The 72,089-nt window shown below is 33.4% G+C and overlaps 4 protein-coding genes across 4 annotated transcripts; 2 read left to right on the top strand and 2 right to left on the bottom strand.

Moving 5' to 3' along the window:
* The first annotated feature begins 95 nt into the window (after positions 1–95).
* On the top strand, positions 96–3,494 carry LOC145815364 (endochitinase-like). Its single transcript, XM_082911980.1, has 3 exons — positions 96–676; positions 2,692–2,845; positions 2,953–3,494. The coding sequence occupies exons 1-3, from the start codon at positions 256–258 to the stop codon at positions 3,344–3,346; spliced, it is 969 nt and encodes a 322-aa protein (XP_082768106.1). The 5' UTR covers positions 96–255; the 3' UTR covers positions 3,347–3,494.
* A 219-nt stretch (positions 3,495–3,713) lies between these two features.
* Positions 3,714–6,554, bottom strand: LOC145815365 (NAC domain-containing protein 6-like). The gene is made up of 3 exons (XM_082911981.1): positions 5,543–6,554; positions 4,930–5,198; positions 3,714–4,405 (listed from the first exon to the last, which is right to left on the bottom strand). Exons 1-3 carry the CDS (start codon positions 5,712–5,714, stop codon positions 3,986–3,988), a joined length of 861 nt encoding a protein of 286 aa, XP_082768107.1. The 5' UTR covers positions 5,715–6,554; the 3' UTR covers positions 3,714–3,985.
* A 3,342-nt stretch (positions 6,555–9,896) lies between these two features.
* On the top strand, positions 9,897–16,237 carry LOC145815392 (uncharacterized). The gene is made up of 7 exons (XM_082912041.1): positions 9,897–10,089; positions 13,664–13,767; positions 13,888–14,414; positions 14,789–14,852; positions 15,441–15,539; positions 15,652–15,670; positions 15,765–16,237. Exons 1-7 carry the CDS (start codon positions 9,897–9,899, stop codon positions 16,235–16,237), a joined length of 1,479 nt encoding a protein of 492 aa, XP_082768167.1.
* Positions 16,238–43,414: 27,177 nt separating this feature from the next.
* Positions 43,415–45,353, bottom strand: LOC114264847 (cytokinin riboside 5'-monophosphate phosphoribohydrolase LOG5). Its single transcript, XM_028205563.2, has 7 exons — positions 45,113–45,353; positions 44,889–44,986; positions 44,737–44,767; positions 44,530–44,629; positions 44,262–44,332; positions 44,039–44,182; positions 43,415–43,805 (listed from the first exon to the last, which is right to left on the bottom strand). Exons 1-7 carry the CDS (start codon positions 45,224–45,226, stop codon positions 43,701–43,703), a joined length of 663 nt encoding a protein of 220 aa, XP_028061364.1. The 5' UTR covers positions 45,227–45,353; the 3' UTR covers positions 43,415–43,700.
* Positions 45,354–72,089: the final 26,736 nt, after the last annotated feature.

Raw genomic sequence — 72,089 nt, forward strand, 5'->3', positions numbered from 1 at the left:
TCTCAAAGTAAATAACATTAATGAAGATAAAGTTAAAAGCCGCCCCCCGGTCTTCGGTTTACTTTAATAAAGAAAGATTTGGATAAGAAACGAATATCCAAAGCACGTCACCATTAATTAGGTCCCATACAAACATCATACAATAAAAAAACACTTAAATCCATCCCTCTATGACGCCCATCACTCCCTATATAAATCCAATATTACTTTGTTCAACAAAATCACTACAAATACAAAACACAAAAGTGTATCAAAATGAGGCCTAGTTGGGCGTTGATACTTGTCTCTTTGCTAGCCATACTAGTACTAAAAATCTCAGCACAGCAATGTGGACGTCAAGTTGGGGGTGCACTGTGCGCAGGAGGCCTATGCTGCAGCCAATTTGGGTATTGTGGAACCACTCCTGCCTACTGCGACCCAAACCAAGGCTGCCAAAGCCAGTGCAGTGGCAGCGGAGGTGGAGGTGGTGGCATCAGCAGTTTGATTACTAGCTCAATGTTTGATGAAATGCTTTTGCATAGGAATGACGCTGCTTGTCCTGCCACTGGCTTCTACACCTATGACGCTTTCATCGCCGCTGCCAACTCTTTCCCCGGCTTTGCCACCACCGGCGACACTGCCACACAGCAAAGGGAGATTGCTGCTTTCTTGGCCCAAACTTCCCATGAAACCACCGGTTAGTTTAATCTCTCCCCCTCCAAACCACTGTTGACCTTTTTTATTATTATTTTTTTTAATTTTTGAAAAGGACCTTTTTGCCAATTTGTTGACCCCAAAACAGAGTGTAGTAACTTCACCGAATAAGTCGTCCTGATAATATTTTGAGAAAGACAAAATCGAATAAATAAATTGTGTAGTGGGGAAGTGAATATTGTTCTAATAATTTTTATAATATTTTTGTATAAACTCTAAGCACCGTTTTGTTTTCCGAGTTGAGGTTTGGAATTAGAATTAGCAGTGAGGTCGGATTCATTGTTTGTTTGCAAAATACCTACCGGAGTGATAGTCCGTTCGGATTTTGAATCTCCTCTAACGAGGGGATTAGCATAGGCTCAGAGGACTTGGTATTAGAAATCAAGCCGTTGGTTTTAGAGTGTGAATGATGATTTTGCCCACAAGAATGTTCAGCCACATTCTTCCTTCAATCTTCAGAAAATATCAACAAATCCAGAAAATTGGCTCAAATAAGGCAACATCGTCGTTCTCATCCACAAACATCCACAATCCCACAAACTCAGAAATTTACAAGAAAAAAAAATCATACCCGAATGAAGCTATCATTATTTCTTCCTTCCATCTTCAAAAAATATTAACAAACCATGAAATTTACAGAAAATTAGCTCAAATGAGGCAACATCGTCGTTCTCATCCACAAACCCACAAACCCAGAAATTTTCAAGAAAAAAACAAAGTCATACTCAAATGAAGCAACATCATTGTTCTCATTGAGGTTGATTATCTCAATCAGCCTTAGATAGATGAAGTGAAGGCTGCTGGGTTGGCCTTAGATTGATGAAGTGAAAGGCAACATCTTATTCAATTTTGTTAATGGGATGATCACTTTCTCAAAACCATGGGCTGGTTTCGAAGAAATCATTGGCTGGTTTCTTTAATAATAATAATGACAAAAATAAAAAATTAATAGTTGAATTCTTTACTAGTATTTTCAATTATGTAATTTTAATTGGGCAATGGTAGAGGGCCACAATTTTTGTGACTCAAATGGCTCAAAACTGTCAAAACGACGTCGTTTTGGCAAAACATGCCAAAACGACGTCGTTTTGGTCGTTTTGGCAGTTTTGAGCCATTTGAGCCACACAAATTGTGGCTCTCAAACATTATTCATTTTAATTTTAGTTTTTGAGTAGTTTAATTGGGTAATGCATTAATTAGTTGGTATAAGCTTAAATTTGATACTAATACAAGAAGGGTATTTGTGTAATTTTACATGATTAATCCCAGTCCTATCTCTGGTTATCAAACAAACGCAATTTTTTTTAGTTTTCTCACTAACAGTCCCCTCATTAACGATCTCCTCACTAACAATCCCACCTAATTTACTTCTGAAAACAAACGAACCCTAATATTAATGACACATCACATTTTGAGAGAGTGATTATCTTTATCTTTGGACAAAAATTATCGCATCATGTTGTTGTGTATCTAACAAATAGTGTTTTATTCTTTTTAAATTTTTTAATTTTTTTTTTAGTGTTTTTTCTATGTAAGGACATAGTTATTTGTTATTAATTAGACACATCGTTAACATGGTATCTATAAAAGATCATGTTGTGGTTTGTTATTAGCTAGATTAATGAACATGGGATTTATAAAAGACTCTGATTTGTTATCAACTAGATAATTACTCTCCTCAAAGATGTTGTGGTCTGTGAGACAATTCATAGGTCTCATTTTGATTATATCATTTATCAGGTGTGATTTTTTATATAGACTTTTCATTGAGAAAAAAATAAATAAATTGATCTTATAATCATAAATCAAATCCCCAAGGTGAGATTTGTGATGGGATTCACAAACTTCAATCCTACCATCTACCATCCCTAATTACAGGATTTAAATAGACCTAGTGTCAATGACAATTCAAGTGGTGATGATAGGTTTTGTTAATAGGGAAAAAATTACTCTAAAAATGGGTGATAAAACATTTGAAGTGCATAATTATATGTGTAGGTGGGTGGGCAACTGCACCTGATGGTCCATATGCCTGGGGATACTGCTTCTTGCGCGAACAAGGCAACCCTCCTGACTACTGCGTTCAAGATGCTCAATGGCCTTGTGCACCAGGCCAGAAATACTATGGCCGAGGCCCAATCCAAATTTCCTAGTAAGCACTAGTTCAGATTTAATCATTATTAAAATTTGAAGCAAAAAAATATTACATGATTTTATGTAAAAATGAAAACTGATTATTATGCAATGGTATTTCATCAGCAATTACAACTATGGACCTGCTGGAAGTGCCATAGGGGTGGACCTCTTAAACAACCCAGATCTAGTAGCAACTGACCCAGTCATCTCATTCAAGACAGCCATATGGTTCTGGATGACTCCACAGTCGCCAAAGCCGTCATGCCACGACGTTATTGACGGAAGTTGGACACCATCAGCGGCTGACCAATCAGCAGGTCGGTTTCCAGGGTATGGTGTCATCACAAACATCATAAATGGTGGACTTGAATGTGGTCATGGCTCGGATGCAAGGGTCCAAGATCGAATTGGGTTTTACCAGAGGTATTGTCAAATAATTGGGGTTAGCCCTGGTGACAACCTTGATTGTGGCAACCAAGTACCTTTTGGTTCTGGACTCTTGGTTGACACTATGTAAATTCACAATTGCCAAGTTGTACTATGCCCTGCTCCAAATGCATAAGCTGTTGTTATATACTTATGCTCAGTAATAATAAATTTGACTTTAACTCTTTAAGTTAATCGTAATGGAAGAGCTAATAAGCAAGATAGTACTCCTTCTACTATACCTCTTGTGTTGTGTCAATTTAATTTTTGTAGTTTGAATTATAATGAAATTGCCCTTTAATAAATTTGCACAATTTCACTACCGCCACCTCCACCTCCAAATCCACCTCTTGGCATGCAGCCCAAATTTGTCCATTAACTTATGTTCCAGGCAAATGATCAAACAAATTATGTTGAGAAATTATAAACTCTTTCTTCAAAATAAGAAGAAAAAAAAATTCTAATAAAACAGATGTAAAATTATTTATTAATTTGGATCAGTTAAACGCTTTAAGTCTTCTAAACAAGTTATCATGCCTATAATACTTTTGATTCATCACTTAATAAGAAATCTCTCTACGATAAAACCACTTTGAACTCACCCCTACAGAATAAACTTCAAATACACATAATTACTACTAATCACGTGTATCAGGTAAATCCGGGCGGCTATCTACAATCTCCAATTCTTGCTCAATTTTAAGCATATATATAACCTAGAAAACAGGCCTTAGAAGTTTTGTACAGTAGTGGCATAGGGAGTCAAATTGTCAAGCCATGGGCTTCTTAGCTGGGTCCAAAACGGGTCTTGTGTCCAGTCCATGCCCAACCTAGGCACTTGGAGCTCCGGCAACAGAAGAGAAGTAGCAATGATTCCTCTGCTTTCCTCTGTTTCTTCAAAATTTTTGTCTTCTAGTATTAGTAGATCATCTTCATCTTCTTGCTTGAAGGCCACGTGTTGGGAGGCCATTGGTGGTGCCAAGTAGTCTTCGTATTGACTGAAAAATGAGATTGTTGGATCCATTGGAGGAGGAGAAGAAGGTTGAAGAAATGCATGGGTTGTTGTCTTCATTTCTTCCTCCATTGCTGCCCTCTGTTCCAACACCTTCAAGGAGGTTGCCTTCCTGTATATCTTACACAGTACTATGTCCTGCATCACAAACTAATTAAATTAGAATTGTGAAGGAAAACATAATTCTTAAATAATTTGTCGCGTGGCCTATGTATATTAAATTTAAATTTTATAAAGACAAATTTAAATTGTGAATACTTTTTAAAATATGTTTTATTGTTGATTCCCAAAAGCTAGTTTACACAAAATCAGGGTGTGCCCACCTCAAATGACCAAGTGTGAACTCAACAAAATATGCCCATTTTCTTTCTTATTTTTTCTTCAAAGAGATAGTGATTAAACAATTTTTAAGTGTTCAAAAAATAGATAAACAAAAAACTAATGAAGTAGCTCTACTTTGGAATCACTTTCTCTTTACAAATTTTCATACTATATAAAATGAGTTGGGTTACATTCTTCCTATTTTGACCGTCTACTTACAATAAAAATAGGGCCTCCCTCGTCATAGTGTAGGCCCTGCTCCCATCATATATAAATAGTAAAAAAAATGCAGTAGAACATAGTTTATCTAAATCCAATTCATATAATAAAATAGTTAGTACCTGTGGTAAGGGGCATTTATCAGGCAAACGATACTCATTCATGACCCAATCGGTTTTGCATCCACGGGGTGCTCTTCCTTTGTAGAACACTAGTGTCTTTTTCAGTCCTATGATCTTTTTCGGGTCAGACGAGGTTAATATCTTGCGGTCCGAACCCGTTGCCTTCCAAAACCCGGTTTCAGTGGTCCGGTTAGGCCTCCCTCCAGTGCCATGCTTTCTATCCCTTGGCACAAAAAAGTACCACTCTCTCTCCCCAATCTTTGCCAGTCCTGAATATCATCATCGATATTTAGTTTTAAAAATATTATATATATAGAAAAATATTTACTAAAGTGATTGGAATTTTAATTTGTGATATAAATTTAAATTTAGTGTGGTATGTGGGATACTTTAGATATTCTTTAATATTGAAAAGTATGTAAAAGATGTATTGAAAATAAATAAAAATATTAAAAAAATTATATTTATTTCAATAAAAATATATTAAAATTAATAAAAAGTGTATTGTATTTTATATATATATTTTATCTTTTACTTGTGTCCTAAAGCACTGGCTAGCAAGACTTTTTTGCAATGGTAAAACAAAACTTTAAGAAGAAAGAGCAATGCATACCAGGTAAGTCCCAAGGATCATGATGGTAGATGTTGAGGAAACCAATGATATCAATTCCCAATTTCTTGCCAAAAATGATGTTTTTAAGGTAGAAGCTGAGAAGCTCTTCCTCTGTTGGGTGAAATCGGAATCCTGGCAATTCAAGCTCAGATGTTGATTCCTGCTGATCCATCGCACACTTGATCAGTTGAAGAGTTGTTATGTAAATGTTTTCAAAGTGAACACTTTGCTTCTGTCCTCTGCTTTCTGAGTTTGTAAATTGTAGGTAAAACAGAGTAATAACATTCACATGTACACCCACAATGAGAGAAGAGCACACTCACGGATTTTATAGGAGATGTGGGTTGGTGATGTCTTCATTAAAAATTTGATGGGTCTTGCTAGCTGACTTTTATTGACAGTTCAGTAAGAATCAAATAATATTACAAAAAATAAAATTTTAATATATATTTTACATATTATCGTACATTTATATATATTGTAAAGAAAGACTTTTAGTCGCAAGATTTGGTATGATTTGTTGCATATTGTAAGAGCATCAGCATCAATCTCTTTAAATTTTTAGTTAAATTATAACTAAAAATGTCATTTTCTATTTTAACTAGTCACCCCACTATATCAAACTCTCTATTCTAACTCAATCCTATTAAAATATTTGCTATTCTTTCTTTTTTTATTAAATTGATAAGCTGTCAGCCAAACAATTCTGATGTTTCTTTGTAAAGATAAAGCTAGAGGAAATGTTCTAAAAAAAAAATTAATTTGCCATTGACCACCCAGACTTCCAGGCGAACATTCGGTAACCCATAAAAAATTGAATACCCTCTAAACAGTTGCTCGCTTCATCAAGAAAGTACTGTAGCGTTAGAAAAATGAATGAAAGCTATAACGAGGCTAATGGATCACATATTCACAGCTTTTGTTCTTTACAATAGCTTCAAAGCCATTGTAGAGAGGCCGATACTGATATTCTAAGATGATAAACATAAAGTAAAAGTTAAGCATACTCTTTTCTCAAATTTTTAACAATTAGCTTTGTTTAGCTTATATAAGTTAAATTTTATATATATATATATATATATATATATATAAATTTAAGCAATCCAAAATTATAAACAAAAAAAAACCCTTAAATGGCTAGGTATAAACTCACTAAATAGCGTGTATGGTCCTGTTTAATACAATTTATAGAATTGTTTATAATTTTTATTTTTATACATATAAAAAAATTATTTTAAAATATTTAATACAAACTTTATTTAAATTTTTTGTATTATTGAAAAGATTAATGATTTATCTATCAAATTTGTTTAATTCGAATTCGCCTGAATGGGTCTCTTTTAAGAAAGAGATTTGATGCAGAAGACTTTTTTTTTAAAAGAAATTTATTTAGGCTAAAAAAATTCAATAATGTGACAGCGTTGTATTAAAAAATAAAAAGATATGATTATTTTTAACTTTTAACTTTTTAATTTTTAATTTTTAATATAACTTTCATTTTTCAAAAAGTTACACCAAAGCAAAGTCATTTGATACCGATTGAGGAAAACTAAGGGGAGGAGGGCCACTCAAGTAGTGGGTCCACACGGTTAAGCACTGGACCCACCCATTATTGTTTGTATTCATGATTTAGACAGCCACATATCCACACGTCTTTGGTTTTTATTTTCTTTCATTTCTTGGACTTTTACCAGGAAATTCTTTTTGTGAAGGAGTTTTCAAAGTAAATTTCTATCATAAAAAGCTTTGAATGATTGAGACTATACAACAAAAGTTTCAACTTTCATAACCATTCAGTGGTCAAGCAAGAAGTTTGATTAACATATAGTGACATCTAACAGATTTTGAATTGGTCATAATATAATTTTCCAAATTAATTTGCAACTTAACTGAAACATAACAAATTCACAAAACAATCTAATTTTTGTATTATGACTTGGTCTTAGTCCTTAGTCCGATACAAGTTCATGTATATATATTTGTTACTTTTTTTAAATTGTGTAGAAGTCTTGTATATTGAATCGCCCTAATGTTTGTAGACTATGAATTCAAGGTCATACTATCATGTTTGTGGGTAAACAAGGGAAGAATTACAAGTGGAGTACTAAAACAAAATTACAAAAATTATATAAGGCATAACTTATTCTATGGTGGAGTGTAAGTAAAAAATTGAATAGTGATATTTTTTTTCATTATTCAATAGGTCAAGTACACCACATCAAAGTTGCACTCCATGCTTATGATATTTTTTTCACAACCTTCACTGAATAGTGATTTTTTCATTATTCAATAGGTCAGGTATATCACATTATCATGTTGACATAGTGTGCTCAAACAATAAAATTTTAAGGAATGTGATAGTTATTGGTAAAATTCTTAAAATTACTCCATGCATTGTGACCTTTTTTCTTCTTATATTGCTCTTATTGGTCGGCAGGCTGTTGACGTTAAATTCCAGTCTCATGGAATAACTTATTGCAAAGAAAAGTTTTTAAAAAAAATTTAGGCTTTGTTTGGAACGATTCTGAAAATCGTTTTCTATGATTGAGTTGGCATATGGTGTTTGGATAAAGTTGTAGAATTAATTTTTCACAACTCTGCAGAAAACACTGTCAAACAGAGCGCGATTTTCAAAAAAAAAATTGAAATTTGGCCCAACCGGTCGTCCGGCCGGTTGATCGGAACAGTGATTCTTTTTTTTTGCAATTGATATGTTAATTTTTATATATTCAAAAAAAATATTTTCTGAATTTTTTAAAATTTGTTATGTGCTTTAAAATAATTTTGAGTTGTATGTTTAGTTTTGAGTTGTAAATTTTTATATCAAATATCAAATGTCACATCAAAAATTCCCCACTCAATTCAAAACTCTTTCACCAAACAAATTTTTCACGCTCAAATCATAATTCTAAATCTCACAAAATCAAAATACAACTCATACTCTCAAATCATAATTACAAACCTCTACCAAACACAGCCTTAAGCTTTTACTATTCCTTCATTTTTTCCCTTTTTGTGTTTTTTGTTCTTGTCTCCAACTTGCGATATCTGTCAACAATTTTCAAGAGAATAACAAATAACAACGAGATTATTATGAATTATCTAAATCTGCATCAAGTCATTTTCGCTATATTCCACTCTTAAAAAGTTAATTTCGGCTTAAAAAAATAAAATAAAAAACTAGCTTAAAAATACTACATTTTTTAAGATTATTTTGGTTTGTTTTGAGAAGTAAGTTAAAAGTTAAATTTTTGATTTTTTTTTTATTTTTGATTTTTTTTGAAAAAATATACAAAAAAATAAAAAAATGTTGTGATTCAAAAAAGTTAAAAAATTACTTTTTAGCCAACTTGCCAAAATTGGCTTATTTTGAAAGTTGTAAGCTAAAACGCAAATAAATTAAAAACTTGAAGGCCACGTTTGTGTGGCGGATTAGGTTGGATGAAGTTACTAGTGAGAGAATTGTTAATTAAAAGATTGTTAATGTGGGGATTGTTAGCGAGGAGATTAAGTAAAAGTGTATTTGTTTTGATGATAATATGGAAGATGGTTAGTAATGAAATTATTAAATCATTTTAATATAAAATAAATAAATAAATTATTTTTATATTAAAAAAATTAAACAAACGGGTGCACTTGGTAAACAAAATAAAATTAAAAAAATAAAATTTTATATAAAATAAATTCAATCACGTCACCATTTTCCTAATCTCATCCAAAACTCAGCCAAGCTAATCCGCTATTGAGGGGATTACTAAGCCCCTTAGGCCATGTTTGTTTGGGTGGACATAAGCTTGGGATTGGACTAATAGTCCAATAAAATTATTAATCCGATATTTGGTTAAACAATTGAAGTACGGATTAATTATTTTAAACTTGATTATTAGTTAAGATAGGATACATAATCCAACGGATTCGTAGTCTTAGGACTATTAGTCATGGGAATGCTAATCCAGTCCGCCCAAACAAACATGGCCAGAGTATCAATCCACCCTCTCATTTCACTACCAAAGATGCTGTGGATGGGACCCACAGCTATAGTAGTCCAATTCGACCACTCAAGCTGCGAAACAAACATGACCATGACAGAAAAGTGTAACCAAACATCCCTTTGGCATCCCACTTAAAAAATGAACTTATTAGCTTTTTTGGACCAAAACACCAAAAAAATATTTGGCAACCACAACTTTTATAAATAAATAAATAAATAAAATTCGTTATTATGAGTAACATTTATAAAAAAAAATAAAAAGAAAAATAAAACTATTATAAAATCTCATTTTTTCAAAAAAAAAAAAACTCAGGCTCTGTTTGGTTGTTAATTCAAATCAATTTTCAACACGTGAGCTCGCACATGACGTTTGGATACGACGTTCAAAAATTGATTCCGCGTGTTAATTCAAATTACATTTTGAAAATCTGTTTGGCAACTTGTATCTCCCTTTCAACGTTTCTGCCTTCTTCATCGTCTCTGCAACTTTCACGTGAAGCTCATCTACATCAGTCCTTCAGATTCATCACGGATGGCTTCTCTGTATCAAACATCCGTACTTCAAATTCATCACGAGTGGGTTTCAGACTCATTTTATAAATAATGAATCCACCTAACCCGCTATGTACTAGTATCATATTTCACAAATCGACTGAGTTACGATTTGTGCGTTGCGAACGATTCTTATTACGGGTAACTAAACAACGATGACTGCGAGGTAAAATTACTCACAAATTTATTTACATATTTTGTTATAGGGAAATTATTTGAGAAATTCATCTTAATTTATTTTTAATTTTTCTCAGGTCATATTTATCAAATTTATTGTCGAATCCGACGAGCAAACAGTGGCACATTCAATCAGTATACACATTCCGTCACCGGCGATAACTATTCAACTCCCATTGATCTGGTAAATAAATCCTTCATCCTTCATCTGTTATCTGAAAATGATTTTATCTGTTATCTAAAAATGATTTCAGACGAGTCGATAAATGATTTTATTCTTCATCCTGAACTGTTTCAACTTTTTTGTTCTTCAAGAATAGTCAGTAAATCAATCTTCATCTGTTATGTATAAATGATTTCGGAGAAGTTGAAATTAGTTCCTAAATGGTTTTTGAGAATTTGTAGAGGCGTATTTTCCATTTCAGATCGGTTGTTCTTTTAAATTATGAATTGTTTGAACCTTTGAACCTGAAGCGGCAGTGCCAAGGACATCCGGCCTGTCGTCCCCCGGGTCATCCGGCCGGTTAACCACCCGGTCCTCCCACCTTGTCTTCCGGTTTTCCATTTCTTCGTTAATGGTTTGAACTGTTTGAACCTTTCATCAATCAGTTAATGGTTTGAACTATTTGAAGCGGCAATGCCTGGGACACCCGGCCGGTCGTCCCTCGGATCATCCGGCCGGTCCTCCCACCTCTTCCAGTTTTGTCTTCCGATTTTCTATTTCTTCGTTAAAATCTACCGGTCTGTTTGAACCTACCGGGCTTTTTTACTAATTTTTTTTCCTTAATTTTTCTTTTACTGATTTGTTTCCTCCTATTTAAACACAATGTTAACTGATTTTTTTTTTTTATTTGTGGTTATATGTTACTAATTTGTTTCCTCCTATATAAACACAATATAAATTGATTTTTTTTTTATTTATGGTTATATTTCTGCTATCTAAATGTTTTTTTTTTTTTGTGGTTATATTTCTGCTATTTAAATTCAATTAATCTGTTACGTATTTTTTTCCTCGAAATAAAATCATCTATTCTTTTTCCTTTATCTGTGTTCTCCTTCAAACCATTTTGACGCTGTTATTCTCGTATATCCATCGCAGACTACTTTAAAATACTCTGTTATGCTTGTATATCCATCCCAAACTAGTTTAAATATAATTTGTATGTTTATAGATGGATGGAAATAATTCCGATGACAATGAGAACACCAAAATGTGAACGCCCCGAATTGAAACGAAATTAATAAATATGTTATGAGATGAGGTTAGAAACAATCAAACAACGGGCCGTACTACTTCGTGGACAATTAGGCATTGGAATCATTATGCAAATCAGTTGTATAGCGATCCCGGGTTTACCCTTGTTGTACAGTGATCCGGACGTGTGTCCGTGGATGTTGGTAGTTGTTTATTTTCTAGTTTGCATCCTTTGTACTTTGTATATTGAGTTATAAGATGTGTTGGGCAGGTTTGCTACAGGTTGGTTGCGTTTGGGAGCCTAGTGTTGCTGCCCAGATTTTTGGTCCTTCGCTCGAGCGAGGAGTTTGTCGCTCGAGCGAGAGTAGTGTTGCCCCGGTTCTGGACCTGAGAGTTGTAGTTTCTGGCTCGAGCGAGCTTTTCGTGGCTCGAGCGGTCTGGGTTTTTCTTCGCTCGATCGAGAACTTCTTGGCTCGAGCGAGAGTTTTCTGTGTCTGGTCGCTCGAGCGACCAATCCTTCGCTCGAGCGAGCGTGTTTTATATCAGCGGACAGCAGCGTCTAAAACATCACTTTTTCAGTCCCTTTCTTTGATTAAACCCTAAATCCGACACCCTCTCTCTCTAAACTTGCACTCTCTCTAAGATTTGATCTCCCTAGGGTGTGAATCTAGCCTAGGGCCTTTGTTAAAAAGATAGAGGGCGTTGAGAGCTTCGATTTAATCTGAAAAAGTTTGGATTTGGAGCAAGTTGATCTTGGAGTCTTCATCTCCTTTTGGGCTAAAACTTCAAGGTAGGGATATCCTACTCCTCTCTATGGGTTTTGTCTTTAAATTTTGGTATTTTGAGATGTTGGGCTTGGTTTGGTAAATTTGTGAAAGTTTGGGGCTTTTGTGTAATTTTACAAAAGTTGGGGTTTTATTCATAATAAACCTAGATGCATGTTTGGCATAGAAAAATAGAATGATTGTTGAATCATTAATGAAAATGGGACCTAAGGGTTGAAATGGTAATTATGGAAAATGGCCTAATTACATTGTTTAATTAATTGGGATAATTAATTGGTGAGAAATGAGGAAATGAAATGTTGATCGAATATCCATTTGTGCATTTATTTTCTGTTTTAGAAATAACTGCTTTGGGCTATCGGTGGAGGATAGTCGAGATTGTTGTAGACAATGCATGATGATTAGGTAAACGGAAACTAATCAATGGAATGTGTCATGGAACTTGACGGTTGATAGAATACATTAATTGTGTGTATTGTGTGATTGTATATAGAACCAATGTGTTTATATACGTTATGTGTAGAGGAGGAGATAGGGGATGTACTCCGCGGTTTAGGGGAAGATAGGGGATGTACCTCTAAACCGGATAGGTATTGGGAGGAGATAGGGGATGAACTCCGTAGACAGAGCTCATATGCTTGTCTAGAGAAGTGAAGATAGAGCTCATATGCTTATCTTTGTGAAGTGAAGTGTGGATACAGCTTGTATGCTTATCTGTGGATATTGTTGATATACATATCTGTTGTAGAGTGTGGATACAGCTTGTATGCTTATCTGTGGATATTGTTGATATACATATCTGTTGAGAATGTGGATATAGCTTTTATGCTTATCTGAATGTGAGATATAGTTTTTATACATATCTGTGGAAATGATGATAGAGCTAGCATGCTTATCTGTTGAAAAAGGGAAAATGAAAAGTAATTGGGACTTGTAAGTCGTTGACATAAATATGTAATTTATGTGATTGTATCAGTGTTGACCAACTATCAATTGCTAATGTTTTAGTCATTGTCCATGGTTGGTTTAGTGTATTTCTACTGGGCTGTGGCTCACCCTATATGGGAATATCATTTTCAGGTACAGGAAGCATGCCACCTCCAAGGACATAGCTGGGAGGCTTGTGGCGGGCATAGTTTTTGTCGTTTTACTTTTGATGTATTACATGTAATTTCAAGCCAAGGGCTTAATGTGTAAACGAGTTAGAACTCTTTGTTGTAACCAAGTGTTAACTTGGAAAGCTGTAAGCCCGTAGGGCATTTTGTTATGAGGTTAACATGTAATACTTATGTCTTGGAATTCTAATGAATGAAAGGAATGCGGTTAGTTTAAATGTAAATGCATGTCTTATCTGATGGGTTTATTGTTATTATTTTGAGGGCGTTACAAGTTGCACAACATATATGGATTTCGGTATACAGGTGTCAAGGTGCGCCAAAAATATCAGCGATTGAAAGCTGATTACCAGGCATTTAAGCGACTGCAGGCACAGACTGGTCTGGGATGGGATCTTATTATAGGCACTGTTGTTGCACCCGATGAATTTTAGGATAAGATTTTCTATCAATCTGTACTATTTTCTAATTTTATTTTAAACATTTCATGATATATACAGTGCTGAATTCTTGTTTTGTAATTGTTGTAGGCTAGCAGAAATGTGAAGAAGTTTAGGACAAAAGGGTTTGAATATTTTCAAGAAATGACAGAAATTATTGAAAATTGTTGTGCCACAGGGGCCCTGTCTCGTGCATCCACACAAGGATCCCTTGACTCAGAAGAAGAAGATGGCATGTTAAATAAATTTTGGAACGTTGATATTGGTGGGAGTAATGCTGCTGAGGCCATTCCTGTTGACTTATTTGGGGATGAGTATATGGATCCAGCGAAGAGCAAAGGTCACAAGAGAGGCCCTGCAACCAGCCAGACTGACAGTGGTCGTTCCAAAAAGTCACGGTCAAGTGGGTTTGATGATGTTTGCGCAGCTTTCACATCCTATATACAAGCCAAAACAGGACATTCACGTGCACGAGAAAATAAGACTGAGGTTGTAAGTGCAGGTGGTGATGATTATTCCCTTGATGCATGTCAAGATGCATTACTTAAGCTTGGGGACATACCACCGTCGCAGTACGTTAGGGCACTGACACTGTTCAAGGATAAGGAATGGCAAAGGTTTTTTATGCGCACTCCTACCCATTTGTGCCTAGCCATGATCCTCGCTTTGCAGTGAATTGAGAAGTTCTGTTTTGCTTGTGTTAACAAATCTTCTTCGCTGAACTGTTTGATGATGTCATTATTCCTAATTTGGTTCTTCTTATTTTTTTTTTCATTCCATCATATCCTCTTTCCTTTTCTGTGTTCATATGTTTTTTTTTTTTTTGAACTTTTAAGTGTTTTCTGTTATATTAAAACTATGTTCTGTTATTATAATATGACCATGTGTTAAATAAATTTTGTTCTCCTCTGAATTTTACTGTTTCACCAATAACGCTACCTATTATAGCATGAGTAACATATTTTATAATTATGCTTTTACTGTGATGTAGACAAAGGCATATGTCATCCGACAGAGGAAACAATACAATGGAGCTCTCATCAGAGGATGATGAGGTTGTTGATGATTTTATAGACTTTTTGATGATTATTTTAATGCATGACTATATCAACGCGTCAAGTAGTCGCCGACCGCAGCGAATGTATCCATTCAGAGGTGATGATTACATCTTCGGCCTACTAAATGGCCATCCAGAAACAATGATGAACGTTTTACGAATGGATGCACAAACATTCATTTTATTGAAAGACACTTTACTCCATAATGGCTTTATCGATACTGAACATATGCATATCAGTGTAGAGGAATCGCTTGGAATTTTTTTATACACTTTTGCACAAAATGATCGCCATCGAATAATAGATTTCAACACTCCACGGAAACAATTTGTCGGCACATAAAAATTGTTATGCGGGCATTGTGTAAGCTTTCATCATCGGTTATCAAACCACGTCACCTAGAGGACATACCGGGAAAAATTTTGAATGATAGGAGGTTTTTTCCCTGGTTCAAGGTACAAACAGTATGACTGTCCTGTAAGTTTGTTCATATCAATAAGTGTTAATAAATATTATTTTTTTTATTATGAAAGTAATATCGAAGTTTGTTTCGCTTTTAATATCAAACAAATATCTGTCAATTAGGATTGTGTTGGTGCTATCGATGACACATTGGTGGATGCATGGGTCCCTGCTTCAAGACAAAATACATTCCGCGGTCGGAAAGCAACGATATCGCAAAATGTACTCGCAGCTTGCGACTTCGATATATTGTTCACATTTATTAATTCTAGATAGGAAGGTAGCGCTCACGACAACACTATTCTGCTTGACTTTTACACGAGCTGATCTACAGTTCTCACACCCACCCAATGGTGACTGTCCCTGAATAACATACGGTACACTTTTTTCCTTGTCTGTTTTTGTACATATCAATTGACAGAACTGTACATTCATTATTTAATGTAGGCAAGTACTATTTAGTTGATGCTGGTTTTACGAATATGTTTGGATTTCTTGCCCCATTTCGGTCTCAACGGTATCACTTGCAAGAGTTTCATAGCCATCGTTATATAGGACCTAAGGAATTGTTTAACCATCGACATTCGTCATTACGCAATGTCATAGAAAGAACATTTGGTGTTTTGAAGAAGCATTTCCCAATATTGCGGTCCATGCCAAATTACAAGTCTACACGACAAGGGCCTATCGTGATTGCATGTTGTGTAGTGCACAATTGGATCCGTTTGCATGCAGCTATGGATCCATTCTTTATGGAAGCTGATAATGAAATGGCTGCAGAAGCAGAAGCAGAAGCAGACGGGCTTGTTGGAGACCAAGCTGACTACGTTGACATGTCACAACATGGGTTAACGTCCCAATCGAACGTTAGGGATGCAATTGCTACTACTATGTGGCAAAATCATGTTCACCATGCATAGAAAAAAGATGTGAACAAGGCAAGTGAATATCGTACTGACTACTGGTTGTGAATGCGTAATTATTTGGTAAATTAATTCAATCATTATGACACCGTTACTACATAACTTCGCCCTTCCTTGTCTATTTCTGTGATTTACTGACTTCTTTTATCTTCTTGTAGGATAACTAATACTGAGGACAACGATTGGGCTAAATGGCAATGAAACGAAATAAAACACAAACATCATCGCATGGGCAATGAAGATAATGGTTTTCGCATATAAGTGTGTAATTAAATATGCTGTTCATGCAATGTGTAATATGCAATTTTATGTATAGTCTAGCAAAGACAATTTAATATGTTGTTATTAATATGTAATGTGTTTCTTAGTAACTTTCATAAATAAATATGTTGTCATTAAATTAAATGTGGTGATGGTAGGTGGGTGGTGGTGGGTGGTGATGGGTGGTGGGTGGCAAATGGGTGGTGGGTGGTGCTGGCTTGGTGGGTGGTTGGTGGTGGTAGGTGGTGGTGGTGGTGATAAGTTCACCATTTAAAAGTGTAACAAATAAAAAATAATAATAATAAGAATAAGAATAAGAATAATAATATTATTATTATTAAATATTATTAAATTGTAACTTGTTTTATTTAATTCAGAAAATTAATTTAATTTTATATTATAATTGATGCAGAAAAATTATTTAATAATTGTGTAATTTTTATTCATTTTATTCAAATGAAGAATTTCGTAGACATTTATGAATTACTATTTATTAATTTTTGTACAAATAATTTTTTCAATGCATAATCTTTTTGCACAGATTGTTACAACATTATAACTATGTAATTAAATCATTCCAAAAAAAACCCGTCGTTATTATTCATTACGTGAATAGAAAAGTTTATAACAAAATAACAAAACTAAAACAATCACAACAAAACTCACCAAATAAAAAACCAAAACAAAAAAAGAGAAAAAAATATAACCACCATATCTGTGAACCATTTTACTTGATTTTTAAATAAGTTAAGCATCCTTGTTAGGTGGTGTTAGAGGTGGAGGGAAATTGTCACGACCCAAACCCGCCCCTATGGTTTTAGCACCGTAACCGGCCAGTAATCCGAGATTACCGAAGGCCTGCTTAATAGTAATACAGTAGAACAGAGTACAGGGGCTTAGCAGAAGCCAATACAGTAAATAAACAATGTCCAATGAGTTGTGACAGTCTATACAGTCTATACAGTTAACAAAATAGTTACAGAGACAGACGGGGGAAATTAAAACACCCCTAAGCTATAGCTTGACAGGCTCGGAACCTCGCAGTGAGGCACAGTGGTTGGCTTAACAAAACTGGAGCTTACCCCGACGCTTCTAGCCGCGGTCTGGTACCTGTACACCTACATATATATATGAGCAGTGAGCTAAAGCCCAGTGAATAACATAATGCGTAAAGAGGTTTAGAATGAATGTCCTTACAGTAATGAAAACAGTTCATTAAATCAGTATTTCAGTCGTTCAGTCAGTACAGTCATATGTGGTACATCCATTAGCATAATGGTACAGTAAACAGTAGGTCTTGAAAGACCGAACAGTCAATGATGGCCATCAATCAGTAAACAGGAGTGGTTCCAACAAAGGAACCGACAGAGATCTCTGTAACAGTAACAGTCAGTAACAGTAGTTGCTAAGGATACCACAATACAGTTCAGAATAGAGGACATACATTCATTCTATTAACAGTATCAATTCAGAAACAGTACAGTTCAATTGTTCAGAAGATAATCATTTTTGAACATATCTTTACACAGTTGTTACTCACAGAGTTCTAGGCTACAGTTAGGCTAGAGCGCGTCCCCAGTCGCCAACCCTACACAGTTTACAGATTGAATACACACTAAGCTACACAGTTGGGAAAGATAATAATTTAATCCCTATCTTGACTCGGTGTGGTTCCACATCTATATCCTCATTAAGATGCCTTAAACTAGGCCTAAGAATGCCTAGGATGAAATGACGATGCAAAGATGCACTTTGAAAGTATTTTCTGAATTTTCAGAAAACAGGGTTCCAGCTCGAGCGTCGATTACTCCGCTCGAGTAGACATGCAGACAAAGGTTTTCGCTCGAGCGCAGACTTAGACGCTCGAGCGTACTGTAAAACAGTCAAAAGTCCTGGATAGGTGAAAATCACGCTCGATTGGGTGCTCGACATCCGCTCGAGCATAAGACACAAGGTCCCGCTCGAGCGTCAATTACTCGGCTCGAGCGGGCATCAAAACAGTGCAAAATACTAGGAGCATGAATTTCACGCTCGAGCGCCAGTCACCCCACTCGTGCGTGAGTTCAAAATCTGGAATTTTCAGATTTGAACCTCAAGCTCAAAACCAAGTTTTAATGTATCAAAACCAATCCTCTTGGGCTAATTTTCCAGAAAACTCCTCAAAACTCATAGTTTAACATGATTCAAAGCTCAATTGTAAAATCAAAGCCCAAAAGAAGATCAATTCAACATGATTTTCAAACCAAAACTCAAGAACATAACTCAAACATGACACGCATGAGTTTAATCAATTTCCAAGCTTCAAATACTTGCTCTAATGAGCCAATTCTTTCAAAAAAAACCAAGTTGAATTCATGGACTTAGACATAAATATGAGCATGCATGCAAGATTTCCATGAAATCAAACTCAAAACTCTTCAATGTATACATGCATGCAAGATTAGAGCTACAATTCAACATGCTAGAACCAATTCATGACTTAGCACTTCAATATGGCATGAATCATGCAAGAATCAACTTAAAGACACAATTAAGAGGTTGAATTCCTTACCTAGGTCTTCAATTACAAGTGTAGAAGTTCAATTAGGCAAATCTCCTACAATTTCTTCAAGTCTCTAAGCAAATCAACAAGGACAATTCAACTCTCTCATTTTCTCTCTCTCTAGTTCGGTGGTGGTGAGGAAATGAGCTGATGAAATGTTTGTTTGAGTATATAAAGGCTCAAATATGTTTAGCCTACATGGCCCACTAACAATGGCACTATTGTAAATAAACCTAACAATGTTATTCAACCTTAATTAATCTAATTTAATCATACCTAATCAGTTTTCAGATAATTATACCATAAAATCACATAAATTCTAATGATCGTAAAACATCGATCAATTTCAGATTCGGCCGCCAACAAGGCCTTCAATTCACAATTTAAACATAAAGCATACAGTCAAACAGATAGATAATGCATTTAAACAGATACAGTCAATCAATCAGTTTCAGATTTCAGTCAGTCAGTTCAGTATTTCAATCGGTTCAATTACTTTTCATAATCAGTCTCAGTTTAGCAGTAATCAGTAGTTTATCGGTAAACAGTGGTGAGGGTTGTTACAGTCTCCCCTCCTTAAAAAGAGTTTAGTCCTCTAAACTCGAGTTACCTTCGTTTTGGAAGAAAATAGGATTCAGTGAAAACAGTTCAGGATATCTTTCAGCCATGTCATCTTCCCTTTCCCAAGTGGCATACACGCCACCATGGTTTTGCCAATTGACTTTCACTAACGGGATCTCTTTGTTTATCAACTTCTTGATCTGTCTGTTTACAATCTGAATAGGCCATTCCTCGTAAGTGTAGTCATCACTCAGCACTACACGAGTAGGCTCTATCACATGGAAAGGATCCCGGAGGTAATCCCTCAATATAGTAATGTAGAAGACGTTGTGTATAGGCTCCATTTCAGGAGGAAGCACAACTTGATACGCCACCGAATTGATTTTCTCAATAATCTCGTACGGTCCGACATACCTCGGCGCCAGTTTGCCCTTGACTCCAAAACAAGTCTGCCTTTTATCTATGTCACTTTCACAAACACATGATCACCTACTTCATATTCTCTGTCTCGTCTTCTGACATCAGCATAACTTTTCTGCCTGCTCTGTGCAGTTTTCAGTCTCTGTTGTATCAGTTTCACTTTCTCAGTCGTTTCATATACAATCTCGGGCCCAAGCAAAGGCCCCTCTCCAACTTCTGCCCAGCAAATCGGAGACCTACATTTTCTGCCATACAATGCCTCGAAAGGCGCCATACCAATACTTGAATGATAACTGTTGTTGTAGGCGAATTCGGCTAAGGGCAAATGGCTTTTCCAATTTTCCTGAAAATCAAGGACACACATTCTCAATAAATCCTCTAGAGTCTGGATGGTCCTTTCTGACTAGCCATCTATCTGAGGATGATAAGCACTACTCAGTCTCAATTCAGTACCCAATGCAGTCTGTAAGCTTTGCCAAAATCTCGATGTAAACTTCGAATCCCTGTCAAAAACAATGGACACAGGCACTCCATGTAGTCTAACAATTTCATCAATATAGAGTATAGCCAATTTGTCCGCATTATAAATTGTTTTAACAGGTAAGAAGTGAGCAGATTTAGTCAGTCTATCAATAACAACCCAATTTGAGTCCATACCTTTACTGGAGCGAGGCAATCCCACAATAAAATCCATGGTGATATGTTCTCATTTCCACTCCGGTATGGGTAAGGGCTGCAATAAGCCTGCGAGTCGTTGATGTTCGGCTTTAACTTGTTGGCAATGAAGGCATTTCAATACAAAATCAACAATTCCTTTCTTCATTCCCGACCACCAGAAATTCAATTTCAAATCTTGGTACATTTTCGTGTTCCCTGGATGGATAGACAGTTTTGAATTGTGGCCTTCATGCAGAACTCTTCTTTTCAGTTCAGTATCATTCGGTACACACAGTCTTTCTTGAAATTTTAGTACATTATTTTCAAATTTGAAACCCGGTCTTGGTTTAGTTTCCCTTTCTTCGATGATCTTCTTCAAGAAGTCATCCAATTGTTGTTTCTCTTTAATTTCTTCAATCAGTGCCGGTTGAGCAGAAATAGCAGCTATTGTTCCACCTTGTTCTCGCAAAAAAATTTCAATTTCAGATTTTTCAAGGTCACAAAGCAATTCTTTCTGCCCGGTGAGCAAACAGGCTAAATTTCTAATCGATTTCCAGCTCAGTGCATCGGTAACAGTGTTGGCTTTTCCCAGATGGTACAAAATCTGTAGGTCATAGTCTTTAACTAGTTCTAGCCATCTCCGCTGTCTCATGTTCAGTTCTTTCTGTGTGAAGAAATATTTCAGACTCTTGTGATCTGTATACACCTCACATGTCGCCCCATATAGATAGTGACGCCAGATTTTCAATGCAAATACCACTGCGGCAAGTTCCAAGTCATGGGTTGGGTAATTCTTTTCGTGCGGTCTCAGTTGTCGGGAAGCATAAGCAATAACTCTCACATTCTGCATTAAAACACATCCCAAACCCTTATGAGAAGCATCACTAAATACAGTAAAGCCATCCGTACCTGAAGGTAAGGTAAGAATCAGTGCAGTTACAAGTCGAGTTTTCAACTCTTGGAATGTTGATTCCCTTTGGTCAGTCCAGTCAAATGATATCCCCTTCTAAGTTAACTGAGTCAACGGTAAGGCAATTTTGGAGAAATCTTTGACAAATCTTCTGTAATATCCATCCAAACCCAAAAAGCTTCGGACTTCTGTCACATTTGTTGGTCTAGGCCAGTTTACTACCGCTTCAACTTTCTGTGGATCAACTGAAATTCCATCTTTGCTAACAACATGCCCCAAAAACATAACATGATCAAGCCAAAATTCACATTTAGACAATTTAGCATAAAGTTTCTGTTCTCTTAAGGTCTGTAGGGCAAGTCTCAGATGATGTTCATGTTCTTCTATACTTTTAGAGTAAATCAGTATGTCATCAATGAATACAACAATAAAGTCATCAAGGTACGGTTTAAAGATTCTGTTCATGAGGTCCATAAATACAGCAGGTGCATTAGTAACTCCGAAAGGCATAACTAAAAATTCGTAATGTCCATACCTCGTTCAAAAAGCAGTTTTGTCAATGTCTTCTGGTTTAACTTTCAACTGATGGTATCCTCATCTGAGGTCGATCTTAGAGAACACTTGAGCACCCTGTAACTGATCAAATAAGTCATCAATACGTGACAATGGGTATTTATTTTTCACAGTTACCTTGTTCAGTTCACGGTAGTTAATACACAGTCTCAGTGAGCCGTCTTTCTTTTTCACAAAGAAAACAAGTGCGCCCCACGATGAAGTACTGGGCCTAATGAACTTCTTATCTAATAGTTCCCGCAGTTGCACTTTCAATTCTTTCAATTCAGTCAAAGCCATTCCGTAAGGAGCTTTAGATACTGGCTGGGTACCCGGAATCACATCAACGGTGAATTCAATCTCCCTGTCAATCAAATCCCCTGGCAGATTATCTGGAAAAACATCTGGGAATTCTCTGACTATGGGAATACTGTTCACATTAGCATTATCATCAGTAGATACAGTCAATACAGAACACAGATACCCTTTACATCCCTTCTTAATCAATTTACAAGCTTTCATAGATGAAATCAGATACGGGAGAGGTACTACTCCAACCCCATTAAACACAAATTCGGGTAAACCAGGTGGATGGAAAATCACTTGTTTAGTTACACAGTCAATAGTAGCATGATATTTTTGTAACCAGTCCATCCCCAATATTACATCAAAATGGTCAATGTTCAGTGGCAGTAAATCAATATACAGATGTGCATCTCCAACAATAATTTCACAAGCAGGGTACATATATGAACAAGTCATGGATCCCCCAACGGGTGATGATACAACTAACAGATAATTCATGGGTTCTAATGGTCTATTCAGTTTTCACGAAAAAGCATGCGACACATATGAATGCGTAGACCCCAAATCAATCAGTATATAAGCATTTTGAGTACAAATGGAGAGAATACCTAACACAACGGTCTCGGTATTCTGCACATCTCCCGGTACTAGGGCGAACACTCGGCCCTACCTCATGGGCTCTTTCTCGGTAGCTTTGGGGTTCGATTTTGGTGCAACAGTTGATGCTGCCATGCTTAGTGTAGCTTTACTATTGGCTTGTGGAGCAGAGGGGCAGTCTTTAACCATGTTGCCCACCTTGCCACACCTGTAACAGGCTCCAGATATTTTGTAACAGACCCCTTTGTGCTTCCTGCCACACTCAGAACAGGGTGGTATGGAACCACTCCCTTGGCTGGGGCTAGTTGTTGTCCCCGTATTCTGTTTCTTGTTCAATGGGTTATGCTTGCCTTTCTTGAATTTAAAACCCTGCCTTTTACCACGCCATTCAGATGCTGGTGTTTCAGTTTTCAGTGTCTTGATGTTCGATTCAGCCATCAAAGCTCGGTCAAGAACATTTACATAATTCGGTAGCTTCAAAACATTAATTCTGTCCAGTATTGCAACATTAAGGCCGCCTTCAAACTTTCTGGCCTTCTTATAATCAGTGTCCACCATGTGTGGTGCATATCTAGCAAGCTCGGTGAACTTTGTTTCATATTCAGCAACGGACATTGTGCCCTGTCTCAGCTATTCAAATTCAGTTACTTTTCTGTCCCTGACACACTGAGGGAAGTACTTTTCAAAGAAGGCTCCTTTGAATTGAGCCCAAGTCATTACAGTATTGTCATCGCGGATAAGCATCCACCACCTTCTGGCCTCTTCTTGCAAGGTAAAGGTAGCTAACAGTACTTTATGTGCTTCAGAGTACGGAAACACTTCAGATAACTTTTCTGTCTCAAGGACCCATGCTTCAGCTTTTAACGGTTCCAGGCCTTCCTGAAAAGATGGCGATTTCATCTTGCTAAACTTATGTGTCAATGCAATTATATCATCATTAACAGGTGGCTCTGGCTGTACTGGAGGAGGTGGGGGCTGTGGGTTCTGTTGTTGCCCTAATCTCTCAGTTATGAGTTCCATCATTCTCTCCAGTCTTGCCACTCTTGCCTCAGAGGATGAGGATGAGGATTCATTTGCAGTTCTTGTATTATCTATTTCACTATAAGCAGTTATAGCAATTATAAACATAAGCAGTTGCATACTTAAACAGTTTATCATATTAGCATATATTCAGTCATGTCATAGTCACACATACTTTAACAAGTTCATGCAATGCCCTAATCGCTTTTCTAGGACATCCTATAGCTCATTTGGACATGTGTGTGCGGTATAACTCGTGGTAAGTATCGCTCTGATACCACTCTGTCACGACCCAAACCCGCCCCTATGGGTTTATGTAACAACCCTCATTTTGACTTAGTCATACTTGCATACATTTGTGGATGATCTTGTGTTAATATGTGTATTTGCAAATTTTGTCTTGTTTTGCTTGAATAATTGCTTGCACGCTTAGTTCTTGTCTGGTATGTTGCCGAGGTCATCTTAAGCCTAGACACCTCCGAAACCTTTGTCACTTAGAACTATCCTGGAACCCCGTTGGTTGATGTCCATCTTCACCCTGGCATATTGGCCGAGATGTCACCATCTAGGCCGAGGTGCGCGTCGCCTAGGCCGAGAAGTGCATCATCTGGGTCGAGATGTTAATATCTAGGCGTTCTAGATCCTTGATCCTTGCGTGAGTGATTTTGTTCCTGGAATGGTATGACCTAGACCAAGGTGTGGCACATCTAGGCCGAGGTGTAGCACAATTTAGTCAAGTGTTGTCCTTTCAAGCCGATGTCCTTGCCCTTTGATTTTCAGAGTCTTGTTGTTAGCCGATGTCATTACTTGCCGGAGTGTTCGTGCTGCCTAGCTTGTTGAGTACACTTTGTCTTGGTCTTGTCTTGTCAAGTCAGTCACTTTTTTGAGTTGAACGAATCAGTCGATGCCACGTGTCCCGACAAAGGGTTTAAGTCAGTGATTGTCGTGTGAGGCATATCATTTTGTATCAATCTTGCCTTTTAGAGAGAGAAGCTCTAGTTAGAAAGAGGAGAAGTTTGAGCTAGAGAAGGCAACTTCCAAGCTTGATCGTTAGAGCTTGAGCCGTTAGATTCGAGTTTTGAGGTTAGAATCTTAACCTATTCTTGTTGTTCTTATTCATCATTTAGCCGCATTGCACGATCAAACCTGTTCTACACACCATTCATCGATTTAAAGTTGGTTTTAGAAAGAGAAAACGGTTTTCATGTGTTTTTGAAGAAAAGCCTCGTTTGATCTGAAAGTTTGCATCGAAGCTCATGCATTTGTGTTTGTTTTGATAAGATCCTTGAGTGTGGGTACCCAGGTCCACATTTTTGTAATTATAGCATGAAATCTCATTTTTTGTATAGCAAGTTTTGATATTTGCATTCATCTTCCTCATGTTCATGTTCTTCAAGTTCTTCATGCTCGTGTTCTTCATGTTTATCAAGAGGGGAAACCCAGATTTTTCCCGACTTCACTTTTGAATGCGGCCATCGAGGCTACACCTCAGCAAGGAGGTGTGGGACCTCGGCCTAAACCTGGTAATTGCCCAGCGTGTATTCCAGAATAAGAAACTGTGTTTTGCTTCGATTTGACTTAGTTTTGAAGAATGCCGAGGTCATTTGCATGTGTGCTAGATTTGTTTTGAGTAGTGCATTCAATAGACTTTGCCATGTGTTTGTCAGGACTTGGACTTGCCCTGACCCCGACGTTGGAAGAACAAAGTGAGTGGTATTTTTAATAAAGCTATGTTATATGTTTTGATAAATGGTTTGCTTTGCTTTGTTTCGAAAGTGTTTGTTAAGCATGAATAATTGTCCTTGTTTTGTATACCAAGTATGACCTTGTCTTGATGACCCTCTTGGAAAGTCCCTTGTGCTAGAGGACTCTAAACTTTCGCAGCACATCTTGTTTTGAAAGTCCCTTGTGCTGGAGGACTCTAAACTTTCGCAGCACCCTTGATTTGTACTCTAGTGTTAAAGGGCTACGGGCCTTTGTAACATAGGTCCCTCGTACTGGAGGACTCTAAACTTTCGCAGCACAACTTGTCCTGAAAGTCCCTTGTGCTAGAGGACTCTAAACTTTCGTAGCACCCTTGTTTGAGATGCCTATCTTGCTTTGTCTTGTTTTGCCACGGACGGTTACTGCGTGGATATGTTCGCCGAAATGTTATTATTTGTAATATGTGATGCTAGTAAGTATCCCTTGAAACTTGAAGATTTGTTAAATGGGCGAGGTCCATTCCTGGTTATATATAGAGCTTTGTCTTGTATTGTTTTGAAAGAATTTCGACTATTATTCATGCAAACCCCTTTATTATTTATACCATTCACTGAGTATCCAAGCTCACCCTCTCTATATATATGTAGGTAATGAACAAGAAGGCGGTGACGCCTAGGTGTGATTTCTGGAGCTTGTTTTGGGTTTTGATTATGTCGGCTTACCTTGCATATTATGCCGGCAGTCTTGAAAATCAAGCTTCTCGACTTGTAATATTTGTATTTCGAACACGTCGGCTGAGAAGCCTTTTGATCAAGATGTATATTTTTGCATGATTGTTATGTCGGCAAGGAAGATGTCGGCAACCTGGCAGACTGTGTTCTTAGACCTGTAATTCGTACATTTTGTTTATGTCGGCTTGTGGAGCGCTTTTGCTAATACGAAAAATGTAACCTGCACTTTGCTTGTTTGTAATTAAGTTATAACCTATATGTAAATGGTTGCTATCTCATTTGACTTATGCACAACTCTTATGGACCACTTGTATTCCAAATTTTTGCTTCCGCACTTGCGAGCCCCATATATTTATACTTGGTGTGTGTGTGAATTTTGCCAATTGGCCTTCGGTAATCTCGGATTACTGGCCATCACGGCACCAAACTACTAGGGGCGGTTTGGGGTCGTGACAGTTTAGCACCGTAACCGGCCAGTAATCCGAGATTACCGAAGGCCTGCTTAGCAGTAATACAGTAGAATAGAGTACAGGGGCCTGGCAGAAGCCAATACAGTAAATAAATAATGTCCAATGAGCTGTGACAGTCTATACAGTCTATACAGTTAACAAAACAGTTACAGAGACAGACGGGGGAAATTAAAACACCCCTAAGCCATAGCTTGACAGGCTCGGAACCTCGCAGTGAGGCACAGTGGTTGGCTTAACAAAACTGGAGCTTACCCCGACGCTTCTAGCCGCGGTCTGGTACCTGTACACCTACATATATATATAAGCAGTGAGCTAAAGCCCAGTGAATAACATAATGCGTAAAGAGGTTTAGAATGAATGTCCTTACAGTAATGAAAACAGTTCATTAAATCAGTATTTCAGTCGTTCAGTCAGTACAGTCATATGTGGTACATCCATTAGCATAACAGTACAGTAAACAGTAGGTCTTGAAAGACCGAACAGTCAATGATGGTCATCAATCAGTAAACAGTAGTGGTTCCAACAAGAGAACCGACAGAGATCTCTGTAACAGTAACAGTCAGTAACAGTAGTTGCTAAGGATGCCACAATACAGTTTAGAATACAGGACATACATTCATTCTATTAACAGTATCAATTCAGAAACAGTACAGTTCAATTGTTCAGAAGATAATCATTTTTGAACATATCTTTACACAATTGTTACTCACAGAGTTCTGGGCTACAGTTAGGCTAGAGCGCGTCCCCAGTCGCCAACCCTACACAGTTTACAGATTGAGCACACACTAAGCTACACAGTTGGGAAAGATGACTCGGTGTGGTTCTACATCTATATCTTCATTAAGATGCCTTAAACTAGGCCTAAGAATGCCTAGGATGAAATGAGGATACAAAGATGCACTTTGAAAGCATTTTTAGAATTTTCAGAAAACAGGGTTCCAGCTCGAGCATCGATTACTCTGCTCGAGCGGACATGCAGACAAAGGTTTCCGCTCGAGCGCAGACTTAGACGCTCGAGCGTACTGCAAAACAGTCAAAAGTGCTGGATAGGTAAAAATCACGCTCGATTGGGCACTCGACATCCGCTCGAGCGTAAGACACAAGGTCCCGCTCGAGCGGACATCAAAACAGTGCAAAATACTAGGAGCACGAATTTCACACTCGAGCGCCAGTCACCCCGCTCAAGTGTGAGTTCAAAATCTGGAATTTCCAGATTTGAACCTCAAGCTCAAAACCAAGTTTTAATGCATCAAAACCAATCCTCTTGGGCTAATTTTCCAGAAAACTCCTCAAAACTCATAGGTTAACATGTTTCAAAGCTCAATTGTAAAATCAAAGCCCAAGGGAAGATCAATTCAACATAATTTTCAAACCAAAACTCAAGAACATAACTCAAACATGACATGCATGAGTTTAATCAATTTCCAAGCTTCAAATACTTGCTCTAATGAGCTAATTCTTCCAAAAAAAACCAAGTTAAATTCATGGACTTAAACATAAATATGAGCATGCATGCAAGATTTCCATGAAATCAAACTTAAAACTCTTCAATGTACACATACATGCAAGATTAGAGCTACAATTCAACATGCTAGCACCAATTCATGACTTAGCTCTTCAATATGACATGAATCATGCAAGAATCAACTTAAAGACACAATTAAGAGGTTGAATTCCTTACCTAGGTCTTCAATTACAAGTGTAGAAGTTCAATTAGGCAAATCTCCTACAATTTCTTCAAGTCTCTAAGCAAATCAACAAGAACAATTCAACTCTATCACTTTCTCTCTCTCTAGTTCGATGGTGATGAGGAAATGAGCTGATGAAATGTTTGTTTGAGTGTATAAAGGCTCAAATATGTTTAGCCTACATGGCCCACTAACAATGGCTCTATTGTAAATAAGCCTAACAATGTTATTCAACCTTAATTAATCTAATTTAATCATACCTAATCAGTTTTCAGATAATTACACCATAAAATCACATAAATTCTAATGATCGTAAAACATCGATCAATTTCAGATTCGGCCACCGACAAGGCCTTCAATTCACAATTTAAACATAAAACATAAACAGATAATCAAACAGTCAAACAGATAGATAATGCATTTAAACAGATACAGTCAATCAATCAGTTTCAGATTTCAGTCAGTCAGTTCAGTATTTCAATCAATTCAATTACTTTTCATAATCAGTCTCAGTTTAGTAGTAATCGGTAGTTTATCGGTAAACAGTGGTAAGGGTTGATACAGAAATACTGATGGTACAGCTGAGTGACTCAATGGTCAATCAGATCAATGCGGTTCCTTGTCAATTCAGCGCGTCTCTCTGAGTCTACACGAAACTCACCAAATTGATGAATTAGTGAGTTCTGAGCGCTAGCAATTTCATCGAACCGAGTACCAAATGTATTGAGCTGATTAGCCATTTGTTGTTCCCATTGTAGGCGCTGATTGTACCGTTCTTGTTCCAAGGCTAAATAGTCAGTCCAGTAATGGGGTTGTTCATTTGGTGGCATGGCATTGTCATTGGGTTCTTCCTCATCAGGTATTGGTTGATTTTCAAGATTAATAGAGCCCATCAATGTGTCAGCACCACCAGCTCGGGTCAGTGTATACTCAGAAATTGGTGAAGTGATTCTGATCCATCCTTCACCTTCAAGGTTCACATCATGGGCTTTGAAAATTATGGTTAACAAAGCTCCAAAAGGTAGTGACCGGCCACTCAGAGTATCCAATTTTGCAAGTATCATTTCTTTTAGTAATATAAAGCATAAATCTAATTTTTGTCCAATTTCATAACAATATAACAAGTAAACTTGAAAACATGAAACACTATTATAATGTCCTTTTTTGGGAGTGATATTTTCAACTATCCATCGATGGAGAATACGAAGGTGAGGTTTTAAATGGCTGACTTGTAAATTAGTGCCGCTAAATCGGTTGTCACAAATTGTGGTATAAATCTGAGTGACATCATCAACAATTTTTTCTAATGCGGCCTCATTTTGAAAATAACATTGTAAATCTCCTGTTTCGACTCCAATAATTTGTGCAAAACGACGGAGAGAGAGTGTGATTCTTTTCCCCTTAACATAAGAGGTAAGACTGAACGGTTCATTTTGTTGGTCACCCAGTATCAAGTGAACATAAAATAATCGTAGAAGACGGGGATATATCTTATTTGGCAAATTATTTATGGTAACCATCCCATTGTATCTAATTTGCCAAGTAAGAGTGAATCATATTTAGAAGGTAGTTTTACGTTTCTCCCTGTAATAATTGGTGGAGTAATGAAATGTTCATAGGCTTGTTCATAATGATATGTTGCAAAATCATTAGTTGGATAGCCATCATGTTGTTGCTGTGGTGGTGGTACAGGGTTTGAGGATTCACCAAATTCGGGCCTGGTTCGTTTTGTTTTTGGCATGATTGTTCTTGGGATGATGACTGCAAAAATGAAAGAAAATTGTGTATTAAAACATATGAGAGGTAAAAAATATGTATAAAAAATATATCAACCATTAGTACATTTTTGTGCATACAAACTTATTTTTATGTAAAAAATAAATATAAAAAAATTTGGTGACAAAATTTAATTGGGCAGATGCCATAGAAACAGATTTTTATAATAAAGAAAAAACATAGGGAATGACATTTCTCATTTATATTGGATTTGTTTCATTCAGTTTATTATAACTTAGAAACTGATAATCAGAAAAATAAATGATAGTGTGACAAAATTAGAACAGAAATCAGAAAATATAACAGATGAAAATGGAACAGATATGAAACAAAGCGAACAGATACGGAGGTGGAATGGTGACTAGGCCGGGATGACCGGCCGATAGACCGGTGGGATGACCGGCCAGTTGTCCTCCTCTTCCTTCCCTCACTCCCTCTGAAGCTAATGTCTAAAGCTAATATCTGAAGCAAATATGAAGATGAATTGGCATCAAAACTAACATGTAAATTATGGAAGTGGAGAAGGAGAACCTAATGAGATGGTGGATATGCTTCTATTTCTCTAATTTTTGTTTTCTGATGTAACTGGAGAATGTGTTTCTGAGATGGTGAAGTTGGTGTGGTAAACGGAATGAGATTCAGATTTAATAGAAAGTGTGAGGTTCAAAAGGTTCAGTTTGGATTTTTTTTTATTTACTTTTTATTTGTTAAATATTATTTGATTTTAATATTATTACTTTATATATATATATATCATATCCGTGTACTGAGTACACAGCTGCAACCTCTCATTTTTCTTGACCTCAGTGTTGAACACACAGCTATGAAACAATAGGGGGTAGGTAATAAGTAAATGAAATTATTATCTTACCCTTTATATTTTGTTCTATGTAATCACTTTCCATTTAAGTCAAGAGGGGCATAATAGTCATGCTGTACGTCAAACCCACAATTATATGAGCTCAACGGGTACAGTAATGCATTGCATTTCTGTTGCCACATATGGACGAAATTCATAACATGTAATAAATGGAAAAAAAAAAATTGATAATGTTTTGTAAGATTTACGTTATGATTTGTATTTTAAAATATTAAATTTAGTGTATTTATTCCTTCTTTATTAATATGTATTTTCAAAAGTTGTTGACTTTAACAAAATGTTAGAAAAAAATTAAAAACGTATTTTACAAATGAATTGATAGAAAAATTAATTAGCAGAAAATAATTGACATAGGTTTATTTTAAAATGAAAAAATTATTTCGATAAAATAATTATTCAAAAAAATTACAAAATAAAAAATTAATTGACAAAAAAAATTAATTTTTAATTTCAGTATTTTAAAAATAGTTTGGTTATTATTATTGATAAAAAATATGGATATCGATATATGAGTTGTGTGTTTGATGATATGTTATTGGTTGAATTAAGTTTTGAAAAGTATTTTCAAAACACATCACCAAACAAATTTTCATCTTTCACATGTCACATCAAACTTTCAAAACTTAATTCAAAATACATTTTTAAAACACAATTCAACACTCTATTTAAAAATCACAACCAAACAAATTTTCTACACTCAAATCATAATTTTACAATTCACAAACTCAAAATATAACTCATATTCTCAAATTACATTTACAAAACACAACCAAACACGGGCTCATTTTCCTACCAAAAAAATTGTGTGTCACAAAAAAAAGACTGTTTTGAAGCCTTCAACTTTTCTATTGGCTTAAGCGTGTAAATTTAATTTTCAAAATAAATATAATAGCAAATATAAGTGGATCATTATCATTAAACACACAAATTTTCAAAATATAAAAGAGTTGTGTAGAATTGATGATTGAAAAGGCAAATCCGCGTTGTGTAACAGAGATTTCATGGCTTTTATGGAGACTATTGACTTGGAGTCTTCTCCCCCAAAGACCCCAACAGCAAGTCATTCATTTCCTTGACTTAAATGACCATCTTAACCCCTACATTTGTACTTTATTACTACTTCTAGCAATACCCACTTATTAATTTCTTTTATAATTTATTTATTTTTGTATATTATATCTTTTTTTGTTTGATTTAATATAAGAAACATGACACATGACACAGACAAAAAAAAGAGTTGCTCACAAGTAGCATCCTTTGAAGTTTCCTAGAATCTTCATTGTGTTGGGAAGGGGCACAACACTTTCCTTTTCACTTTGTTTCTACTAGCATCTATCTATCTATATCTTAAAAGACAACTTTGTGGTCGGATGGCATTGAAACTTGATCATGGTTTTTTTCTTTTGTCATCTACTTTTTTTGGCCATATTTCGGAGATTATTTACCTTGCTTGTTTTTACTTTTCAAAAAATATTTTTTAAAAAATTTTACTTTTTTATTTTTCATATTTTTTTATTTTTATTGAATTTTTTTAATATTTTAAGTAATTTTTTATTTTTTAGATACACCTAACATAAATACACCTAAAAAGTAAAAAAATTGTAAAAAAAATCTTTTAAAAATTCACTAAATACCAAAAATATAAAAAAAAATACAAGAATTCAGTACATTTTTTATATTTTTATGTATTTATTAATTTTTTAAAATATTTTTTCACAATTTTTTTTACTTTTTAGATACATCTAAGTAAGGTGTATCTAAAAAAGTAAAAAAAAAATATTCACTAAAAACAAAAAAATACGAAAACCAAAAAAGTCAGTTTTTAAAAAATTTAATCTAGAAAACTCAAACCAAACACACTGATTACTGTTATGATAACCACTATTTTTTAAATATTTATTTATTATATTATGTGTGATTATTGTATTATTTTCTTCAATCAAAAAATTTGAAAGTGAGAGTTCAGACTACTTTAAGGTCTCGTTTGGAAATATACAATTTTAATGAGTTTTTATGAAAAGATATGTATACAAATAAAGAGAGTGATGTGATAATTTATAATAACTTTTTAATTTTTTTAATTAAGATACTTTAGTTCCCAAACATAATCCCAGTATAATGAAATTTCTTGTTATTTTGTGAGAAGTTTACATGTGAGTTTTAGTGATATGTGTCTAGCGTTTAATTATTAACAATTACATCATCTAAACATTTAAGCCTCTGTTTGGCAAGATGGTTTTCAGACTTTTTTGGCTATTTTAGCCACAAAAAATAAAATAGGCTATTTTAGCCATAACAAACAAAACATCACATCCAACCTATAATCATTACATTCTTCTCTCACAAAAAAAAGTCAAAAAGCCAAAAAGCCAAAAAGTCCTTCCCAAACCAAACTTTTTAGCCCATGCTAAAATAGCCAAAAAAGCCAAAAAGTCAACCTACTTCCCAACCCAAGCCTAAGTAATTCAAGAGATATAATATTATTATTTAAGCACATTTTATACGCGTATGTGCATGATTGGACTTGTAATCATAAACTAGCTAAATAAATGCTAATTTCGATGGTGGTGAGAATCAATCAAGCATTTTCTTTTTCATTTTTCTTATGTAATTTATGGTTGATTGTTAACAATAGTCTTAACCAAGGAATTGAGCTCACTGCTGTGCCAAAAGTACAACAATAATTGTTGTGCCTTATTTTGTAGTACATTATGAATTTATTTTTATAATCTGAATCGTTCATGTTGTAAGGTTTGTTGAGTACTTCATGCCTATCAAAAATCATATTAATCGGATACCAATAACTATATGATTGATAACCAAAAAAATAAACAAGAAGTTTTTCTTTTGAAAAATAGTATAAAAATATGCAATTCGATCATATAATTATTGATATCCGATTAATATGATTTTTGATAGATTTAAAGTACTCAACAAATCATACAAAATGAACGGTTCAAATCATAAAAATAAGCTCATAATGCATTTTAAAATGAGGCACAACAGTCACTGATGTGGCCAAAGGCACCGCAGTGACCCCAAGTCCCTTAATCAAAAGCTTAAAATATTAGAAGAATGTATAATTTAATTTTTTGGGCAAATTATAACGGTAATCACTGTACTTTGATTATTGTGTTATTTTAGTATTTGTCATTTCATTTAGTTCGATTTTGATTCTGAATTTATGATTTTATTTTAATTTAATCCAATTAATTACAATTCTTAACAATTTTTTATGAAAAATACGCAAAATAGTGTTATGTGTTATATTTTTAAGAGTAAAGTTATAAATTTACTCAACCTTGTGAGTTCACTTCAACCAATTTAGTGATAATTTTGCTTTAAAAACACTAATTATATTATTAATTGGACTAAATCGATACAAAATCTAAATTAAGGGTCAAAGTAAATTGAAAGTATAGAGACTAACATAATCTAAAAAGTAAAATATAGAGACTACCTGTGTAATTTTAGATTTATTATATTATTTGTGATTATTGTACTATTTTCATCTATCAGAAAATTTTAGTGCTATGTGTCTAGTGTTTAATTATTAACAATTACATCATCTAAACATTTAAGTAATTAAAGAGATATAATATTCAGTTTGTTTGGTTTAGACTTCTAGGATTTATTCTTCAAAAAATTGAAATTTTTTATTTTCTGTATTTTTTTATTTTTGCTGAATTTTTTTAATATTTTAAGTAATTTTTTTAATTTTTAAATACACGTAACATAAATACACTTAAAAGTATAATATTTGTGAATTTTTTTTTTTAGAAAATTCACTAAATATCAAAAACATAAAAAAAAATGAGAATTAAGTATATTTTTTGTATTCTTGTGTATTTATTGATTGTTTGTAAATATTTTATTTTTTAGATAAATCTAAGTAAAATGCATCTAAAAAAGTAAAAAAATTCTTAAAATTTTAAAAATATGTACTAAAAATACGAAAAATAAAAAACTTAATTTCAAAAAATTGAATTCAAAAATTTAAAATCAAGCACACTGATTATTATTTACAATCTAAGCACATTTTATACGCGTATGTGCATGATTAGACTTATAATCATAAACTAGCCAAACAAATGCTAATTTGGATGGTGGTGAGATCATTTTATACGCGTATGTGCATGATTAGCACTTTCTTTTTCATTTTTCTTATGTAGAAGTGGATTGACTTTTTGGTTTTTTGGTTTTTTTGGCTATTTTAGTCTAGGCTTAAAAACTTAGTTTGGGAAGGGCTTTTGACTTTTTGGCTTTTTTGAGTTTTTTTGTGAGAGAAGAATGTAATGATTATGGTTTGGATGTGATATTTTGTTTGTTATGGCTAAAATAGCTTATTTTGTTTTTTGTGGCTAAAATAGCTAAAAAAACCCAAACCATGGCTTCCCAAACGAAACCGTAATGTATGATCGATTGTTAACAATAGTCTTAACCTATGTTTGGCAATGAATTTTGGTTAAAAAAAACATAAAAGATAAAATTAATTACATAAGTTTATAAGATAAAATGTCACATCTAAATCATAATCATTATACTTTTTATTTCACAAAAATAAAATAAAAAAACCAAAAATAGAAACCAAACGAGACTAAAATAGTCAAAAAGTTAAAAAGTCAAGTTATTTTATCTCTTCCCAAACGAAAACTTAATCAAAAGCTTAAAATATTAGAAGAATGCGTAATTTAATTTTTTGGACAAATTATAACGATAATCACTGTACTTTGATCATTGTGTTATTTTAGTGTTTGTCATTTCATTTAGCTCGATTTTGATTTTAAATTTATGATTTTATTTTAATTTAGTCTAATTGATTATAATTCTTAACATTTTTTTTATGAAAAATATGCAAAAAAATGTAATGTGTTATATTTTTTAGAGTAAAGTTATAAACTTACTCAATCCTGTAAGTTCACCTCAACCAATTTAGTGACGATTTTGCTTTAAAAACACTAATTATATTATCAATTGGACTAAATCAATACAAAATCTAAATTAAAGGTCAAAATTGAATAAATTGAAAGTATATAGAGACTAAAATAATACAAAAACTAAAATATAGAGACTGCCTATGTAATTTTAGATTTATTATATTATTTCTGATTATTGTACTATTTTCATTTATCAAAATTTTAGTGATATGTGTCTAGTGTTTAATTATTAACAATTACATCATCTAAACATTTAAGGAATTAAAGAGAGACAATATTTAGTTTGTTTGGTTTAGATTTTTAGGATTTATGCTTCAGAAAATTGAAATTTTTTATTTTCAGTATTTTTTATTTTTACTAATTTTTTTAATATTCTAAGCAACTTTTAAAATTTTTAGATACACGAACATAAATACACTTAAAAGTATAATATTTGTAAATTTTTTTTAGAAAATTCACTAAATATAAAAAATATTAAAAAAATATGAGAATTAAGTACATTTTTTATATTCTTGTGTATTTATTGATTTTGTGTATTTTTTATTTTTATTTTTTAGATATATCTAAGTAAAATGCATATAAGAAAGTAAAAAAAAAATTCTTAAAATTTAAAAATTATTTATTAAAATTACGAAAAATAAAAAACTCAATTTCAAAAAATTGAATTCAAAAATTTGAAACCAAGCACACTGATTATTATTTACAATCTGAGCACATTTTATACGCGTATGTGTATGATTAGACTTATAATCATAAACTAGCTAAATAAATGCTAATTTGGATGGTGGTGAGACTTATAATCATTTTTTATACGCGTATGTGCATGATTAGCACTTTCTTTTTCATTTTTCTTATGTAATGTATGATCGATTGTTAACAATAGTCTTATCAAAAACTTAAAATATTAAAAGAATGTGTAATTTAATATTTTGGGTAAATTATAACGATAGTCACTATACTTTAGTTATTGTGTCATTTTAGTGCTTGTAATTTCATTTAGCTTGATTTTAATCTTGAATTTATGATATTGTTTTAATTTAGTCTAATTGATTACAATTCTTAACAATTTTTTATGAAAAATAGTTTAGTGACAATTTTTCTTATGAAACACTAATTATATTGTCAATTGGACTAAATTGATAAAAAAATTTAAAATTAAGAATTAAAATTAAACATATTAAAAGTGTAAAGACTAAAATACCACCAGAATTTGTCCTAATTTTTTTATATTCTCAACATATGGGTCGGTTGGTGGGTCGGTGGGTGGGTGAGTACAAGAGTTTGAAATTTTGTTTTAAGAACAAAAGAAAACACTTTTTTATTTCATTGAAAACAAAAACAATCACCAAACTTCTTACTTTAAATTTTCACTTTCATAGAAAACACTTTTTTTCTTACTTTAAATTTTCAGAATTCTTGAAAAGTTTAAACATAAATAAATTAAAAACACCAAACGGGCCTAAATGTTACAAAAGATTTTGGGCTTTGAGATCAATCCAAACGGTCGACCTACCTTGTTGGACTTGATGCTGATCTAGCCCAACCTTACCTAGACCATGAATGGTTAGTGTCTTGAAACTTCACAAGAATATCTAGAATTTCTTGTGCATTTAACATTTAAATAATTGTGGTTACTTTAGATTTAGATTTTATTAATTAATGTCTCATTTATATTAGATTAGATTCTTCGAGCTTATTCATTTTATTTTATTTTTTGATTAAATCACCCAAATAATTGAAACCAAACGGTTCGGTCGCCACCTTATTGACAAAAAAAAATATTCATTTTGTTAAAAAATTCTTAGCTCATTTAATAAACTCAATCTCACTAAAAAGTTATTTGACAAAATAATTTTAACCTTTTCAGTATTAAATTTATTTTTATTTTTATGTTTTGATATTAGCAATAAGTTGGTTTGTTTTATACTTTTTAATGGCCTATAAGTGATGATTCAGAATGTTTTATCGGTGGGGAAAAAGATAAAAATAAAAATAGACCCTCAAGGTTGGGATAGCAAAATACACCCCGCACCTTTGGTTCGTGCGAGTTTTATTTGTCTCGATTAAGGCTGCAAATCGAATGGCTCACGAACAAGTTCCATTTGGTTCAGTTCGTGTAGTAAACAAGTAGAATTTGAACTCAAATATTAAGCTTATTTAGTAAACGAGTTGAGTTCAAATTCGAATAAACTCAACTCGTTTATCTTAGATTAAATTTTATAATAAATATATTATTTATATATTAAATAATATATAAATATATATGAAAAATAGTATAAATATATTATTTGTATATTAAATAATATAAATAATATTAAAAAAAATCTTATCGAGCCGAATCGCACCGAACTCAATTTTCATTAATATTAACGAACCGAACTGAGCTCGAGCCCAGTTAATTATCAAGCCGAACTTGAGCTCAATAAACGAGCTCAATAAGCAAACAAGCCGAACTCGAACTCAACAAAACTCGACTCGACTTAACTCATTTGCAGCCCTAATCTCGATAAGAAAACAATGAGAATAATATTTGCTTCTCCCATCCTTTTTTTTTGTTTCGGACTCAATTATATTAAATAAATAATTTTTATATGTAAATGTATCATAAATAATTAAGAAAAATGTTATACAAACTCAATTTTTTTTAATTCAATGATGTGCAAGACAAATGATTGGCTAATGAACAGAGAATATATGAGAGAGAAAATTATCTTAAATATTCTAATTTATTGTCATATCATTAAGTTTGACATGTAAATTTAACTTTGAGCTTAAATAGCAATGGGCATAATTTAATTTATTAAATATAATAAGTGTTAAACACCAAAATATTCATATATATATATATATATATATATCTTCTTTTTCTTCTTCTTCTACCTTTTTTTTTTCTTTTTTTTTTTCATCTTCCTTTTACAAAAAAATAATAATAAATAATAAAACAATAAAAAAATTAAATGTTATTACTTATCAGTATTTCTTCTATCACATGTTATATTATTTTTGAGTTTTGCCACATCTTCCATTTCATCACCCCCAATTACACATAGGTGACTGTTACGCCTCCAAAATAATAGCATAAATACATCCACAAGCATATATATAAATGATAACATAAATCAAAATAAATAGTCCTTTCATTACATGAAGTCAATGATACAAAAGAGTTTGAATGAAGTAGATGCCCTATTAGCTTACACATTTCCAAGTCTTGACTTGGTTATAACAAAATGAGCTTCACTCAAATACAAATCTAGCCCTAGGGTATACAAAATAAACAAAACATGAAGCCCTTGCTTCCCAAAGGTCCCTCCAATGCTATTGCCTTGGTGGAGGCATGTCATTATTATTTGAAAATGTTATATCCAAATAGGGTGAACCACAACCCGGTAGAAATCATCTAACATAGTATATGAAACTTTAAAAAAATATAAGTACAAGTGCCTAACAATGCATACAGTAAAACTTTTCACAACTTTATTTACTCAAAAGATATCAATTTCAAGTCTTAATCCACTTACTTTCAATTCACATTTCGATTGCTTATCTTCATCAATTCATGAGTCAATTTCATTATTTCACAACAACCGAACTGAGACTACAACTCAATTACTTTCAATTCACACAACACATATGCATAAACACTTCAAACTTCCATTTCACGGATATTTCGTCCATGGGAAGCCTTCAAACGGGACCCATGTAAACGTAGGCTATACAAGCACTACAATTGTCATTTTACAGATATTTCGTCTGTGGGCTAAGCACCTATGTATAATTTCAGGACTTTCACCCAGGACACTCCAGCCAACTTAATTATAATGGAATCCATCCCCTTTCTTCTTCCAAATAATCATTCATACATATGCAATGTATATAAACACAAAATCAAACAATATCGTACGTCTCCTTTCCACTCTCGGATAATCATACATATACAATGTATATAAACATGGCCATATTCGATGACAAACATCAAAGATTAGTTTCAATTCGCTCAATCCACATGTCATTTCTACAACAGTCAAAGTTATTCTCTACCGATAGCCCAATACAGTTATCTCTAAACAGATATTCAATCTTAAATAGATAGTTTATTCAAAACTTTCAAACGGTGTGAAATAATACATATTCAATTTCACCATTTATATGAAGTGTCATCCAATTTCACATTTCTAATAACAATTTACATTATTTGTACAAAATAATAGTTTGATCCAATTAGGACAATTTTTTTCTTTTTCCCAAATATTAGCCTAGTGTCAAAATCATCAAATTAGATATAACACAACATCATTTTCGAACCCCACAAACATTTATTTCATCTTTACCCAAAACCCCTCTTTCCATTTTTATGCCCAAACCCTAGGTTTGTTTAAAACGTCCTCAAATCACACCATTGTTACACAAGAGACAATAACTAAGCTAAATATCATATGAAGGTGCAGAAAGAATTCCTATCTCAAAGGATGAAGATGAGCCAAGCTAGAGAGAAACTCCAAGAATGCTGAAACCCACTTATATTCGGATAAAAATGTAAATCTTGAGATGCTCTATCTTTTTCTCAAAGGTACTAGGGTTAAAAGATCAATGGATTTAGATGAAATTTAAGAGAAAATGTGAATTTTTAAGAGAGAGGCTCAAGGACAAGCTTTTTGAAAAATTTTGGAGAGAGAGAATAAAAAGTGATTCAAAATGTCATCTTTTCGGACTATTATACGCGCAGTCCGCTCGAGAGTGGAAAGTCCCACTCGAGCATCAGACACAAAGTTCCGCTCGAGCGTGAAAAGTGGCACTCAAGCGTAAGATACGCATTTCCAGAAGTTTTGCAGACGAAGGGCCCTGCTCAAGCGTGAGACTAGACGCTCGAGCGTCTAATGCACATTTTCAGTATTTTCAATCCTGCAAAAGAAATACTGAAAGTTAACGAATCCCGCTTGAGCGCAAGAATGGCCGCTCGAGCGAATGAGCAAAATTTGTGAAGCCTGCTTGAGGGCAAAAATGGCCGCTCGAGCGAAAAAGTAAAATTTGTGAAGCCTGCTTGAGTGCAAAAATGCCCGCTCAAGCGAATAGCCAAAATCTAGACAACAAAGATTTGAAAAAACAAACAACTAATTTGTTCCAAACGCATAATAACAACCCGATAATCAAAATAAAGAGAAAACAATGGAAACAAAACATAAATAACCATTTTAAACCATACCAAACCGAGTCCGAAATAAGATAGATAACAGGTAAAAGTCGGAATCGCTATAGTGACAAACAACTTTAAAGAATGAGAGAAGAGTTTAAAGAAAATTGATTAGTTAATATTATCTTATTAAAAGTGTAATTAGGATAATGAAATGAGTGATGAGACATTTCTCATTATTTTTTTATCATCAGTGAATCAGTAATCATCACTTAAATATAACAAATTATTCCAAAACTTTATTGCTCTCGCCTGACGCTACCCTTGCCATCTCTCAAATTTTCTACGTCCATCCCCGCCCTAATAAAGCTAGGGTCTAGGACGTAATTGTCATTTGGCAGTGTGATGCTATCACAGTTGAAATCTCTTTATTTCCATTAGAACTATCTCTGAACATTGACAACAAATTTAAACAACCAAACCCTAACTAGTTAACGAATATGCATATCCCCTAGCCACTTTCTTTTTTAATATGCAAGTAACCATGAAATCAGTAGGTCAAAAAACACTTTCTACTCATTTCAAGTTATGCGCATTTTTCTTTTCAATTTTTAAATTTATAAGGAGAATATGATACAATGCAAGTCCACCTCTGTCATTGATTATAAATTTTTTCTAAAAAAAAAATCACTACATCTCAGTCGACATTTTTTAAAAAATCAAAATAAGAAAGTGTTGATGTGAGTCTTCCTCAAGCATTGTTTTTTTTCTAGTTTCAATATCTTACAAAATATAAATAAAATAACCAAAAACAAGTGGAGACCAAATGGTATGCGTGTGATATGAGGGAGTAGTGCCACACTAAAAAAGCTGGCTTTTGGTGGTCCGTTTTAAGTAATGGCTCGTCATTTTCTTTTATTTCAGGCCATTATCCCTCTCTCTCCCGCTCCCTTCTTTCTGTCTCTGCCACAGTAGTAGTAGTACCCACTCAGGAATGGCACCAAAACAATTAAAACAGCTTCATTGCTACAGTTCAAATAACCTGTCACTGCCACATGAGCTGTACAGTGTAGCACTCTCTCCCTCTTATTAGAGCATCTCCCGTGGTTTATCAAATTTTTTATTAAATTTCAGTTAAAAAAGAACCATTTTTTTATTCTGATACAGACTACTTCAATAGTGGGTATCAAAACAAGGATACCGGTAAGACATATTTTTTATTTTTTTATCTCTTTGAACCTTTTGACCTATTTAAACCAAAATTTTTGTAAAGGAATCGGTAGACCGGTTAGTCATGCAGCTGATCGATCAGTTGATCTCCCCAACGGTCACACATAGTAAAATGATAAAAACTGCTGCATGTTCTCACTTTGATGAATTTTTTGATAAATTCTCAATTTGATACCAATTTAGTACAACCATTGAAGTAACAAATAATAACTTTTTCACTAAAATTCAAATTTAGGCCAAGTTTGGGAAGACTAAATAAGTGCACTTTTTATCTTTTTAGACTAAAAAGTTGAGGTTGAAAATATGAATGTTTGGGTTAACTTTTTTACTTTTTATGAAAAAATGTGTAATAAAAAATTGTAAAAATTGATTTGTAAGAGAAAATTAGAATTGGGAGTTGTGCAACCGTAATTGTTGACTTTTGATGAATAGTGATAACTTTTTAACTATTTGAATAACTTTTTAGCTTTTTCACTTTTTAGAGTGTTCCCAAACTTGACCTTAATGTTAAGTTTGATGAACCATCGGAGATGATTTTAGACATAAAAACCAACGACATACTCTCCACACCACACATCTGTGAGAACCCATTATCTCTGTGTGGTCTCACATTTCATCTTCCTCTTCATGGGACCCACTCCCTACAACCCCATTCCTACTTCATAACAACAGTGCCTTAAAACACTGTCAAACCAAAAATTAAAAAAATAAATTCAATACAATATAACAGTAACAAAAACTCTGACCCAAAAAATAATAAATAAATAAATAAAAACAGTAACAAAAGCATGGTGTAGGAGATAAATAACTAAACGATGTTTCCTTCCAAAATTTCGATAAAACATCTATTCTGTTCAGAGTCAGATCATGAGATATTACAAAACACTACTACAAAACACCAGCAAATTTGTTTTTGCCTTCTCTTTATTTAACACCAAGTTGTTCATACCCATGATGACATTCTGGTTAAGTCAGTACCCAGCACATAATACCCAAAATCAGATAAAAGGGATTGTGCCCACATCCTCTTCCATCTCCCTCCTCAGTCATCTATACATACATATATATCTATATATATATACATCTTTTACAGAGCAACCTCAGTCTGCAAAGTGCTGAACTCCACCTGTGGTTGCTGCTCGACCTCCCACTTCAGATTAGAAATGATTTCATCATGCACAGGCTCGTACTCCTAATCAAAACACAAAACAAAACAAAATCACTTTATATCATTACCATTTGCCCACTACAAGATGAAAAAACATAAAACTTTGAAGACACCAAGATGGTAATCTGTGAAGATTCTTTCTTTTTCTCACCAGTTTGTCCCTACCATTTATGCGAAACTTTGATATTACTACTATCAGAACTGATTGAAGTGACCAAAGAAAAAAGTGATTAATGAACAACCAACCGTGGACCCACCTCAAGTTTTTGGACGAGTTCTTTGGCGTTTGGGGCAGACACGAAGATGTGACGCTGGTATGGCTTGATGAACCCATCATCAACAGCTTTGTCAATGAAGGTCAAGAAGAAGTTGTAGTAACCATCAACATTCAACAAACCCACCTGCACCAATATTTTTAAGACTTATAAATGCTTAATTCATGGATAGTATGTTCTTCAGTATGTTTTGGAATGTGCTTACAGGCTTGTCATGGATACCCAGTTGAGCCCAAGTGATGACCTCCAATAACTCCTCCAAAGTTCCATACCCACCTGTTCGTAGAGACAAAAAGATAGAGGTTAGAGATTTGGGAAATGAAAAAGAAAATCAACATTAGGCATATCTCTAATTCTTTGAATGTGCCATATTTGTTTGAGTGTGTGTATATTTATATGAATATATATACATATATATAGAGAGAGAGAAAGAGGGGGGAGAGTGAGAGAGAGGGAGGGATGAGGGATGGGACCTGGTAAGGCAATAAAGCAATCGGAATGGCGGGCCATCTCGGCCTTCCTCTGATGCATGTCTGCTACGGGCTTTACCTCCCCAACTGTCTCACCTGTCAACTGTGGCACCAAAGGATACACAAAACAACAAACATAAACATTTTTAGACACCACCAAGCCAAGAAAAAGAACAAAATGACTTTCAAATGAGATTACTGCGTGCATACCTCTTTGCTCATCAGAGTTCTAGGTATAATCCTGAGGAAAGAAGAAACATGAATAAACCCAAAATATATGAGATACTAAAAATGAGTTCTGCAACATTAAATCTTGTAAAAACTATGATTGATGTATAGGTAGTGAAGTTGTTTGTTTATACCCAAGAACATGTCCTCCACCATCATGCACAGCTTGAGAAACCAAACCCATCAAGCCAACACTCCCTCCTCCATACACAAGATCCAATCTCCTTGACACCTTCAAAACAAAACACACAAAACTCTTGTAAACATTTCAACAAACAGATAACACAAATGTCAGTTTTGGGGTCAACAAGAAACACAAAAAATGGTAAAGCAAAAGGAACATAGGAGGAGTGTGTACCAATTCTTGGCCCAATTCAATAGCAGCATCTCTATAGCAATCCCTCTTGCCAGTACTGCTCCCACAGAACACACAAACCCTCTTGAACCTGGAATTTACCACTTTCTCCTCCATTTCCCTTGTCCTATGTGCTGTGAGAGAAATACTATAAAAACTTACAATCACTAACAGAACAGTTTCATGTAACAAAGAGCTTGGGGGTCAAGCAATATTTTCTTACCCAACCTCTATACAGAGCTGAATGGAACAGAAACTATATAGACTCCTCAATATTATAATAAAATAAAATAAAATAAAATGTTATTTCATTTCTTATTTTTTTCTTTTTTTAAATGAATGATATGAAAGTAATAATAAAGACAAAAGGAAAATGGAAAAGAGAAGGCAGGCTTTTTCTCCATCTTGGAATAAGGGACCGGGGTGAGGAGGTGTTGTCTAACCCTGTGATTACACGTGGCATAAAGTGATGATGAGTCGTCAAAGGTTCCGTGTGTATCATGGGTTATCGAAAGTTTAAGTAAGTCCAAATTTTAGTATAACGTCTCGTTTGATAATTAATATTTCAATTGAAAAGTTAAAAGTTTAAAAACTAACAATTTATATTAAAAAATTAGAATAAAAAATTTAAATTTTTAAATATCTTTTATAAATAAAAAAATTATTTTAAAGATATTTATTTTTTTATCTTATATTTTAATTAAAAAAAAATTATTAAAATAATATATCTTGAAATAAAGTCGAGCTAAAAACCAAAAACCTAAACCAAATCCAACCAACCCAAATGATTTTCTATCTTTATCTCTATCTCTATCTCTCTAGAAAATTAAGCTATACATCTGTTCGTAAAAATTATGCTAAATCTTGATCAACAATAACTAAGTAGTAATTTTAAAAAGATAATTTAGTAAGAACAATTAAGTAAATTGTGGAATTGGTTCAAATTTCTCAAAAGAATGAGGATTTTTTTGGAATAACTAATAATTACAAAGTAAATAAGTAGTAATTCCAAAATGAAACCACTGAAATTCACCAAGTTACAAACCATAAATTATAGAAGAAATTACTCCTAAGTTACAATCAACTACTCTTGATTTAAAAGCTATGTGTTGTTGAGATGATGGTATCATTTCTTTCTTCACTTTTCAGCCTTTATAGCCTTCTTTCTTTCTCTAACTCCTGATTACACGATTCTTCAAATCTGTAATTGTTACTGGATATCTGTTGTAATTGCCCTTTTACTTTCAAATATTCAAACGCTGTCACATATTCACTCTTACATGTTGAATAACCATCCTTACATGATGCCACATATCCATCACCACTTTTGGTCTTCCATCGACAAAGAGAAACTCCCACTTTACACATGATTCCTTGCTTTCTAAATCTATAACTTAGTTTAAAAGTAATGACACATACCTCTAATTTGAGAGTTCTAAATGGAGCACTAATGAGGTGGAAGAGAGAGAGAGTAGAGAGAGATAGAGAAAAAAGTGTGGACTCCACATTCATATAGGTACACTCCACATCATTAGAGTTACATTAGAGCTCTCAAATTAGAGCTCTCAAACATTATTGCTTAGTCTAATAATGTCACGACCCAAATCCGCCCCTATGGGTTTAGCACCGTAACCGGCCAGTAATCCAAGATTACCGAAGGCCTGCTTAACGGTAATACAGTAAAACAGAGTACAAGGGCATGGCGGAAACCAAAACAGTAAATAAACAATGTCCAATGAGTTGTGACAGTCTGTATGCCAAAAAGACTTTTCATACACATATACATGAACAGTACAAAACGGTATGTACATATATATACAATCATTCAGTTCAGGGACCTAATCCCTATTAAACAGTCCAGTAACAGTCTATACAGTTATACAAACAGATACAGAGACAGACGGGGAAATTAAAACACCCCTAAGCCATAACTTAACAGGCTCGGAACCTCGTAGTGAGGCACAGTGGTTGGCTTGGCAAACCTGGAGCTTAACCCCGACGCTTCTAGCCACGGTCTGGTGCCTGTACACCTATATATATATATGAGCAGTGAGGTAAAGCCCAGTGAATAACGTAATGCGTAAAGAGGTTAAGAATGAATGTCCTTACAGTAATGAAAATAGTTCGTTAATTCAGTATATCAGTCATTTAGTCATATGGGGTACATCCATTAGCATAACAATACAGTAAACAGTAGGTCTTAAAAGACCGAACAGTAATGATGGCCATCAATCAGTAACAGTAGTGGTTCTAACAAGGGAACCGACAGAGATCTCTGTAACAGTAACAGTAAACAGTAGTTGCTAAGGATGCCACAATACAGTTTAGAATATAGGACATGCATTCATTCAATTAACAGTATCAGTTCAGAAAGCAGTACAGTTCAATTGTTCAGAAGATAATCATTTTGAACATATCTTTACACAGTTGTTACTCACAGAGCTCTGGGCTACAGTAAAGTTAGAGCGTGTCCCCAGTCGCCAACCCTACACAGTTACAGATTGAACACACACTAAGCTACACAGTTGGGAAAGATAATAGCTTAATCCCTAATTTTGCCTCGGTGTGTTTTACATCTATATCCTCATTAAAATGTCTTAAACTAGGCCTAAGATGGGGATGAGGATGCAAAGATGCATTCAGAAAACAAGGTTCACGCTCGAGCGTAGGTTACTCCGCTCGAGCGGATATGCAGACAAAGGTTTCCGCTCGAGCGTAGGCTTACCCGATCGAGCGTTCTGCAAAACAGTCAAAAGTGCTGGATAGGTGAAAATCACGCTCGATTGGGCGTTCGACACCCGCTCGAGCATGAGACTCAATGTCCCGCTCGAGCGTTAATTATTCCGCTCGAGCGAACTTCAAAACAGTGCAAAGTACTGGGAGCACGAATTTCACGCTCGAGCGCCAGTCACCCAGCTCAAGCATGAGTTCAAAATCTGGAATTCCCAGGTTTGAACCTCAAGCTCAAATCCAAGTTTTAAAACATAAATTTCGATCCTCTTGAGCCAATTTTCCAGAAAACATCCCAAAACTCATAGTTTAACATGATTCCAAAGCTCAATTGTAAAATCAAGCCCAAGTGTGTTTTAAACAACTCAATTTCAAACCAACTTTCATAAACATAATTCAAGCATAACATGCATGAATTTAAACCATTTCAAAGCTTCAATTTCATGCTCTAATGAGCCAATTCTTCAAAGACAAGATGGAATCATGGTTCATGATCAAAAGATGAACATGCGTGTGGGAAATGATGAACTTACAACCTCAAAACTCTTCAATACAAACATGCATGCATGGAATGAGCTATAATCCAACATGTTAGAACTAAATCATGACTTGGCTCCTCAATTCGACATGAACCATGCAAGAATCAACTAAAACACAACAATGAAAGGTTGAATTTCCTTACCTAAGTCTTCAATCACAAGACTAGAAGCTTAATTAGACAATTGTCCTTCAATTCTTCAAGTTCTCTAAGCCAACTCTCAAGAACACTCACTTCTCTCCCTCTCTCCCTCTTGGTCGGCAAGTCTAAGAAAGAATGGGCTGATGAAGTGTTGTAATGTTAGTATTAGAGATCAACTAAGAGGCTCGTGAAAGTCCACTAGGTGACAAAATGGCAATTAAGTCCAACTCTTGTAATTTAACTCATTTTAATCCAATTTAATCATACCAAATCACATTTTAACTGAATATGCCATAAAATCACATTAATTCTAAGGATCACAAATCATCAATCAATTTCAGATTCGACCGCCGATAAGGCCTTCAATTCGCAATTAAACACAAAGGCATGAATAGACAATCAAACAGTCAACAGATAGACATACAATTAAACAGATACTTAATCAATTCAGTTCCGGATTTCAGTCAGTCAGTTCAGTACTTCAATTAATTCAGTTACCAATCATAATCAGTTTCAGTTTAGCAGTAATTAATGATTAATCGGTAAACAGTGACGAGGGTTGTTACAAATAACTATCGAGCTATCCCAAACATAGGATCAACTCACATCGGTGACACTTGTCCTTTAATTGATCCAAGATCCCCACTTTATCTCTACCACATGTCATTACCTAGTTGATCTATATGTTAACAAGAATTCAATAAAAATGGCAAAAATGCTTTAGAGCTCTAATATAAGAGCTCTAATAGCTCTAATGGGAAGGTGAGACCCATCCTGATGTGATGTTTGTGTCTTGTTTTTTTTTTTTTTTTTTTACTTTGACACATCACTAAAGTTTAAATTAGAGCTCTAAATTTAGAACTCTCTAGCATTTCTCTAAGGCTTGGTTTGGGAAGTGGGTTGGCTTTTTGGCTTTTTGACTTTTTTGGCTATTTTAGCCTGGGCTAAAAAGTTTGGTTTGGGAAGGGCTTTTTGGCTTTTTGACTTTTTTGACTTTTTTTGTGAGAGAAGAGTGTAATGATTATGGATTAGATGTGATGTTTTGTTTTTTGTGGCTAAAATAGCCTATTTTGTCTTTTGTGGCTAAAATAGCCAAAAAAGCCTCCAACCCAACTTGCCAAACGGAGCCTAAAAATGGATATAAACAACATCCCTTAAAAGATCTCCATTATAAACATTTTATAAATATAATATAATTTTATATATTTTGTCTCGTAATTAAAAAAATCATAATTACATATATCGTAAATTAAAATTAAAAAAAATAATTTAATTAGAAATGTATACTATTTCCCCTCTCCATAATGATGTATGATGTGTCCAATGAGTGCGCATTTTCTCGAGATGGAAGCCTCTCTCTCCCTTCTATCAGCCTCCCTGTCTCCAAAAGTCTAATCTATTTATTTTTCTTCCTATCAATTTTAATGCGAAGCAATCATAGCGCGGCGGTATATACACGTGCAGAACATCTGCTTTTGTCAAATTTTCTTGGTGCCCACCAAAACAACAAAATAATCAAAAATATTGTACTCCCTCCGTCCCATAATATTAGTCCCTTATTTCATTTTTCATTGTCTCAAAATATTAGTCTCTCTTCAAAAATCAAGTACAAAAATAATATAAATTTCCCATTTTGCCCTTCTTTTAAATTCATAAATAATATAAAAAGTACAATTATGACATTGATATTCTCAAAAAAGTGTACTATCAAAGGGTAATTTTGGAAAACTAACTTTTTAAAAGTACAATAATTGTACTACCAAAAAAAGTTAGATTCCCCAAAAGGGACCATTATTTTGGGACGGAGGGAGTAGTAAAAAGAAACTGGGGGCAATTTCTTGGAAAAACTAAAAAAATATACCTTTTTATACATGATATACATTTATTTAAGTTACATCAATTAACATTTATTAATATTTCATCTTTATTTTTAATTATTTTTTTACTTTTTAATAATTTTTTTTATAAAAAATTAAAAAATTATATTTATTTAAAGCATTTCAAATCACTCCTAATTTTGCCCATATTTCATAATTTATAATGGTAAGAAAGTAGTCATGCTAGAGGAATTAACGATTCATTATTTTATTTTAATAAATCCAATATTATATTATAATATTAATAATTTAAAATAAAATGGGTAAATTACATGGGTAAATTACATTTTTAACAATAATACTGACCTCTTCTCATTTTTTTTGAAAATACACTATTTACTTTTTGATTTACAGATTGTCTCATTTTATTAGTTGACGGTTAATTTGATTTTTTTTTTTTCCCTTTCAAAAGGCATCGATAAATTATTAGATTAGCTAAGAGATTGCAGTTTGGTTTATAAGATTTGAATTAATTATCGTAAATTAAGAATAAAATAAATAACTTAATTATTTTTTAAATAAACAAATTAGATTGAATTATTAAAATCAAATGAAAAATACAACAACTTAAATGTATGCAAAGAAATAAATTATATATATTTATTTATAGTTAAATCACGTAAGTATTTTGAAATGAATTATTTAATATTATTCAAATAAATACATGTAGTGTCCCAATTTGATAAATAAATTATGGGTATTGCAATTAAGTAAGAAAATTAAACACACTGTTCTTGGGAGATTTTGTCAAAATCCCTTCATAATAAAATTTTAATGTATTAAAGATAAGTACAAAAAAAAATTTTGAAAAGTCTAACATATATCATTATTATCAAAATATTAAATTTTGAAATAATATAATTTTTGATGTAGATGTCGATTTTTAATAAAATTAGTATTTTAAAAAAAAAATCATCAAGATTTATCAAATAAAATCCATGTTAACTATGAATTTCTTTAAAAAAATTTACTATCATCGAATTTGATGTAAACAGTAACAGTAACATATTACTCTGACAATATTGTCCAAAAAAAAAATATTTTACTTTATCTTTATTCAATTATGTGTTTTCTTATTACGGGGTTTATAAAGCAAAATAAATTGAGTTTTCATTTTCACCAAACAATTTTCCAATGGAGGGATTTTGGCTAAATTTCTCAATTTTCAAGTTCAATAATATGGCAATCAATTAATAAATTTAAGATAACACTATCTCTCATATTTTCTCAAAAGAAAATGCGAGCAATTTCTTAAAATTATTTTTGGCCCATATTTCATAATTTATAGTGGTAAGAAAATAGTCATGCTAGAGGAATTAACAATTCATCATTTTATTTTATTTTATTTTAATAAATCAAATATTATATTATAGTATTAATAGTTTAAAATAAGAGCTGTGATTGAGGCCTCGAAATTGAGGCTCGAAATTGCCTCAAATGCAATTTTTTTTTCTGGGCTAATACATTACAAAAAAATAAAATAAAATAAAATAATAATAATAACAAGCAAAGCATCAACCCCCAAAAAAAAAAAAAGAAAAAAAAAAAAGGGAAATTCGAGCCAAATTTGAGCCAAAAATTTGAGGCCTCAATCTTTTTCCTTAAAATAAAATGGGTAAATTACATTTTTAACAATTATACTGACCTCTTCTATTTTTTTTTTTTTTTGAAATTACACTATTTACTTTTAATTTACAGATTACCTCATTTAATCAGTTGACCGTTAATTTGACCCCTTTTTTTTTTCAAGAGTCATTGATAAATTATTAGATTAGCACCTAATAGATTACAGTTTGGTTTATATAAGATTTGAAGTAATTATCGTAAATTAAAAAAAAAATCAGTTAATTATCTTTTTGAATAAACAAATTAGTATGAATTATTAAAATCAAATAAAAAATACAAGAACTTAAATGTATGCAAAGCAATAAATTATATATATATTTATTTAAAGTTAAATCACGTGAGTATTTAGAAATAAATTATTTAATATTATTCAAATATACACATGTAGTGCCTCAATTTGATAAATAAATTATGGGTATTGCTATTAAGTCAGAACAATTAAACACAATTTTCAAGGGAGATTCATCATAATAAAATTTTAATGTATTAAAAATAAGTTTAAAAAAATTAAAAAAGTCTAACACATATCATTATTATTAAAATATTAAACTTTAAAATAATATAATTTTTGATGTAGATGTCGATTTTTAATAAAATTAATATTTTTAAAATTCTCTTATCAAGATCTATCAAATAAGAACCATGTTGATTATAAAATTCTTAAAAATAAAAAATAAAAAAAATTAATGCTATCGAATTTGATGTAAACAATAACAGTTACATGTTACTCTGATTCATAGTAACATGTTACTCTATAAATATTGTCAAAAAAATATATATATTTTACTATGTCCTCAATCCATTATGTGTTTTCTCATTATGAGGTTTATAAAGCAAAATAAATTGAGTTGCCATTTTCACCAAACAATTTTTCAATTGAGGGGTTTTGGCTAAATTTCTTAATTTTCAAGTTCAATAATATGACAATCAATTAATACATTTAAGATAACATTATCTCTCATATTTTATCAAAGATCAACTAATCATATTATTTGCACGTCATTGGATCTCGAAAATAGGTATAGAAAGTGAGTTTATATATTATTTTTTATAAATTATTTATATATGTGGTAATCAAATAAATATATGAGGGTGTATACCATATCATTATCTTATGGCGAAGTTGTTTCATGGCTTGAGTGGCCAGATTGGACTACCATGGCTGTGGATTCCCCCTACAGCATGTTTGATAATGAAATGGGAGAGTGGATTGACAGTCCAAGGGACTTAATAATCCCCCTTAGTAAGCGGATCAGCTTGGCTGGATCTTGGGTGAAATAAGAAAAATAGTAAGGGTGTGTTTGATTGGACGGACTGGAAAATGGGGGATTAGAATCCATCGAACTTGAGTCCTGGAACTGTGAATCCCTCGGACTATTTGGTCGGATTGGATATGTATCCTGTGTTTGTTTTTTCATGGGATTAGATGTCTGAATAGGACTATTTTTAGTGAATCCAACGTTTGGTTGGACGGACTGGATAGGATAAATGAACAAAAGACTATTTTACCCTTTTTCAATTGTTTACTAAGTAATAGTAATATTAAACATATCTTTAATATTTTAATTATTTTTAATTAAATAAATTCGTTTTTTTAAATTAAATAAATAAATAAATAAAATATCAATAAAATTTGTTTTAAATCATTACTGTATAACAAATCATTATTTTTTTTACATGCAAAACTTTACTGTGTTTGTTTATTTACACAATTAAATAAATTTATTTTTTTACACAATTAAATAAATAAATAACCATTAAATTTGATTTAATAAAATACTGTATAACCTGTATAAAAAATTTATATTATTTTTTTAATTAAAATTTTAAATAAATTTTAAATAAAACACATATTAAAATTTAAATAATGAAATTAAATAAATTATAAATAAAATTTTAAAATAAAACATCAATAAAATATCTATAAAAAATTATTTAAAAAATTTAAATAAATAAAACATCAATAAAAAGTTAAATAAAATAATTTTATTTTTAAATTGAGACATTTAAATTTTATTAAATTTTATTAAATGTAATACGTAATTAAATAGTAGAGGGTCAAAATGGTCATTTTCGCATCTAATCCCAACGGTGAATAGTCTCCCACATTCTATCCCACCCCCCCTAGGACACAATAGTCCCCCATATGGGGGACATGGAGTCCGGCCGGACTCCATGTCCGGTAGACTAAAAAAAAATCAAACGGCGGATAAGGAACACTATTTGAATTGTAATCCAAATAGTGGATAGTCCCCCGCTCCAATCCCCCCAATCAAACACGCCCTAAGGGGATTAAGTCTATTTTATATAATTTTTTTATTTTATTTTTATCAAGTGCATCTGTTTGTTTTAATATTTGTTTTAGTTTTTTTAATATAAAAATAATTTATTTATTTAATTTATATAAAAATAATTTAATAATTCCATTACTAACCATCTCTTATACTATTATCAAAACAAATATATTTTTACTTAATCCCCTTACTAAAAATCTCTACATTAATAATCTCTTCACCAAACAATTTTCCAATTGAGGGATTTTGGCTAAATTTCTCAATTTTCAAGTTCAATAATATGGCAATCAAATAATATATTTAAGATAACATTATCTCTCATATTTTCTCAAGCATCAACCGATCATATTATTTACACATCATTGGGCATAGAAAATAGGTATAGAAAGTGAGCTTATATATTATTTTTTATAAATTATTTATACATGTGGTAATCAAATAAATATATAAGGATATATGTACCATATCATTACCTTATGGCCATGTTTGTTTCTCGGCTTAAGTGGCCAGATTGAACTACTATGATTGTGGATCCCACGCACAACATGTTTGATAGTGAAACGGGAGAGCGGATTGATAGTCCAAGGGATTTAATAATCCCCCTTAGTAGTCGAATCAGCTTGGCTAGATCTAGGGTGGGATAAAAAAAAAAATTAGTGAGAGGTTGAGTCTATTTTATATAATAAAAAAAAAAAATTTACCAAGTGCACCTGTTTGTTTTAGTTTTTTTAATATAAAATAATTTATTTATTTAATTTATTTATTTAATTTATATAAAAATAATTTAATAATTCCATCACTAACCATCTCTTATATTACCATCAAAACAAATACATTTTTACTTAATCTCCTCATTAGCAATCCCTACATTAATAATCTCTTCACTATTCATCTTCTCACTAACAATCACATCTAACCTAATTCGCCAAACAAACGTGACCTATATATATATTTACTAGCACATTACATGTGTTATGCACAGGTATAAATAAATAATTATAACTTAATTTTAAATTAAAATATTAATATAAAATTTATTTAAATTATGTAGTAAAAATAATTTAAAATTAATCAAATTTATAGAAGCTAACAATAATTTATTGAAACCTTTTCCATAAAGATCAAAGTATTTTTGAAGTATTAAAATTTTAATACATATTTTATATAATTTTAAATATATATATATATATATTAATTATGATTTTAGAATTATTTTGGGTATGATTTAAAATTGATTTTTTTATTACGAAAAACATATAGAAAAATAAAGAGATAGGTTTATTTTGGCAATTAAGAAAAAAGCCAATTTAGTGGTTTATTTTAGGCCTCATTTATGAACAGACTATTTTATTAATTTTTTGATTTTTTAACTAAAATATAAGATAAAAAAATAATATGTTTGGAATAACTTTTTGATTTTTACGAAAAGATATGCAAAAAGTAAAGAAAAAAATATTTGACTTTTTAATATATGTTATAGGCTTTTCTATTTTTTTAGTAATTTTTTAATTTTTAAGCTAAACAAGCCCCATACCAAACTCACAAATTTTTTTTTTATAGATTTTTTTTTTCTAAAAAGAGAAAATTATTTATAAGTCCTGTTAGGGAGACTTATGCTACATATGGTCATACTAAAAAACTTATGTTCCCATAAGTCCTGTAGAAAGTTTGTTGATACATTTATCATCAATATTAGTTGTTAATATCATAAATAATAGGAAAACTATATATAGGAAATTGAATGTTACCATAGATCATATCTATATAAACATAACGTAACGTGACACCTACACAAACGTAACGTAACACCTATATAAACGTAATGTGACACCTACGATCTATGGTAACATGCAATTTTCTATAGAAAATTGCATGTTACCGTGGATCATATCTACATAAACATAACGTGACACCTACATAAACGTAACGTGACACTTATGATAGGAAATTGAATATTACCATAGATCATATTTACATAAACGTAACGTAACGCGACACCTACATAAACGTAATATGGCACCAACATAAATCAGCAATATTTTCACATTCAATTTAAAAAAATAAAAACTCATTAAGTTTGCGAAACGTAACGTGACACGTCACGTTACGTTTATATAGGTGTCACATTACGTTACGTTTATACTAACGGTAACCCGTGCGAAGCACAAAAAAAGACAATATACATTTTGTGTGATAAATAAATCATTTTAATCTTGAATTATGTCTTAATTACGGCAAGCCATGATGTTAGGCCATCATGGTAGATGTTAACAACAATTAACTCACAAAATTTCACAATAAAATTTGATATGCATAAAAATTTGTTAATTATAAAGATTGTTGGGGGTAATATTATCACAATTACTTGATAGCATAAATAATTTGTATCAAACTATAGCGTCATGCGGGGGGTGGGGGTGAAGCATTGAAAGAAATAAACTAAAAAAAGTGATCATAAATTTACTTAGACTTTCAAATCAATAGTATGTATTTAACCTTATTATCGTGAGACCAAATTATGACTCAACCTTTAATTATAATTTTTAAGTAGTTTTTAAAATTTTTTAATATGAGTTTGTTACCCTGCTCATAGAAAAAAATTCTCAAACAAATGAATAAATCATCAATTTTTAGCAACCCTCTGTCTTTGATCTCCTCTATCAATGACACATGCATATCATATGAGTATAACTCATTCTCCATAATCATTTTCTTCATTGCTTGAATAATACTTGCACAGTTCCTACAATATTTAAGAAAAAAAAATCAAAATAAGAACTTAGTAGGATTATAAAAATTATAATTTTAATCCATTTTATTTATAATATAGACTACTCAACGAAACAATGGTCGAATGCAACTAAAGTCATGGACATTAAATTAAATCATATGAGCTCTAAATTGATAGTATGATCTTGCAAATCAACTACTAATAATAAAGAAAGATCGACAAATATCTAGTACCTCCCTACCATCCGTGTGTTCTATTCATTAATTTCATATGTCATATGAAAGTGTTACTCGAATAGATCCTTCAATAAAACAAGTATCAAGAAAACAAATTTGTTAAGAAATTAATTCTAAACTTCATTATTAGAAAAACAAAATTTTCAAAGAAAGACTAAATTGAGAGATGGGATTGAAGAAATACTATAACCCAAAAAAAAAACAAAAAAAACACACACACACACACATAACATCAAATTATTACCTTGAATAAATATAGTGACAAAAATTTATTTTGCAAGATTTTTGTACTGCATCCTCTCATGTAGCCTTCGTCATCCTATTATTAATACTCTTCTTATTCTGAGCCAACATGGTCTTCCTATTCATCTGTATGAATTCATAACAAATTCTTAAATGATTTTCAAACAATATGGAATTACATCCTAATAATATAATTGCTTTGCAATCAACAACTAAAATAAAGATAATCTAACCAAATCTAAGTATAATTTATTCAAAACATAAAGGCACATATGAATAAAATCCTAAATGATTTGAAAATATGGACATTCAAGGTGTTCTTGTGCGTTTTGTGCTTCTTCATCTTAAGAAATTAAACCGTGGGAAGTTAAAGATAAAGGAGAAAAAAAATCAAACAAAAGGGATAAGTATATATAATAACAAATCATATTTTTATTTAAATTTCATTATTTCAATTTTTTTAAATTTTAATATATGTGATAGAGGGAGAGAAAAAATAGGAGTAAATCCAAATAAAGATTTAGATAATGCTTTTGATAGATATAGATTAACAAATCATATTCTTATTTATATCTAAATTTCATTATTTCAATTTTTTTTAATTTTTATTTGAATTTTTATTATATTAAAAAATTAGAAATTAGAGAAATGAGGTAAGGAGACTTCAGAAACTGCCACGTAGGAGAGAGAACTTTGAGATATTAGTATTGAGATTTTGAAGAATTTTAAGAATACATTACATTTGCTTATATATATAATATATAATATTGATATTGATTGATAGGTGTCACGTCACGTTATATTTATGTAAGTATCACGTCACGTTACGTTTATGTAGGATCTTGTGGAATACATTCTTATCTAAATAGGACTTGAGACTCAATAAGAAATTATACAGGATTTAATCTACCATAAATAAGTCTTCCAAAAAATAAATAAATAAGCTAAAAAAAATCATCCCAAGATAAGCCTAACCAAGCCAACTGTTACCATAACGACGTGAGTGGGGTTAACTTTTCCTTTTGGAATAAAACTAAGAAAAAATATGACTATGTTTTAATTGAGATTTTTATTGATAAGTCCAATTTAAAAAGTTTTAACCCAAAAAAATACATGAAGGAACTTTTTAACCCATTTAGTCCCATGTATGTATAGTTTTATTCCATAAAGTCCATTTTCTTGATTTACACTATTTTCTTGGACACTTATGCCCTTATATTTAATTTTGATACCCTTATAAATATTTTTTGAACGATTAGCAATTTAATGATGTGAACATTCATATTTTAAAATTCACATTAGTAGGAATGTAAAATTGGCTCGTGGGCGGCCCGAAACCCGGCCGCGAGCCGGGGCGGGCCCGACCCGTTGACAATGTGAATATTCACATTGACATATTAACATTCACATTAATAGAAGTGTAAAATTGACCCCCGTCCCGTGACGGGGCGAAACCCGCCCGCGACCTATGGCCGGCCCAGGGCGGTCCCGGTCCAGCCCGTCGACAATGTGAATATTCACATTGACATGTTAACATTCACATTGATAAGAGCATAAAATTGGGCCGCGGCCCATGGGCGGCCAAAAGCCCGCCTGCGGCCCGGGGCGGGCCCGACCCGGCCCGTTGACAATGTGAATATTCACATTGACATGTTAACATTCACATTGATAGGAGTATAAAATTAGCCCGCGCCTCGTGGCTGCCCAAAACTCGCCCACGGCCCTTGGGCGGGCCCGGCCCGGCCTGTTGACAATGTGAATGTTCACATTGACATGTTAACATTCACATTGATAATAGTATAAAACTGGACAGCAGCCCAGGGCGGGCCCGACCCGGCCCGGCCCGTTGACAATGTGAATATTCACATTGACATGTTAACATTCACATTAATAGGAGTGTAAAATTGGCCCTCGTCCCGTAACGGCGTGAAACTCGCCCGCGGCCCATGGGCGGCCCGGGCCGGGCTCGGTCCGGCCCATTGACAATGTGAATATTCACATTGACATGTTAACATTCACATTGATAAGAGTATAAAATTGGCCCGCGGCCCATGGACGGCCAAAAGCCCGCCCGTTGCCCGGAGCGGGCCCTGCCCGGCCCGGCCTGTTGACAATGTGAATATTGATAAGAGTGTAAAATTGGCCCGCAGCCCGTGGGCAGCCCGAAGCCCGACCGCAGCCCGAGGCGGGCTTGGCCCGACTCGTGACAATGTGAATATTCATATTGACATGTTAACATGCACATTAATAGGAGTGTAAAATTAGCCCACGGCCCGTGGGTGGCCCGGGGCGGGCCCGGCCCGGCCTGTTGACAATGTGAATATTCACATTGACATGTTAACATTCATATTGATAAGTGTGTACAATTGGCCCGTGACCCGTGTGCAGCCCGAAGCCTGACCTCAGGCCGGGGCGGGCCCGGCTCATTGGCAATGTGAATATTCACATTGACATATTAACATTCACATTGATAGAAATGTAAAATTGGCCCGCAGCCCGTGGGCGGCTCGAAGCCTGATCGCAGCCCGAGGAGGGCTTGGGCCGACCCGTGACAATGTGAATATTGACATTGACATGTTAACATTAACATTGATAGGAGTGTAAAATTTGTCCGCTGCTCGAAGCTCGTCCGCGGCCCGGGGTAGGCCCGGACCCAAACCCGAGCCACCCACGGGCTTCAGGCCGCCCGTGGGACGTGAGTCAATTTTACACTCTTATCAATGTGAATGTTAACACGTCAATGTGAATATTCACATTGTCAACAGGCCAGGCCGGGCCCGCCTCGGGCCGCCCACGGGCCGTGGGCGTATTTCGGGCAGCCACGGGGCACGGGCTAATGTTACACTCTTATCAATGTGAATGTTAATATGTCAATGTGAATATTCACGTTGTCAACGGGTCGGGCCCGCCCCGGCCCGGGGCTGGGCTTCGGGCTGCTCACGGGTCACGGGCCAATTTTACACTCTTATCAATGTTAATATTAATATGTCAATGTGAATATTCACATTGTCAACGAGCCGGGCCGGGCCCGCCCTGGGCAGCGGGCGGGTTTCGGGCCGCCCACGGGCCACGGGCCAATTTTACACTCCTATCAATATGAATGTTAATATGTCAATGTGAATATTCACATTGTCAACGGGTCGGATCGGGCTCGCCCCGCGCCGCCCACGGGCTTCGTGCCGCCCATGGGACGCGAGTCAATTTTATACTCTTATCAATGTGAATGTTAACATGTCAATGTGAATATTCACATTGTCAACAGGCTGGGCCGGGCCGCCCACGGGCCGTGGGCTAGTTTCGAGCAGCCACGGGGCGCGGGCTAATTTTATACTCTTATCAATGTGAATGTTAATATGTCAATGTGAATATTCACATTATCAACGGGTCGGGCCGGGCCCGCCCAGGGCAGCCCACGAGTTGCGGGCGTGTTTCGGGCCGGCCACAGGCCGCGGGCTAATTTTACGCTCCTATCAATGTGAATATTCACATTGTCAACGGGCCGGGCCGGGCCGGACCCGGTCCGCCCAGACCCGGGCTTCGGGCTGCCCACGGGTCATGGGCCAATTTTACACTCTTGTCAATGTTATTGTTAATGTTAATATGTAAATGTGAATATTCACATTGTGAACGGGCCGGTCCGGGCCCGCCCCGGGCGGCGGGCCGGTTTCGGGCCGCCCACGGGCTGCAGGCCAATTTTACACTCCTATTAATGTGAATGTTAACTTGTCAATGTGAATATTCATATTATCAACAGGCCGAGCTTGGCCTATTTTTTTTGCCTGTGGGCCGGCCCGGCCCGACTCGAATTTTTCCGGGCACCCACGAGGATCGACATGGGCCGGGCCCCTACACATTGACGATATGAACATTTACGTTGACGGTGTGAATATTCACATTAAGGGTATTTTGGTAATTATGTCACCCATAGGACTTATTGAAATATAAGAAAATAATATGAACTAAATGGAACATAAGTAGATGAAAAGAGTATTTTGGTCTTCTTATCTCAAATTGGACCTAATGGAATAGTCAAAAAGAATATGGGTTAGATGGAATAAAACTCTTAGAAAATGGATTTATCAAAAAAGCTCCCGTTTTAATTTAATTTTTGATGCATAATTTGAATTTTGAGTTGAAATGAGTTTTAAAAAGAAAAAAGTTATTTGATTATGAGTTTTAAAAAAAATTTAAGTTGTATTTTGAAATTGTTTTGAGTTCATTTTTTTAAAAATATTTAAAAATTTTATTTTTATTTTTTTAGAATAAATATTTTTTAATGTGAGTTGTATTTACTACATTTGTCCGTTGTTTTTTTATAAATATTTTAAAGATTTTTATACAATATTTAATTTAAATCATTTATTTTATTTTAAAATATTTTAAATATATTTTTTTAAACATATATATTTTTTTAAGTTTAAAAAATTTTGGCCGAATCACACTAATGGCTTGTAGTTTAAGACTTGTGTCACTTTATTCCTGACGTTTCAATTGTGATACATGTGATCCTAAATTTTGAATCTCATTTCAAATAAAGACATTGTTGATTAATTTCAAAGACAAAGTCGTCAATTTGATAAAATATAAATAGTTTGACAAAAATAAATGTTAAAAAATTATTTTTGAATTTTTAAAAATTATTTATACTCACTACAAATAAAATTATATAAAAATGATAAATCTTTTACATTTATATTTTATTAATTTTTTTTTATCAAATTAAATTTTTGTTTGTGTTTGGATGATGATCATGTAATGAGTCGTTATTTTTCTTGATATTTTTATATGATTATCATGTAATAAATGGTTGTATTTGTTATTAACAGATATTTTTGAATGGTTATCACGTAATGTGTAATTGACATGTTTTAATATATGAAATATTTATAGTTTTGAATTTTTTAATTTAATGAATTGGTTTAATAATGATATCAAAATTGTCACTATAATTGACTTTTGAAAAAATATAAACTAAATTTAACGAAAATAAATATCAAAAAAAAAATTAAATATTATTTTTTACCATTCAAAAAGATAAAATAATATAAAAATGAAGTTTTTGATTTTTTTTACTAATTTAATTTTTAATTTCTTAGAATTTTTTTTTTTTTAATAGATTATGAAAACTAAACCAAACAGACTTTATAACTAAGAAAATTTCAACATTATTAAATAAAAAAATCATTACATTTCAAATAACATATAAGCTAACCAATACAAAATAAATTATACGACGACTTTGCCCCTTAAAATAGACCTTTTACAAAGTAAACATCTTTGATTGTCTTTGTTTAGAATAATACTCAAAATTCAATATCGAAAACCAAAACAAACTTTATAACTAAGAAAATTTCAACATTATTAAATAAAAAAACCATTACATTTCAAATAACATATAAGCTAACCAATACAAAATAAATTATACGACGACTTTGCCCCTTAAAATAGACCTTTTACAAAGTAAATATCTTTGATTGTCTTTGTTTAGAATAATATTCAAAATTTAATATCGAATATATCATAATTGAAAAGTCATATACTAAAGCTAGCACCAAACTACATGAACTATTAGTGTAATTCATTCAAAAATTTTAGATCAGCCATATATATCTAAATCATAATAAATTATTTAGTCTGTACTTAAAAAAATATATATATATATATATTTTGAAAAAAATAAAAAAATAATTTTAAAGAACAAAAAAAAAATTGATATTTTTTTTAAAATAGATTTTGAAAAGGGTTATGAAATTGAGTTTTAAAATTTTAATTTGATTGTGAATTTTAAAAATAATTTTGAATTTGTTTAAACGGAAGTGATTGAGGGCCCTAAATTTCGGGGCTCGAATGCCCCGAAATTCCACTTTAAGTAAAAAAAAAAAAAAAAAAAAGGAAAAAAGAAAGAAAAAAAGAAACAGTTTCCAAAAATGGAAATTAGGGGCATTAGGGACAAATTTTTTAGGGCCACCAATCATTTTCCTTTGTCTAATCCAAGTCACGATTCTAATTTTTAACCAAATGCTGCCCATGTTTTTTCCGAAGCTGGTTGATGATTGAAAAATGAACATTAATATTTAAGATTAAAAATTTGATTCAATTTTTGAGTATAGTGACGTAACAATCAATTAGATATTAAATGTGAGACTCTCTTATATTTTCACTAATTATTAACCAATGATATCACTTATACATAATTGAATTTAGAAAATAGGTCTAAAAATTATATTTGTATATCATTTTCCTTAAAAAATTATATTGTTAATAGCGTTGTAAATGAGACGAGACGAATTGAACTGAACTTTAGTATGTTTGTGTTTATTTATTAAGATTTTAATGAGTTTGAGTTTAAACTTGAACTCGATAAAAATTTAATGAACCGAGTTCGAGTCGAGTTGGCTTAGGCTTGACTCGAGCTCGAGCATGTTCAAGAGCCTTAATGAGTCAAAAAAATTAAATTCATAATTGCGTATGAGATGAGGTCAAGTTCGACATCTTCCCAAAAAGCCAAAAAACTAAAAAGTTGCTCAAAAAGTTAAAAAGTTATCACTATTCACTAAAAAAAATATTAAAAAATTAATTTTCCACACAAAAGTACAACTCAGCAATCATATATGTTCAGTGCTGTGCAACATTTGTTAAGAAAAATTACACAGTTTGGATGCAATTTTTCCACACTGTTGTTCGGCCCATAGGGCCTATCACAGGTCCCATTTTGATAATCTGATATCGATAACAACATGATCAAATTAATTTTGTATAAAAAAATGAATGGCGTTATAATTAACGATTGAAAAAAAACAAATTTGATCATAGCTATCGATATCCGATTAACGTAATTTTTTACAGGCATATAGTACTCAACGAGTTCTACACACTGACGGTTTAAATTATCAAAAAGGGACACGTGATGGCCGCCACGGCTTGAACAAAATCGTCCAATGCAATATCCGAAAAGTAGCCAATAATTTCCTACCATCAATTCGGCTGTGCAGATTGTACAACTGTACAACCCATATCTTTAATCTTCTCCTACACACTTCCTTATACAATTTTTTAATACACATTCTTTCATAAAAAGTCAAAAAGTTAAGCCAAACATTCATATTTTTTTGGAATTTTTATTGAAAAGTCCAATTTAGAAGTGTTTTAACCCAAGAAGTCCATGAAATAATTTTTTAACCCATTTAGTCCCATGTATATATAGTTTTATTCCATAAAGTCCATTTTCTTGATTTATACTATTTTCTTGGACACTTATGCCCTTATATTTAATTTTGATACTTAATTTTGATACCCTTATAAATATTTTTTGAACGATTAGCAATTTAATGATGTAAACATTCATATTTTAAAATTCACATTGGTAAGAATGTAAAATTACCCGTGGGCGGCCCGAAACCCGCTCGCGAGCCAGGGCAGAACCGACCCGTTGACAATGTGAATATTCACATTGACATGTTAACATTCACATTAATAGGAATGTGAATATTCACATTCACACTAATAGGAGTGTAAAATTGGCCGTCCGGGGCGGGCCCGGCCCGGCCCGTTGACAATGTGAATATTCACATTGACATGTTAACATTCACATTGATAAGAGTATAAAATTGGGCCACGGGCCATAGGCGGCCAAAAGCCCGCCCGCGGCCAAAGGCGAGCCCGGCCCGGCCCATTGACAATGTGAATATTCACATTGACATGTTAACATTCACATTGATAGAAGTGTAAAATTAGCCCGCACCTCGTGGCTGCCGGAAACCCGCCCACGGCCCGTGGGCGGGCCCAGCCCGACCTGTTGACAATGTGAATGTTCACATTAACATGTTAACATTCATATTGATAAGAGTATAAAACTAGACAACAGCCCAGGGCGGGCCCGACCCGTTGACAATGTGAATATTCACATTGACATGTTAACATTCACATTAATAGGAGTGTAAAATTGGGCCGCGTCCCGTGGTGGCGCGAAACCCGCCAGCGGCCCATGGGCGACCCGGGACGGGCCCGGTCCGGCTCGTTGACAATGTGAATATTCACATTGACATGTTAACATTCACATTGATAAGAGTATAAAATTGGCCCGTGGCCCATGAACGGCCAAAAGTCCGCCCGCGGCTCGGAGCGGGTCCAGCCCGGCCTAGCCCGTTGACAATGTGAATATTCACATTGACATGTTAACATTCACATTGATAAGAGTGTAAAATTAGCCCGCGGCTCATGGACGGCCAAAAGTCCGCCTGCGGTCCGGCCTGGCCCGTTGACAATGTGAATATTCACATTGATATGTTAACATGCACATTGATAGGAGTGTAAAATTAGCCTGCGCCCCGTGGCTTCCCGAAACCCGCCCACGGCCCGTGGGTGGCCCGGGACGGGCCCGGCCCGCCCTGTTGACAATGTGAATATTCACATTGACATGTTAACATTCACATTGATAAGTGTGTACAATTGGCCCGTGACCCGTGGGCAGCTCGAAACCCGACCTTGGGCCGGGGTGGACCCGGCCCGTTGGCAATGCGAATATTCACATTGACATGTTAACATTCACATTGATAGGAGTGTAAAATTGGCCCGCAGCCCGTGGGTGACCCGAAGCCCGACTGCAGCCAGAGGTGGGCTTGGCCCGACCCGTGACAATGTGAATATTCACATTGATATGTTAACATTAACATTGATAGGAGTGTAAAATTTGTCCGTTACCCGAAGCTCGCCCGCGGCCCGGAGTAGGCCTGGACCCAAACCCGGGCCGCCCACGGGCTTCAGGCCGCCCATGGGACGCGAGTCAATTTTACACTCTTATCAATGTGAATGTTAACATGTCAATGTGAATATTGACATTGTCAACGTGAATATTGACATTGTCAACAGGCAGAGCCGGGCCCCGCCTCGGACCGCCCACAGGCCGTGGGCGTGTTTCGGACAACCACGGGGCACGGGCTAATGTTATACTCTTATCAATGTGAATGTTACCATGTCAATGTGAATATTCATGTTGTCAACGGGTCGGGCCCGCCCCGGCCCGGGGCCGGACTTCAGGCTGTCCACGGGTCACGGGCCAATTTTACACTCTTATCAATGTTAATGTTAATATGTCAATGTGAATATTCACATTGTCAATGAGCGGGGCTGAGCTTGCCCTGGGCAGCGGGCGGGCTTTGGGCCGCCCACGGGTCACGGACCAATTTTACACTTCTATCAATGTGAATGTTAATATGTCAATGTGAATATTCACATTGTCAACGGGCCGGACCGGGCTCGTCTCGGGCCGCCCACGGGCTTCGGGCCTCCCATGGGACGCGAGTCAATTTTACACTCTTATCAATGTGAATATTAACATGTCAATGTGAATATTCACATTGTTAACAGATCGGGCTGGGCCCGTCCCGGGCCGCCCACGGGCCGTTGGCTAGTTTCGGGCAGCCACGAGGCGCGGGCTAATTTTATACTCTTTTCAATGTGAATGTTAACATGTCAATGTGAATATTTACATTATCAACGGCTCGGGCCGGGCCCGCCCAGGACAGCTCACGAGTCGCGGGCGGCATTCGAGCCGGCCACAGGGCGCGGGCTAGTTTTACACTCCTATCAATGTGAATGTTAACATGTCAATGTGAATATTCACATTGTCAACGGGAGGGGCCGGGCCCGACCAGGGCCCGGGCTTCGGGCTGCCCACGGGTCATGGGCCAATTTTGCACTATTGTCAATGTTAATGTTAATGTTAATATGCCAATGTGAATATTCACATTGTGAACGGGCCTACCCGGGCCCGCCCCAGGCAGCGGGCTGGTTTCGGGCCGCCCATGGGCCACAGACCAATTTTACACTCCTATCAATATAAATGTTAACTTGTCAATGTGAATATTCATATTATCAACGGGCCGGGCCGGGCTGGGCCTATTTTTTTGGCCTGTGGGCCGGCCCGGCCCGACTCGAATTTTTCCTGGCACCCACGAGGATCGACATGGGCCGGGCCCTTACACATTGACGATATGAACATTTACATTGACGGTGTGAACATTCACATTAAGGGTATTTTGGTAATTTTGTCACCCATAGGACTTATTGAAACATAAGAAAATAATGTGAACTAAATGGAACATAAGTAGATGAAAAGGGTATTTTGGTCTTCTTATCTCAAATTGGACCTAATGGAATAGTCAAAAAGAATATGGGTTGGATGGAATAAAGTTCTTAGAAAATGGATTTATCAAAAAAGTTCCCTATTTTTTTCCTTAACTTTTTAGTCCAAAAAGACAAAAAGTGCACTTATTTAGGACATCCAAATTTACAATTGAAACTTTGGAGTCTTTTGGGAACACACCAAAAAAAGACAGTTTTTTGACTTTTTAGTTTTTTTAGCAAAAAAAAAAAGTTAGCTTTTTTACCCAAATGAACCCAGCTTTTTATCAAAAAAGTTAAAAATTCAAAAAATCAACTTTGTACCAACTTCCCAAAACACCCATTTGATTATACAATTATAAATACAATACATATAAATATACTTAAAAAAAACTCAATATCTTACTAAAACGATAATATCTACTACTATTATTATATAAATGTATTATCTATAGTTAGCTATTATTTACATTTATATTATTTAAATATATAAATAACATATTTATGCTATTTTTTACCGTTTTTTTAACATTATTTAATGTGTAGATAATAGATGCATTATATTATTTAAATCAATGATAAACGAGTCAACTAATAAGCCGAATTAACGAATCAAGTTTTAGTATGTTTAGGCTTATTTATTAAAATTTTAACAAGTTCGAGTTTGAATTCGAACGTATTAAAAATTTAATAAATCAAGCTCGAACGAATCCTTATTGAGTCCAGCTCGAATTTGTTCATGAATGACTCTGTTCATTTGCAAGGCTAATTGTTACTATACAAAAAAAATGTAAATAAATCAAATTTGATTTATTAAAAAATTATTTAAAATTTGATTAGATATATAAATAAATTAAAGCCTATTTGGAGAAGTGATTTTTTTTTTTGATTTATTGGTTTATTATGAAAAATATGTATATAAAATTAGAGAAATAATGTGACTCAAATAAGCTGATAAATCAATAAGTTAATTTTTTTTTCATCTTCCAAACAAGGTCCAAATTTGAATAAAATTTTAAATGCACTAGTTGACTTGTATTCTATTGGCCAAAAATTTATTTAAACTCAACTAAGGCCTCGTACGGTAACAGTCTATTTTAATAATTTTTTAAGTTTTTATAAAAAGATATAAAAATAAATAAAAAGACTAATGTGATAATTTATAATAATTTTTAAATTTTTTGGCTAAAAATAAAAGTTGGCAAAGGAGACCTAACTATACTTCGTTTTTTTTTTTTGTTTTTTTAATTTAATTTAATTTATTTTTATTTTTAAAGTAACGGGCTCCTTATACTAACAAATTAGACATATTTTGAGCAACAATGATTCATCCCACTAAAAACATCACCACTAATAGCACTAATGTATTAAAAAAATAAAAAAAAAAAATAAAAATACAACTTCAAGACCAAAACATCACATCATTAATGGCGGGACCCACTGCCACCTAATTAGTGGGAGCACTAATTAGTGCTCCCAAGCATTTTTCTATTTTGAGATGTGGTCATAGTTTTGTTGGGTGTTTTGAAAAGTAGGTTAAAAATTAATTTTTTAATTAATTTTATTTTTTTAAATAAATAAAAAATTAAAAAGTGATGTGGTTTAAAATATCAAAAAATTTAAAAATTAATTTTTAACCTAGATGTCAATGAGACAGACAAAAATTGAAAAACAAAAAACCACTAGACGCATTTTATTAATTTAAAAATATTTTTTGCAGAAATTCCCATAACAGCAATATGGGGGTGTTTGGTGTGGCTAATTTATAAATTTTAACTTTGGAAAAGTTATTTTGGATTGTTTGGTTAAACTTATTTCAAACTGTTTCTAATTCTAACAACTTATTTTAACTCAAAAAAGTTGATTCTGAGAAGCTGCTCATCCATTGCTTTTGATTATTAACTTCTGCTGTAGACATGCTAATTTAAGATTATACTCTTAGATTTTTTTATTTTTTATTTTTTAAAAAATAGAAAAAGACCAAAATGGGCTATGGATTATTATTATTATTATTATTATTATTATTATTATTATTATTATTATTATTATGTATGAGAAAGGTAGACTAGTAGTGAATAATAAAAAATAAAAATTAATTCAAAAAGTTATTTCACGGCTTATTTAACAAACACTACTCATAACTTAAATTTATAATCCAACAGTTACACTAAACAGATCAATAACTTCTGATTAAAGTCATAATTTATAATCTGTTAAACTATAATTTATAATATATTTTAACAGATACACCAAACAGAACCTATGTTGACAATACTCGGTGTTGGAGTTGCACAAATAGTACTTTTGTTCCAAAAGAATAGTTTATTTTTAAGAATCTAACTTTTTTGATAATATAATTATTGCACTTTAAAAAAAATTAATTTTTTAAAATATCCTTTAATAGTATATATTTTTTTTTTATAGAATATCAATGATCATAATTGTACTTATCATGTTGTTAATGAATTTAAAATAAAGACAAAATAGAAAATTTATATTATTTTTGTCATTAATTTTTGAAAAGAGACTAATATTTTGAAACAATAAAAAATAAAATAAGAAAATGAACTAATATTTTGGGATAGAAGGAATATATTTATTTATTATTTATCTTTTTTAATTATATTATTTCTTTATTATATATATATATATTAAATATTTTTATAAAAAATTTAAAAAAATATTAAATCATCCTAAACAACCTTGATTAGGATTTGAAATTATTTCACACGTAAAAATAATAAATCGGATACTGGATGATTTGACTCGAATTTTGTAAGTAGGGAATTATAAGATAAAGACTAGGATAATGATGAGAGTGCAAATCTTTGTTGCAGCCACCTTTCAGCATCTCAATAACTAGAAAAGACTGATTACCATGGGAACTAGCTTTTATCCACACTCTTTAATCAATGCTATCTCACAAGTAACCCCCTCTCCCCTCTCCTATGAGAAGTTATTGGTTGGTTTGAGACACTGTAGGTAGTGTTTTAATGATATCGTGATTGATTGAGAAAATAATTTTTTTAAATTTTTATTAAATAATAAAAAATATAATAAATTATAATTGATGTGGACTCTCTAGACCAAGTAATAACTTTTCCTCTCGTCTTCCTCTATCTGTCCCCTCTGCCACTTTGCAATCATTTTGAAGTTTTTGAATAAAGAGCCATCCACTGTTCCAAGTTATGCTCCCACACTACCCAGTATACAGTTCGTTTGTATGGACCAACAATGATAGATACACAAGTTGGGCTTTATCTCAAATTAACGTCATAACATGAGAAAACTTCGAATTTTAGTCAATAAATAAATAATTAAAAAATTAAAAAATTACTGTAGATTATTTCAGGGATATTTTACGAAAATAATTAAAAGTTGATTTTTTTAATTTTTTTGATTTTTTTATGTGAGAGGTAATATAGTCCAAAATTGGTTAAAAACGGATTTTTAGAGTCTGTTTGGTTGTGAATTCAAAATGTAATTTCACAGGTATATTTCAGTATGATGTTTGGTTGTGTGTTTGGAATCAACTTTTCAAACCTCTGTAGAGAGCTCTGTATTACAGCCGCGTTTTTTGTGAAAATTTTGGCCAGGGGAAGACCACCCAGACGTCCTTAGGGACTACCACCCGGACGTCCTTGGGGACATCCACCCGGATGTCCTCTGCTGTACAGGATTTTTTTTTTTTTTTGCAATTGATTTATATAATTGGAAAAAAAAATTCTGAATTTTTTTTAATTTTTAATGTGCTTTAAAATAATTTTGAGTTGTATATTTAGTTATGTGTTGTAAATTTTTGTATCACATATCAAATATCACATCAACAATTCCCCACTCAAATCAAACCTCTTTTTCAAAACTATTTTCAAAACTCTTTACCAAACAAATTTTCTACACTCAAATCATAATTCTACAACACACAAATTCAAAATACAATTCATACTCTCAAATCACATTTACAAAACACAACCAAACGCAACCTTAGTTTTTTTGGCATGTTCCCAAATGGCCCCACATTATTTATTTTTATTTTTTACATATCTTTTTATAAAAAATAAAAAAGAATTATTTTTTGCATATCTCTTTATAAAAAATCAAAAATTTATTAAGCTTCGCTTGGATATCATTTTTGGGCTAAAAAAATAAAAAATAACAAAAAAAGGCTAAATAAGTTGATAAGACAAAATATCACATCTACAAAATAATCATCACACTTTTTCTCTCATAAAAATCAAAAAAGTCAAACTAAACAAGGCTAAAAAAGTCTCAATACAAAAAAACCAACTAAAAAAGCCAATGTCAAACGAAGACTAAAATAGTTTGTTTCCAAATGAGACATAAGACTCATTCTGAGTCTCATTTTCAATAATTTAAGTTATATATTTTGTAAAGTACTTAGTATATATTATTTATATAAAAAAATAAATTTAATTTAATAG

Source organism: Camellia sinensis, unplaced genomic scaffold (genome assembly GCF_055761805.1).
Source record: "Camellia sinensis isolate YWXY unplaced genomic scaffold, ASM5576180v1 Unanchor2, whole genome shotgun sequence".
Taxonomy (NCBI): Eukaryota; Viridiplantae; Streptophyta; class Magnoliopsida; order Ericales; family Theaceae; genus Camellia; species Camellia sinensis.

Bases quoted from the DNA above. Each gene is read 5' to 3' on its own strand.
- LOC145815364 (XM_082911980.1), top strand. From the start codon at position 256: ATGAGGCCTAGTTGGGCGTTGATACTTGTCTCTTTGCTAGCCATACTA. The intron at 677-2,691 runs GTTAGTTTAATC...TTATATGTGTAG, and splicing joins AACTTCCCATGAAACCACCG to GTGGGTGGGCAACTGCACCT. The intron at 2,846-2,952 runs GTAAGCACTAGT...GTATTTCATCAG, and splicing joins GGCCCAATCCAAATTTCCTA to CAATTACAACTATGGACCTG.
- LOC145815365 (XM_082911981.1), bottom strand. From the start codon at position 5,714: ATGGATCAGCAGGAATCAACATCTGAGCTTGAATTGCCAGGATTCCGA. The intron at 5,199-5,542 runs GTATGCATTGCT...GATGATATTCAG, and splicing joins TGATCCTTGGGACTTACCTG to GACTGGCAAAGATTGGGGAG. The intron at 4,406-4,929 runs GTACTAACTATT...TTTGTGATGCAG, and splicing joins ATAAATGCCCCTTACCACAG to GACATAGTACTGTGTAAGAT.
- LOC145815392 (XM_082912041.1), top strand. From the start codon at position 9,897: ATGACGTTTGGATACGACGTTCAAAAATTGATTCCGCGTGTTAATTCA. The intron at 14,415-14,788 runs GTTTTTTATGCG...ACTGTGATGTAG, and splicing joins AAGGATAAGGAATGGCAAAG to ACAAAGGCATATGTCATCCG. The intron at 14,853-15,440 runs GTTGTTGATGAT...TCTGTCAATTAG, and splicing joins TCTCATCAGAGGATGATGAG to GATTGTGTTGGTGCTATCGA.
- LOC114264847 (XM_028205563.2), bottom strand. From the start codon at position 45,226: ATGGAGGAGAAAGTGGTAAATTCCAGGTTCAAGAGGGTTTGTGTGTTC. The intron at 44,630-44,736 runs GTATGCACGCAG...TTGGTGCCACAG, and splicing joins GAACTCTGATGAGCAAAGAG to TTGACAGGTGAGACAGTTGG. The intron at 44,183-44,261 runs GTAAGCACATTC...ATATTGGTGCAG, and splicing joins TGGGTATCCATGACAAGCCT to GTGGGTTTGTTGAATGTTGA.